The sequence below is a fragment of the Apis florea genome, unplaced genomic scaffold, assembly GCF_048593485.1.
Source record: "Apis florea isolate Af1SG1 unplaced genomic scaffold, ASM4859348v1 contig_2201_pilon, whole genome shotgun sequence".
In the NCBI taxonomy this organism is placed as follows: Eukaryota; Metazoa; Arthropoda; class Insecta; order Hymenoptera; family Apidae; genus Apis; species Apis florea.
The window spans coordinates 2363394-2435156 of NW_028256542.1; the positions used below are offsets into that span (position 1 = coordinate 2363394).

At 36.4% G+C, this 71763-nt stretch overlaps 6 protein-coding genes across 17 annotated transcripts in view; 2 read left to right on the plus strand and 4 right to left on the minus strand.

Moving 5' to 3' along the window:
- Positions 1 to 3273, plus strand: part of Zir (dedicator of cytokinesis) — a 9299-nt gene extending 6026 nt beyond the window's left edge. For both annotated transcript variants that reach the window (XM_003691441.4, XM_086917456.1), the window contains 6 exons: positions 1 to 96; positions 168 to 602; positions 693 to 1045; positions 1120 to 1322; positions 1408 to 1727; positions 1815 to 3273. The exon at positions 1 to 96 is cut by the window's left edge and continues 164 nt beyond it. In XM_003691441.4, the coding sequence (XP_003691489.1) occupies positions 1 to 96; positions 168 to 602; positions 693 to 1045; positions 1120 to 1322; positions 1408 to 1727; positions 1815 to 1869 (1462 nt within the window). In that variant the 3' untranslated portion in view covers positions 1870 to 3273. The remainder of the gene's footprint in view (positions 97 to 167; positions 603 to 692; positions 1046 to 1119; positions 1323 to 1407; positions 1728 to 1814) is intronic.
- An 8318-nt stretch (positions 3274 to 11591) lies between these two features.
- Positions 11592 to 14599, minus strand: LOC100868566 (uncharacterized). 2 transcript variants are annotated; one of them, XM_003691485.4, is made up of 5 exons: positions 14292 to 14599; positions 13720 to 14018; positions 13409 to 13628; positions 12880 to 13208; positions 11592 to 12719 (listed from the first exon to the last, which is right to left on the minus strand). In XM_003691485.4, exons 1-5 carry the CDS (start codon positions 14408 to 14410, stop codon positions 12433 to 12435), a joined length of 1254 nt encoding a protein of 417 aa, XP_003691533.1. In that variant the 5' UTR covers positions 14411 to 14599; the 3' UTR covers positions 11592 to 12432. The 2 variants fall into 2 exon arrangements, with proteins under 2 accessions (XP_003691533.1, XP_012338918.1); XM_012483464.3 differs by having other exon boundaries at positions 12880 to 13205; positions 14292 to 14510.
- Positions 14504 to 17402, minus strand: LOC100872800 (uncharacterized). The gene is made up of 2 exons (XM_012483462.3): positions 16472 to 17402; positions 14504 to 15469 (listed from the first exon to the last, which is right to left on the minus strand). Exons 1-2 carry the CDS (start codon positions 17400 to 17402, stop codon positions 15138 to 15140), a joined length of 1263 nt encoding a protein of 420 aa, XP_012338916.2. The 3' UTR covers positions 14504 to 15137.
- An 8790-nt stretch (positions 17403 to 26192) lies between these two features.
- On the plus strand, positions 26193 to 55024 carry stac (C2 and C2B_Munc13-like domain-containing protein staccato). Of its 8 annotated transcripts, none has more exons than XM_086917474.1 (19): positions 26193 to 26911; positions 39575 to 39733; positions 40565 to 40817; positions 47684 to 47848; positions 47923 to 48101; positions 48184 to 48228; positions 48311 to 48470; positions 48686 to 49209; positions 49488 to 49634; positions 49720 to 49857; positions 49928 to 50116; positions 50285 to 50579; positions 50767 to 51125; positions 51271 to 51460; positions 51533 to 51839; positions 52286 to 52366; positions 53085 to 53208; positions 53359 to 53552; positions 53628 to 55024. In XM_086917474.1, the coding sequence occupies exons 1-19, from the start codon at positions 26424 to 26426 to the stop codon at positions 53720 to 53722; spliced, it is 4092 nt and encodes a 1363-aa protein (XP_086773600.1). In that variant the 5' UTR covers positions 26193 to 26423; the 3' UTR covers positions 53723 to 55024. The 8 variants fall into 8 exon arrangements, with proteins under 8 accessions (XP_086773600.1, XP_086773601.1, XP_012338914.2 ...); XM_012483460.3 differs by lacking the exon at positions 26193 to 26911 and adding an exon at positions 34445 to 34820; XM_086917476.1 differs by lacking the exon at positions 26193 to 26911 and adding an exon at positions 39214 to 39377.
- LOC105734792 (hypodermin-A) lies at positions 28621 to 29976 on the minus strand. Its single transcript, XM_086917458.1, has 5 exons — positions 29940 to 29976; positions 29711 to 29813; positions 29559 to 29654; positions 29105 to 29381; positions 28621 to 28905 (listed from the first exon to the last, which is right to left on the minus strand). Exons 1-5 carry the CDS (start codon positions 29974 to 29976, stop codon positions 28621 to 28623), a joined length of 798 nt encoding a protein of 265 aa, XP_086773584.1.
- On the minus strand, positions 30381 to 53112 carry LOC100868681 (uncharacterized). 3 transcript variants are annotated; one of them, XM_086917481.1, is made up of 6 exons: positions 53001 to 53112; positions 33419 to 33567; positions 32882 to 33351; positions 31772 to 32502; positions 31144 to 31469; positions 30381 to 30879 (listed from the first exon to the last, which is right to left on the minus strand). In XM_086917481.1, exons 2-6 carry the CDS (start codon positions 33456 to 33458, stop codon positions 30533 to 30535), a joined length of 1914 nt encoding a protein of 637 aa, XP_086773607.1. In that variant the 5' UTR covers positions 33459 to 33567; positions 53001 to 53112; the 3' UTR covers positions 30381 to 30532. The 3 variants fall into 3 exon arrangements, with proteins under 3 accessions (XP_086773607.1, XP_012338915.2, XP_086773608.1); XM_012483461.3 differs by lacking the exon at positions 53001 to 53112 and adding an exon at positions 38897 to 38961 and having other exon boundaries at positions 33419 to 33658; XM_086917482.1 differs by lacking the exon at positions 33419 to 33567 and having other exon boundaries at positions 53001 to 53088.
- Positions 55025 to 71763: the final 16739 nt, after the last annotated feature.

The window sequence follows — 71763 nt, forward strand, 5'->3', positions numbered from 1 at the left end:
AGATCTTTTGTTCAATCTGCACATGATATTATCTGATACTGTTAAAATGAAAGAATTTCAAGAAGATCCAGAAATGCTTTTAGATCTCATGTACAGGTAATTGTATTAAAATTAAAATGTATCAATAAGATGTGAATTATGGTGGATTAAAATAAAAAATTTCATAGAATTGCAAAAGGTTATCAAGGTTCACCAGACCTTAGACTCACTTGGCTGGCAAATATGGCTCAACAACATATGGAAAGAAAGAATCATACGGAAGCAGCTATGTGTTTGGTGCACAGTGCTGCTTTGGTAGCAGAATATTTACATCTTTTGGAACCAGGAGGTGGAGGGCGACCAGTAGGAGCTGTCGCTTTAGCACCTGTTACTCCAAATGCTTTAGAAGAAAGTGCAGTGGGTGATGATGTGTTAGCAAGAAGAGAGGAAGGTTTATGTTTAGGACCAGATTTTTCAGAAAGTGGCCTAGCTGGTTTATTAGAACATGCTGCTAATTCTTTTCATGCAGCTGGAATGTATGAAGCAATTCCTGATGTATATAGAGTGCTGCTTCCAATAGCAGAAGCTGCACATGATTACAAGAAATTAGCTAATATTCATGGGTATGATATTCTTCATTTTTTGAAGAATTTATTGTTAAAATGAATTATTTTAATTTAATTTAATTTAATGTATAATTCCTCTGATTATAGGAAACTTCATGAAGCATATACACGAGTAGAACAATTAGCAGGAAAGCGAGTATTTGGAACATATTTCAGAGTAGGATTTTATGGTGGACGTTTTGGTGATCTTGCTGGTGAAGAGTTTGTTTATAAAGAACCAACTTTAACGAAATTACCAGAAATATTTTCGAGACTTGAAAATTTTTATGCTGAACGATTTGGTAACGAAAACATTGTAATAATAAAAGATTCGAATCCTGTGGATCCTAGCAAGTTAGAACCAGATAAAGCTTATGTTCAAATTACATATGTGGAACCATATTTTGAACCACATGAATTAAGACATAGGCCAACTATTTTTCATAGAAATTTTAATATCAGTGAGTGCTATTTTAAATAACAACATACAATTTTGTTTTAATTTCTTATTGTAATAATTTTAATTTATGTTTAGAACGATTTGTATATGCAACACCATTTACACCTGGGGGTAAAGCTCATGGAGAATTAAGAGAACAGTGCAAACGTAAAACTATTCTAACAGTTGCTACACATTTTCCATATTTAAAAACAAGAATTCGTGTAGTTGCTAGAAAACAAATAGTTTTAAGTCCAATTGAAGTTGCAATTGAAGATATACAAAAAAAAACTGCAGAGGTATGCATAAAAAAACAATTAATTATCTTATTATCTTTGTACATTGTTTATATGTATATATATATACTTGAAACTATTGAATCAGGTTGCTGCAGCAACAGCTCAAGAACCACCAGATGCAAAGATGTTGCAAATGGTTCTTCAAGGTTGCATTGGAACAACAGTTAATCAAGGACCTGCAGAAGTTGCAGTTGTATTTCTTTCTGGTTTAAGAGAACAGAATGCACAGCCTACTAGACTGCAGCATAAATTACGATTATGTTTCAAAGATTTCTCAAAGAAATGTTTGGATGCTTTGAGAAGAAATAAAAATTTGATTGGACCAGATCAAAGAGATTATCAACGAGAATTAGAAAGAAATTACCAAAGATTAACAGAAAGGCTTTCTCCTCTTATTGCATGGAGGTATGGGAAATTTAATTAAAATAAAATAATTTATTCTAATTTTTTTCTTACATGTTTATTTTTTTATTTTATATTTTTATAATATAGTGGACCTTCATTAGCAAATCAACAAAATCTGCCATCAACATCTCCACGTTGGTAAAATGATTTAATTCTGCTAATGAACAATTACCAAAGATCACTAATGCAAGTATTTAGTGTTCATAAAATATCAGCAGTGTGTGCTCTTTACGATATTGAAATAGACATGCATATTATATTTATATCTATTCACTTTTTATAATGATAAAGCATTTTGAGCTACTTTGCCTTAGATATTTTAAAAGCATAAAACAATTTCGTACTATATTTATATGTAAAATAAAATTAGGCTATTATATTAGAATCAATTACTAATTTGCTAATTAGAGAAAAACAAAAACAACTCATTTCGTACCATCAATTTTTTGATAATAATAAAATAGAATTCCTAATTTATATAGGAATTGCTTTTTTTCTCTTAAATAAATATATAGGAATTGAAATTTTATTTTATATAGCTTTTTATACACTGCTTTTAATTAAATTTTAACAATTAATATAGATAGGCAAGAATATCAATATTAAATTTGTAACAATAATTTTATGTAACTGTCTTTTTAATAATTATATAAGTATTATTTTCAATTATATATGACACATTTTTACAGCTAATAACTTGTAAGAATATTTAATATGAATTTATGAACTAATTTATTTTACATAATGATGCATAATTTACTATTTAGTATATAGAAACTAAATGTTTATTCATATACTTAACTAATATGAAAGCTGTGATTTTTCAATTAAACATGAAATGATAAATATTATCTCGAAATGATTGTAGAAACTTGTAATAATAGATTTTTTTTGCAAAAATACGTCTTTTTATAATAGATGAATAAATTCAGTTATTTACAACAATATAATTTATATTTTAATAAGAAAATTTATTTTATTTATGACTAATATTTTATATGTGACTAAATCTATTATTAAAAGTTTCTTCAATATTTCAGAATGTCAAAAACAATTAATTCAGTATAAAAAATGTTTGAAGAATGGTAAATTATAACAATATATGATTAAAATCATATTTGCTTTTACTATACTAAATATTTTAACAAACTATCAAATTTTCTAAAACTATAAGCTTCTAATCAAAAAAGCAAGCAATCTTATATCTAATTATAGCAATTATAGCATGATTCATTAAATTATAATTATAATGTTCAATTTAAATATGCATATTGATAACATAAATAAATATATGTTAAGATATAATATTGAAAAATGATAAAATGATATATATTATTTCCATATAAATTACTTTATGCAATTAAATTTATTATTGTAATATTAAAAATGCTTTTTGAATCTTCTTCAAACATTTATAAAATACGTTAGAAAGTTGCTACTACGGATAGCAATATACTTATATAAAATAATTTAGCGAAACTGCCGTGGATGTAAACTTTTTGTATGTCAGAATATTCAAAATATATATCCATTTTATACTTCGCTATTTTTGAACTTTTCTTATTCTATTAAAAGGTAAAAATAATAAAAATATGACTCACCGAAAAGCTCCCACTGCAACAATTTCAAAGTCCGGTAAAGAAAGAGGGCGTTGTTTCTTCTTGCATACGTATCATTAGATACATTTGAAAGAAAAATTACTAGTCAAATAGCAAACAAAATAAGAAATATAAAACAAAGATTGTTTATTAATTTAATTAAAAAAATATATTTTATGTATTTCTTTTTTTTTTATATATAAAAATAATTAAATTAAACGTAATTTATTTCTTCGACAATTTATCACGGAAATTGAAAATTTTAAAAAATGCGGGAAAATATTCAAATGATTTAAAAACAAATAATTTGAATTATAACATACATGAATTGTATTTCATAGTTATATTTCGTAGTATAGTTTATTCGTTTAACACAACTCGTTAGTCACTACAATCAATCGATAAAAATAAATGAATAATTAAAATAAAAAGACGAATAATAGATAAAATGATCGTATTCGGAAATGGGAATCGTGTGTTAATTATCGGAACGTTTACAGTTTACACGTGCAATTGTTTTTTTTTTTTTTTTTTTTCCTTTTTTTCATTAAAGCTATTCATTATCGAAGGTTCATATTCTTTGGCTCGGATACATTTAAAGCGCGCTGTTACTCTAAATTAAACGTTCGAATCCGATTTTCGGCTTAATCTCTTTGTCTGTAACGAAAGGTTTGCGCGTAGATAAAGATATCAAAAGTTCAAAGGGGTACTTAATTAACACACACAAGTATTGATGTATATACGTATTACAATGAAACATTTTGAAATGAAACCATCTGAAAATAGTCCTGAATATTTTCAATTATAAAATGACCATTTAAAATTATTATTTCAATTTCGTTACATTCCATGCAGAAATTAGCTACTATTGAAGATAAAAGATTATAAATTTAACGCGAGAACATTGAATTTTGATATCGTGGAAATTTAATAGAAATAAAAATTACGAGAATTTTATTCTACATTTATTTTTTATTCAAACTTGTATTACTGTATCATTTTACTCATCAACTTGTAATAATTTTTAATAAATATATTTCTTTATTTTAAAAAAAAAAGATAATAAAATTTTCTCGAAAACAGCAGAAAAGATGTTACAAAAAAATTATTCGTAAAAATTTTTGACCAATCTTTTGTAAATCAAAGCAATTGCGATCGATTATCTTATAAACAAAAAAAAAAAAAAAGAAACTATATCACAAAAAGTGATTGACTTCTTCACAATCACTTTTCATTTCGTGAAATTACGAGTCATATATCGGTGTACAAAAGCGAATACATAAAAATTATTCGAATGTCTCCGGAAAAAATAATATTCCCCAAGAGCCCTTGTTGCGAGGAATGCAGCCAACATAACCGGCAGTTCTAATCGGCGTATCGTCGGTCGCTAATCCGTCTAATCTGTCCCCAAAATGAAATAGTTGCGATTCTTTCAATGGCGTGGACCACCCTCGCGACGCGTTTAAGTGGCTGGAAACACTTGACCCCCGTGAAACGACAAACGGGGGGGATGGTGGACTAGTAGTTTACAGCAAGGGGGATCGCGTTCGAGGGACAAAGTGACTGTCGAAGATACGATCGTTCTTCCCTTTAATCGGCCACGGCAACATGCCGGCTGACCTTTGATCCGGCACCCTCCCGCGCGCAAGAAACGTTTAATGAATCCACGCCAAATTCCTGATGCTTTGCCCCGCTCGTTAACGCGTACACATCGTTGGATGTATCGAGTTTGATCGATTCAGCATCCGTGTATGACGTAAACGACGGAGCATAAAATCATCGTGTTTCTGAAACTTTGGATCAATCTTAGAAATTTTCTTAATAATTCAAATTACCTCTGGATTTATTTTATCTATACATTACTGTCCAAATATTGACATTACATTTTGATCAATTACAAATATATATAAAGGATAAATTCAGGATGATTATTCCGTTTAATTCACATAAATGGTGCTTCATTCTATTTCTTAATAATTCATATTAGACGAAATATATTTTATCATTCATTCTGAAATGGAATTGAGCATAGGATTTTTTCTGCAAGTGTAAATTAATTTCTCGAGAAATTAACTAGATGGATGTGCAAGTTTAGCTAATCGATTCAAGAGGAAAATAATAATATCTTTTCACGTAAAATCTTTTATTCCCGAAAGCATCTTTCGTTCAATGACAATACGAAAAGTGGAAAAAAACGAAGAGGGTAATAAGGATTAAACAACAATAAAGAACTCGAAACGATAGAAATAAATAGATTCACACAACAATTCCCCGTTATATTTTCCAAAAGAGATATTAAATTACACTCGATTAGTAAATACGAAAAAATCCGTTTACAAAAAGCTAACAAGCCTTCCAAGAATTTTTGCGACTTTATTCCACTTCGATCCATGTAACCAACCCTCCTCGCAACTCTCCTAATCCCATCGTTAATTACACACTTTCCGTGCATAATCCGCGCTCGTGCTCGCAGAAAGGATACACGTTCGCGAGAAAAATTCGTGGACGTGGAACGTAACACAATAACGGACGTGGGTCCGCATCGTTGCTCCCTCGACGCTTTTTGATTCACCTACGTGCCTCCACGATCCCTCCATTTCTCGAGGTGGGGTCGTAGCAGAAAGAGCGGGAGGGAGTGGTGACTTTTATTACCCCGTCTGATGTTATGAATGCGCGCTGTACGCAACCCCTCTCTCTACGCCCCCCCACGTTCCCTTCCACCAAAGCGGTTATGCTTTTTACGACATGTATATTCGTGGTCGCGATTAGCGACAGCTATAAACCGAGGAAATATTCCAAGCTCCACTTTTCGGGAGCAGGATATCGGGGATGTGAATAATTGATCCGAAAATTCGAGGGAGTTTCTCTCCCATATTTTGTACACGTGGTAAAGTTATTTTTGTATTTTGGAGAATGGAATATTGAGAATATTAATTTTCTACGTTAAACTATCTATCGTCTGATGTAGATCAAGCTTAATACTTCTAAGAAAAATTTGTTAATTTACGTTTAAATCCGATTCTAAAATCTCTCTCTTAGGTTTATAACAATTATTGATTCATTTAGAAACTTGATTACGAAAGATGATCAAGTATCATAAATACAAATATTCATATTTCTGATTCAAGAAATGATTTTCCGCTTACTTTTATCCCAAGTCTTGTTCCCTCGAAGAACGTTCGTAGCTGCCGCTAGACGACGTTTGAATGAGATTGCATCGTTATTGAAGCTCCTCCTCGGCCCGTGATCGAAGTTATGATGTATGATGGCCGGTCCCAGAGATGCAGGTGCAGTTGGACGTCGACGACGACTAATTGTAACGAAAATATTTGTATGCTTCTCGCCCCTTAATAACGGGAGCATCGGTCATGCCGTTCGGTGACAACGAATCTCGGAAGAATATTGCAATTTGTCGCTTCGTTGTACGATAAATTAAACGGGTCACCACTTGTTATCGCATCTACAACGTTAATTGGTTCGGCCCGACGTTGTGTGCCTCTCGTTGCTTCTCCTCTCGTCGACCATTGAACAGTGCCGTGCAATAATCTTCCGCTTTGCGGGTTTTATGCCGCGCCTTCCACTTCTTGTAACTTTCTTAATTGCTATTTTCGGTACTCGATGCAAATTGATCCAATTAATCCGCGTATCGTTTGTGCAAGCGTCTGTTTGCTTATGAAAAAATCGTTTATCGTCAAAATGAGACACGATAAGGGGGGGAAGATTGGCTTTCCTTAATTAAAATTTCATTAACGAAATCCCGTTCATTGTTGAACGAACAAAATTGGCAAATTTCGAAATATTTGAAAAAGACGTGTTATGCTTTACACATCTTTATTACTTGTATTATTCCTTTCGAATAGTGATAATAAATCTGTTCAAAGTAAGGATTGTACAACGTTGTACAATGTAAACAGAGAAATAAAAAATTTATCGAAGATCTTTGACGTAGAGGAATCGATTAAATTTGATCGATCGATGTCTTTGATGTAAATTATAAATGATGGTTGAAGGGAAGATCAAGTATTGACATATTTTGCTAATTGTTGTTAAACGGAGAGCGCAATAATAAGGAAGCATATGGGTAAAGAGAGAAGAACGATTGTTTGCTTATGCCGATTATAGATTCGGTTCGATATGAATCTAACGCGAGTTGCCGGCATGTTTCGCGCTGAGGAATGCTCTTTGATCGTGCCGACATATTCCGCGATCACGGCCTCCTACGCATCGTTGCAATTATTCCCTTTGCCGTTTGAAAAATTCGTAATAAACGAAATATTAGAGATCCGTATCCCTCGCGATATTACGCGGGACGATATATCAAAAAGGGTATGCCTAAGTATCTCTGAAATTTCCCTTTGTAAGTGTGCGGATACAAAGGGCGAACGAAATGATTCTCATAGCCAGTTTCTTTGTGGCTTTTCATCTAAATCATCGTCGGAGAAAGGGAAATATAACTTACCAACCGAAATTATTAATACCTTGAAAGTGGCTAAACCACTTTGATGATGGATCACATAATAAGTTAAACTTCCTTACTTCTCATCCAGATGATTTCGTCCTTTTGAATAGAGAACCGAAAAAAAAAAAAAAATAAATAAACGAATAACAAAAGAAATTCGAATTCAACTAACAAGTCTTAGACAATATTCTACGAAACTCTTCTTCGAAACTATTATTCATCGCTATCAAAATTTCCTTTCCATTAGTATTAACATTCCCGAAAAAGCAAAAATTCACAAGAACGATTCGCGGCAAATTTCTTTCAAACAAAATCCCATCAAAGGATACGCACGACATCGGCCATCCCCCCACGTACGTCGAATCAAACAAAGAATAAACGAACCAAACCAAACCAAAAAAGGAAGGGAAAAAAAGGACCCATCTCCTCCTCCCTCCCTTCCTCCCTGACCACTCAGCTATCTCGTTCCTCTTCTGAAAACGCGATCTACATCCGCGCGAGCGCGCTTATACAGAAAGAGAGAGAGAGAGAGAGAGAGAGAGAGAGAGAGGAGGGAAGGGTCGCGAGGGCTAATTGAAATCGGAGGAAACCGCTCGTGACGTTTTACCCGCGGCCGGTCGCGACGAAGCGGCAACGCAAATTTTATTACGGCGCGCCTCTATCCACTTCGTTAGATATCACTTTGTTTATCATTCGCGGATATTAAAATCGCCCCGGTGTTTCCGTGTGTCGCACACACCCACCCACCCACCACCACCGCCAAGCGTCGATTCGTCTGATTTCCATAAATTCGTGGCGATATTTCTCTCTTTTTTTTTTTCGTCTCCTTTCTTTCCGAATTACCGTTTTTTTTTCTTTTTTCGTTTTTGAAGGATAGGTGGTAGGGCGCAGATTCGAGATTAAAATCGAGGTGAAAGAGGGAGGCGAGGATCTGAAAGGATTCGAGCGAAGCCTGGAGCTCTTTTCGCGTCGAAACTACGAGGTCGGAGGAGAGGAGGAGGGGGAATTATTACACGGCATTTTTTCGCTAATTGCCGCGTTCGTGAACGAGCGCGTTCTCGAGAGGCGGAGGACGATTGAAAAGCGGAACGGTGTGGAGATCGATGTAACGTTGGCGGAATTATGTCAAAGCGTGGCCGGGCGCGTTATTAAACGGGAATTTTTAAATCGGCCACCAGCGCCGGCCAATCCTGAGCGGATATTTGTAATTTTATCAAGCTCGATGGGGTAACGCTCGAGCACCGGGCGATTCAATCATTATAACGGTACAATTTTTCGGTATTTAATATTCGGCATTTGTCGCAGAGATATTTAAGGCTATTTTCTGAAGTTGAAAAAAAAAAAAAAGAAAAAGGGAGATACGCTTCGATCGAAACGAACTATTATCCCTAAATAATATAGAATCCCTAAAATTAACAACCACTACACCCTTCCCGATCTTCTTACACGTCTACTCCAACTTTCGAAAATCGATTCTTTTCCGATCGAAAATTATTTCCAAAAAAAAAAAAAAAAAAAATGGATCGTCTTCCATATCGAAATTCTCAAAAATCGAATCGAACTTAATTCTCTTCTAAAATCTGCACTCTTTCTATCTCGACAGAGTCGAGAGAATCGAACCTATTTCTGAAAAAAAAAAAAAAACCCAGAAATCGATGCCCGAAAACCGATTTCTCTCTCCCCGAATCCCAGGATCCAGGCTCACGAATTGCTCTCGAAAACTTTCCAACCGGAGGGACCCGAATCGAATCGTGTGTATCGCGATAAAAACCGATAGGAAAAGGAGGCGCGGCGTCCCTCGCGCGTGGAACAGAGAGGATTTCGGGCTGGAAACAGGAGAAGAAGAAAGGGGGACGACGATCGAAAGAGGAAGAGCGATGATGCACACGGCCGGAAAGAGAGGCGACGTTAAGCCGTCGGGGGTGGAAGAGAGGGAAGGAGACAGTTTACCAGGGGGTAGGTGAGGGGAGGGAGAAGAGGGTGAGACCCCACAAAGGCAGTGGGGCTCTTTTGATTCGCGAGCTAATTGGAATGCCGCGGATGCCAACGACGATGGAACACACCGGGGGTTGGGTTACCCCCTCTGGCCGGGGGTGGGGGGCTCCAGGGGGGTTCTTGCAAGTACCGGTGTAACCCAGGGATAGGCGGGGCTTACATCTCGCGCGCAGGGGGTGTAGCTCCGAGATATCGAGGCTTATCACCTCGATGCTCTTCTCTTTCTCTCGCTCGCTCGCCTTGCGAGACGAATGTCGCGTCGTGATTTTTCCTGGCTGGCTTCGTGAACATAATCGTCGCTTGTGCGTCGATTGAATTAGGTTTGATGAAATGGACTTGGGATCTGCTCCAACCCTGTGTTTGTTGTCGTGCTTTGTTAGGATTTGAAGGTAATTGGGATTGGTTTTTCTGGGTGGTGGTGGGTTTCGATGTCTTTGAGGAGGAGAAGGTAAGGAATTAGGGATTACCAGTTTGAACGGGTTGAAAGATCTGGATTTTAGTTTGATCTAGCGTTTCAAGAGATCTTATCGGATGTTTTTGATTTAATTTGTTGAGCGGATTTGGATGAAAAGGAATTTTGGGTTGATAGAAACGATGAAAACTCCTTTTCGAAGATTACTTATTCGAATCGAAGTGTTGTCAACGTCAGCCGTGACTCTATTTACGCGATTATCGATTAATGGAATCGGTTGGTTCGATTCGACAAATGGATCAGACTGCTGCAGCATCCCCTGATCGATATCCACGATGCTCGATAGCGAAGTCCGTACGATTCTCCATCGAAGGTTTGCTTTTCTTTGTAGCTCTTTGACATGGGTCGACGGCTAATTTATCATGGCCGACAAAAGGCCTGCACGTAACGAGCGAATATTAGTTACCGACGTCATTCGCGTCAGATTTTTCCATGGAGGAATTTCGTTGCCCGATGGACCATTACTATTTTCCCGATGGCTGACGTTCCATTTGCTTGTACCACTCGCGCTCGTGAAATCCGTGTATACGTACAAACGAATCGTTATATTAATATCTTTCCAATATCAATAGAACGATTCCTTTTCGCGTATGCGACAATTATTCCTATTTACTTATATTTTATTTTATTATATGTAGTACAAAAAAAAAAAAAATTGCACGAAAAACATGTACACGAAACTCGATATACAAATACTCGTCGAATATAGCTTGCATTAGCAATCGTGTACTTTTTCCATAAATCTGACTAAACTACAATATCCAGCATTTAATTCTCCGGAGCAGTTTCCACCCGTTCCACGAAAAACAACAGAATCTCGGTTCCGTCCCCACCCTACCCGTTTTCCCGACTTCCGCCGCAATAAATAATATCCGCTTTCGACGCTCCGATATAATAAAGATATTAAGTTTAATTGAACAAAGCGCGGCCTTCCGGGCGCGGTCAGAGAGCGACAGAGTTTCAGCGCGTTATTAATATTTAAACAAAAGCGGTGGCGGAAGCGGCCTTTGTGGCCTCGTACAAAAAGCTCCACCTCGCTCGTGGCCCAACGAATAAAATCCCGGAAAGAGGGGCAAGACACGCCGCTAATTAATTAGTACCAATTGCTGGACGAAGGAAAAACGGATGGAGTGAAGTTCCTCGTGGATTTCTTCTTAACCTGGAAATTGGTCCAGTCTCAAATTCCCGACCTTCGAGACGAACGTATATAATTTGTATATATAAGAAAATCGAATTGAAAATTCTCTCTTTCGTTGATTTAACACCGCTTCTCGGTTAAGTAATTGTTTCTCGATAATTACTTTAAATGTTTGGAAAAGAAATAATAATTTAGAAGTAAGTTTCTTCATTTTGGAAATGCCATACTTTTTCAAAATTTTTACTGTCCGAAAAGGATTCTTTTACACAATCTTCTCCAAATTTTATTACACAAATTTCATAAATGTCATAAAATCCCGTGGGATTTGAAATTTGAGGTGGGAATCGTGCAGCAAGGATTTAGTAGACTGGGTTCGGTGCACAGATTCGAGGTTTTATTCTTGTATGCAACATGTACGCGTACACGTGTACACAGAATTCGTCGTCAGAATCGTGGTGTCTCGTATATACAATCGATTTCGTGCCGAGGGAGAACGGTGATTACCATTTAGAAGATCTTTGAACACCGAATACGCGAAAGCAAATGTTTTTCATCTCTCGAGGAGACGTTTTAAACCCTAATCGACTCGCTCTAATGCGTTATGTACATCGTGCAACTAGCTTTAGTCTCGGACAACACGTACAAGTGTAACATCTAGACCCGAGGACAGTTACAAAAATATATATTACACAACCAGTAGGAGGGAAACGATCGAGTAGAAGCTATTTAATTCATCTTTCTCTTCCACACACTCTCTCTCTCTCTCTCTCTCTCTCTCTCTCTCAAGTATGAGTAACAACGAGGCGAGATATCATTCTATCATTGTTTCTATCATTGTTCGACACGTACATTCTTAGACAGTGATAGCAGGGACGAATTCCTTATACGAAAATAGTGGCGAGAAATCGGTTGGAGACGAGGGAAGGAAGAATCCGTGAGAATAAATTGGAATATTTCTCGAATTGTTCTCTTTTCAGGTGGTTCTCTAGTCGTCTCGGGTTATTATCCTTCTTCCTTGGTACGTATATTTCAATCGAACGATTTTATTCCACGTATCGGGGGGGTATACGCGCGGTGCCGTGGGACGTGTGCAACGACCTCTTCGACTTCTCCATGAACGCGTCCGATTTCCTTGGATATCTCGAGGATCGGCAATACTCGGGGGAAAGCTTGTCCTGCCCGTGCTCGGGAATGTCGTATATCGGCGACTTCGTGTCTCGGGATCTGCGTGATTTCATCGCGTACAGGGTTGGGATATCCATGGCGTTCGCGTCCTTCGTGGCATACTTGCAACGGCCGTATAATTGTTCGTGATTCTCGGCCTCGTCACCTGGCAAATCGATAATAACAAATTGCGAAATAGAATTTCGATCTCTAATAAGATCTCGAGCAAAATCGTCGTCGAATCGAATTTTTCCATTATTTCCAGCGCAAAGAAATGAATAATACGCAACTTTTGAGAAAGGATAGAAAATAAATAGGAATCTCACCGATTGATCCCTTGATAGGAATATTCGCAGAATCGTCGAATCTGCAGGTGCTCTTCACGGGCGGCTCGTTCTTCTTGCTCGACAGGTTACCGCACCGATTGCACCTTCTCGCTTTGCTCATCTCCGAGTCTATCAGACGATCCATATCCGGTTTGGTGCGGGCTCGTCGCATTATTGGCGTCACGTTCTCGTATCGATCTGGGTCGTTCCTCGGCACCCAGTAATAATCAGTGGGCTGCCGCTTCGAAGTCTTCATCGACGTTCGGACGAAATCTTCTTCTGATAAGGGCTCGGATATGTCGTGCTCGGCCACGTTGTGATAGTACCTGCTAAGAATCGCGAACAATCCCTTCGAATTATTGCTTTCAAAATTATCGTGAACACTGAACCACGCTTTCGATTTTCTTCTTTCTATTATGTTTCTTAGTCGAACGGAAATTATTACGAAAGACTTTGAGAGAAAAGGTAAATGTTCGAGAAATAATAGATTTTTAGAAAAGTAGAAAATTATTCGTGGAATCGTTGTTACCTGGGAGAAGAATTGTCTAACAAAGTAACACGTTGCTGGCCACGGATTCTTCGCGGGTCCGGCTGTTGCTCGGATCTCCATCGTTGTTTCAACATCGCCTCGGTCTTGTTCCCTCTTTGAGACCTATGAGCGTGGGGGGTCGGGTCGGACTCCTCCTCCACCTCGTCGTCCGCTTCGTGCTCCTCGTAATCCTTGTCCAAGAACTCGTGATCCTCTTCCGCTGCACAGAAAAACGTCTCAGATATTTGATCCTCTCTTAATTAATCTAAATTTTTGTAGAAATCGGGGAAAGTTTCGTGAACGAATTCAACCTGTTATCTCCTCTTCCACGTTCTCGTCCATATTTCCCTCCACGATGTTCCCCAATTCCTCGTCGATGAGTTTCAATTTCTCGATGTCGCCTAACTCGTCGTCGTAGTGGATCTTTCTCTTGGGCGACAAGCTCGATGGATGGTGCACGTCTCGGTGTGATTTGGACCGAGCCTGCATGTACACAGCGTCCGAACCGTGATGCGAGGTATACTTCGAGTACATCGGGCCGGAACACATATGGCTCTTTTGCGGCTTGTAAGAACTCGAGGAATAATAGTTCGTCGGTGATTCCGGGCTCCTTAAGATACATTTCGATGAGAAACTCGAGAAGATTATCTTTATCATCAGGATTATTTAACGTTACTTCTCCTTTTTTTTGTAAGAATATTTTTCTTTTCTCTTTTTTTTTATTTTCAATAAAATATTTCTGGTTTATTACTTTTTTTTATATATACATATACGTAATGATCGTGTATTTCAACGCCTTCAGAAATTGAAATTCTTTCTTAAAAAAAAAAAAAAAAAAAGGAAGAAAGAAAGAAAAAGATTTTAGGAGGAAATAAATACTTACCTGCTTCTGCTTAGCGGAAAAGACTGGCTTCTCCTCTGGGGATGCCTCCAACACGTGTCAGGTGTGTCAAAGTACATGTGTTGAATGTACTTCGACCTAAGATTTTCTGCTTGTTTCATCGTTTAAATTTCGTCGTTCGTCCACAGTGTCCACGAATCGTCGAACAATCGTCTCTTCACTTTCACACACTTATCGGACGACAATTTACATAATTTCGTTAAAAAGGAAATTTTATCTCTTATCCCCTCACCGCGTAACAGCATCGAATACAAGGATCGAAACGATAAGAGGATGAAAATCGTTCGTTCGTTCGAGAAGTCCGTTCGTTTCAAACAAAAATCTAAAAAAAATTCATCCAAGATCTCGATCGATCGTCTCTACGAATCGTCTCTCGTCTGAATTAATCGTCAACTGGATCTCACATTTCCTCGTCAAAGATATCCTCGATCGGCATCTACGACTCCTACGTTTCCCCGATCCTCATCTTCGCGCGTATCCCGCGCGAGAATCGGGCCGAAATCCAAGTCGGGGAAAATCTTCGTTTCGCCTCGAAGAGTGGAATCGCTTTCTCCCCTCTTTTTTTTTCCCTTCGAAGTAGCAAAGGGTCGAGAAACGGATGAGGAAGAAGAGGAAGAAAACGCGGGGGGAGGAGAGAGATCGTTTCGAGGAAAGGAAAGATCGTCACAGCGCGCTCGAGCCGAGCGTGTATCGTCCTTGGCCCAAGGTCAAGCCCTCCTCCTCGAACGCGAGCAGTCGAACATCTCTGGGATCGGAGAACGGATGAGGCAGGGGTGAGGCGAGGGGCGGGCGAAGTCGCGCTTCACGATCGAGGGAAGCGGACTCTTTTCACCATTTGTCGGCCTCGTTGCTGTCCTCGTGCTCCAGGGACGAGTTGAGCGTACGCTGGAACTCGTGCACCCTCTGGCTCTGCTGCTCGTGATGGTGCTTCCGCCACTTGATCCGCCGATTCTGGAACCAGACCTTCACCTGAGCCTCGGTCAGCCTTAGTGCGTGCGCCAGGTAAAGCCTCTCTGGCCCGACCATGTACTGTTGCCGCGCGAATTCTCCCTCCAACCGTTCCAATTGCTCGGCCGTGAAGATCGTACGCACCCTCTTCAACTTGCCGCCGCCGCCGGAACACGAGCTCGAGCCACCGTTCTTCGCGCCACCTTCCTGACCTGCGATTCCATATTTTTTTTTTTTTTTTTAATCCACCATTTTCTCTCCCTAATTTTTTCTTTTTTTTTTTTTCAAAGGGAAAAGGACGAAGGATTTCGAAGGAAGGAAATCGATAGATTTGAAAGCAGAGTGGATAAATAAACGTTGCGAATTTTCTTTTTTTTTTTTTTTTTTTTGTTATTTCACGAAGATGTAGGATTTGTTTGTTCGATTTGCTCGTTTGTTATGAAGAATTTGTATAATAATTTTGTTAATATTAGTTTAATAAAAAAAGGGGCAAAGGTGGCTTTCGATGCGACTCGTATAATGTATTCGTAAAAATGAGAAAAGATGAAAATTTGATCTGAAGGAGAAATATTTGGAAAGGGTATTACGATTAACGAATTAATAATTGTGCAGATTTAGGATTGATAAAAATTTGTACTTGTTCAGAAATTTTGATAATACTCTTTCTGGAAACAACATATTCGTTTTGTATATTTTATCACAGAGAAATTGAAAACGTAGATTTAAGGGTAGGTTATGGAAACGTGAAAAACAAGGTGTCTCATCTCTCATACCTCGAAATTACGATAATAAAGTTAATTGAAAAGGTTTCAATAAACTACTATTCGGTCACGAAATTATCGATGTTTAATTATTCCTCAGTTACTGCTGAGGTTAACGAGAATTTTGTTAATTATGAATGTATACAACTGACAGAACGATTTTATCACGATTTTAGCTTCATTTGTTTCCAAAGGAAATACATCTGAAGTTTGATAGATCCTGCCGTATAAATGAAAATGATTCGATTCTTCCCTTTCATTTTGATCGTTTCACTCCGATTCTCGATCCAATCAAAAATTAAACGATCGTGACACAATCGCGTCCACGCAAAAAAAAAAAGAAAAATCTAAAAATCCTAATCCAAAACTTAAGACTCAGAAATTCAAATTCAACCCATTATTCCATTAACCTATCCCTGAATCTGAATCAGCGAGGAAACAAAATCCACGTACCCTGATGCTTCCTGTACTGCTGTTGCTGATTCCGTTTCTCCCTAGGATTATTCCTTAACCCGAGAATCGCGTCGATGGTGAACGATTTGGCCTGTTGTTGCTGTTGCTGCTGCGAGTGTTGCATCTGGGTGATGGGATGGGGATGCGGTATCTGGGTGGACAAGTTCTGGGCGGAGAGATCGGCGCCCAACAGATGCGATCGTCTCATCCGTTCGAGCGCGATCGCCTCGAGATCTTGGCTCCTCGATTGCATCTGCATGCTCTTCAACTCGCTGTGCTCCATCATCGGCGGGCTCTCCAGCAATCCACCGCCCCCTCGAAGTCTCTCCAACGCGAAATGACTGTCCCTCATCCTGTCCAACGACAGATTGAACTCCTTCATCCGATCGATGCCGTAGTTCTTCAGCAGGCCGAAATCCTTGATGTCCTTCTCGGACACGGCGAAATTCAAATCCTTGCCGTACCTGTCCGAGAGGGACAAGGTGGCGTGGTGCCCGCTCTTGTGCCTGCCCTCTCGAAGATTGAACAGGAGATCCTTGGCCGTCGGGTTCTTGGCCCTGCACAGGTTACCCGCGGCCTCCAACGACTCGTCGTTCTCGCTCGTCGATCTGTCCAAAGTATACGCCATTTCGTTCAGACCGCCCCCCACGTAGCCGAAATCCTTGCCCTTGTTCAACGTCATCGGATGATTCCTTCCCGCGTTTTCGAATTCGTCGAAACGGACCGAGGCCCTGCCCGTCTCCAGCCCCAGGTGAAACTCCTTGCCCTCGATTTGGCAATCTTCCTTCGACTTGTCCACCGACAAATTCAACTCCTTGATCCTCTCGTAATCTTGGAACGCCCGCAACTGACTCTCCGAGTGGCTGCTCTCGCTCCGGCAGTCGGACAGATCCTCGACGGCCAACCTGCCCGACGGATCGTTCGTCTCCATAATCTCGTGATACCAAAACCAGAACTCACTCTCCGAGATTTATATATCACACCTAGAGCAATCTATCCAGTTCTCGCAATCCGTCCGTTCCAAAGAAGAAACCGAATTCCCCTCCTCGAGAATTCACTCGCGCGGTGATCGTCGCCGAGAAATACCCCACGAAATATCACCACGAGACACAGCGAGGCTGGAGCACAGCGCCGACCCGTTGCCGGCGGATCCGTTGTCGCGCGACATCGCCCCGCGGAAAACAAAGGCGAGGTTATATCATATCTGGCCGGTGTCGGCCGACGCCGATCGACGAACGGGGGGGAAACGCACGAGGGAGCGAACTGGAACGAGGATGACGACGACGACGAGGGGGCCAACCCCGAAGGATGGCCGAGCCGCGCTGGCGCTGCACGTCGTCCCACCAGGATAATGATGTCAGCCACGAGGATCACTGCTATCCGGAGAGGGTTGGCGAGCAGGACTAAGGATACATCCGGCTAATGATCCCGTGTACGTGACGAGGGGGAGGGGGAGGGGGTGTTCACCTTCCCGCCCGCCACTCTTCGCCGGCGATCAGCAGTCCGAAACGTTGTGTTTCACCTCCGCAACCCCCAAATGGACCGCAGAATATCCCCCCCCCCTCGCCACTCGGTCAATATTTTTTCGCCCTCGGCTCAAGGTGGCCAACGAAGGGGGTGAGGGGAGGGTTGCGCGAGGGTTGAGCGTCGATTGGCCGAGAGTGTGCCATCACCACGAGGCTTGGGCCACGCCCCGCGCGAGCATCGTGGGGGGTTATTTGCCGAGAGTCTGTTACTTCTTTTTTTTTTCCACCCACCCTTCCTCCCCTGCGTCTCGCGCGGGACGAAACGGAAACAACAACCAGCCTCTCAAGGCCTCGTTACTCTCTCCCCGTCCCTCCTTCTCTAGGCCTCTTCCTCGAGAAACCCCTATTAATAAGCTTTCATCCCCTCGCGCACCAGCGATCATCCGTCTCATCCTTACTTGTCACGCGGATGTAGTGGAAGTGGAGATGGTGGAAGAGGGAGAGGGTGCCTCGCATCTTCTCCTCCGGCGCCCGATTGTCTGTGCTCGTTGACGATGTCATCCGTGTCTAAGACATTCCCGGTAATTAGGTGGCCGGGTTCTAATGATGATGAGGTCGTTTAATTTTGTCCCGTTCGTGATCTTTCTTGCCTCTTGGATTGAGATAGTAGCTCGAGGATTCACTCGGCTCGGGATGATTTTATTTCTCGTCCATGTCTTTGTTTTCTTGCCGGGACAGATTTTGATAGTTTTTTTTTTTTTTTTCTTTCGAACTTCTTCGAGAATTATAATAAAATAACTGTGTACAATATTTGTGTATAATAATAATGATATTAGGGATGAAGGGGGAAAAAAATGTAATTTAATGTAATATATATTCGTTCTCAACAAGATAGTATTCGAGATAGCTGGAAATGTCGTATTTTATTATTTCATAATAATTGAATATTACTAGATAGTATTGTGCGCAGGTTTCTTCGAGAGCTAGAGGAAACACAGTTTGCCTAATTGCCCCTTTCTAGCCTGAAACTTCATCCGCAATCCCCTCATTAGACGTTGACGGGTATGCGGGAATTTCACTGCCTCAGAAAACCTCTAAGGAGCTTAAGTTCAAGGGCAAGAGCTTAATTACAGGCCAGGTTTTATGTCGTCTTGAGTTTTCTCTCCTCCGTCATTATTTTATTACCACGTTTTTATCTAGTCACTCGATTCATCGGTTGTTACATCGGATGTTAATAGACAGACTTAATGGTGAAAAGTAATTCGTTCGCGTTAACGAATTATCCGACGATTATAACAAAAATTGTAATAATAACGGATCGTGATTTCTAATAAAATTTTTTTGACTAACTGCGAATTTCATTGTGATATCATATAAAATATATTACAAAAAATATCATTTGATATTGGATGATTATTTTTCAAGTTATACTTGTTTTATATATATATATATATGCAATAATAAAGTTTTAATGGACAAAGTGTTTAGACCGTGTGAAAGTTATACGAAGCCATTATGAAGTTGAGATTGAGCTATAAATCCAAAATTTACTTCGCCGTGTCTTGCGTGTTTTAGAAACCGAACAATAGATCCGCGTAATTGCATCATATATTTCATACACGACGCTAAGTTTGCATTCAGCCATTCGAGTAAGCTTGAAGATCCTCATAGAATCAAATATTAATTGCATATTTTTAATAACCAAAAGATCATCCTCCATTACCTGTTTACATTTTATAAAACTTAATTCTCCTTCTTTTCTTCATTCATTCCTCGCCATCGAACTTATATTACAAATCTTCGAAACCTTTGGAATAAAAAATAAGAATGGCAAATCTTGTGTGAATTAAATAAGAAAACAAAATTATTTCATAGATAATGGACAAAATATCCATTCAATATTGCGTCGAATAATAAACGCGAGGTCTACACAAAATAAAATACCAAATTCCTTGGACCAATATTCCAACCCCTTTCGAGCAAAGGATAAGAAAATTACTGCTTTACGTCTTAAACACTTTCGCAGCCCCACACTTTCTACATTTTAATTTCGATCCCTAACCTAACTTTTCCATCTTGCCGCGAAGGCAAGAACGACGTCGAATAGCACACACCCCGTTCCCAACTTTTCACTACATTTTCAGACGCTGGCAATCATTAGCTTTCCACCCGAGGAATCTACTTGCCTCGCGGTATCGAATGGGATCGGCGACAAATGTTTAAATTAAACGGCGATACGCGCGCGCTCGAGCATCCAGGAGGGCGGGGTGGGGGTCGAAAAGAATTTCTATTGAAGCACCCGATGCCCACCCTCCCCGCAAGCCCGGCCAAATGACTTGCGACTCACCCTTATTACAGGCTGAAATTTATCACGGAAATTTCGGAGAGTATTTTACCCGGATAATTGCTCCGCTTTATAAGAGCCGCCCTTACGAGCCAATATAGAAGACGAAGACGACGAACACCCCTCCGTGTCTCGTTCTACGAAATTTCCCTCCGTCTTTAATTAGTCCCGGTTCCGCGAACGGTTAAAAATGAACACGCTCGGATGAACGAGCGATTTCATCCTTTCAGATTGTACAGCTGATTATGGTGTTTTAGGCAGAAAACATTTTTTTTTTTTTCTTTTTTCTTTGCCTTTCTTCCAATTTTCCATACCGAGTTTCAAGGAAATTGAGAGATTTTCAAGGTAATCGTAATCGTAATTATTGGATGCTATATACACGTCAAAACAACTTGAGCAATCTCGTTCCAATCCTCTACCAAAGTAAAAAAGTCACTTTCTAATTTCTCTCCCAATTCTCAAATCACGATCTCTCCATCCAGCGCGCAACCAACCCCTTCCTCCTCCACGCATAAAACGGACGAGATCATTGAGCAATGACGGACAAATAGACTGTGATCGAATGACCGATCTCTCTCAGAGATCGACTGCCTAGCCTCGATCATGCTGGGTGATCATTAATAATAAAGCGAGCCGATCGATGGAAACAACGAGCCATCGCCAAAAAATCGGGCCTCCTCCATGCCACCGTTGCGAATATCCGCGTCTCTCCCCTCCCCCGCCCCACCCCCTCGATGTAGATGTCACAGAATGCGGGCGAAAAGGGGCGCAGTTTCCCTCTTTCAAGCGCATCCTGGTGTTCGCCTTATCAACCGTATCCTCCCTTCGTCCCTCCGCGGCCCCCCACGCGTGATATTAAAGCGAGGGCAATTAGCGGTGGGGGGGAGAAGGTTGTTGGAAGGGGACGGCGGCCGGGGACGAGAGTCGAGGGGGTGGTGGGGTTGTCTTGGATATGATTGGCTGTCAGACGGGGGTTAATCCAGGGCTCGGCCACACCCCGCCGCGTCTCAATCCACCCCTCGAGCGGATGGCCGCGGGGGTGCGCGTCTTCCTGGAGCGCGGATTGATTGAGATCTTGGTCGTGGCGATGCCTGGAAATGCGAGAGGGAAATCTTGATGGACTCTGGACGGATGGAAACGTAAGAAGGGGTTGAGATAAGCGGAGGAGTCTCGTGTGTTTGCGGCGGATTCTCGATTATTGGGATTTTTTTTTGGGGGGGGGAGGAAGGAGGATCGAGGAGAGAGAGAGAGAGAGAGGAGGATTCGAGAAGGGTGCTTATTCTTTTCTTCTGTTCTTTTTCTCTTCTTGGTGAGATGGGAGGAATTAATTGGGAAAAGTAGAAGTTGCAAGGAGAGGGAGGGGGGTTGCAAGTTGTAGTTTGGATTCCTTTTTTTTTTTTTTTTTTTTTTTAAATTGTGGGAATTGATTAATTGCGGGTGAAGAAAGTGGAATGGAGAGGGTTATTTGCGCGTTTATTGAATTTCTGAATATATTTCTTTCTTTTGTTCCCTTGGGATCAAGGAATTGAGGGAATTAATTGGAAAAAGTAAAAGTTGAGAAAGTTGTTCGGTTCAGTTTAGAGTTTGTAAGATTTTTTTTTTTCCTATTTTTTTAACCGTTTTAAAATTGTACGAACTTGGAAGAAAATTATTTCTTCAGATGGGAATATATCTTGTTTTCGTTTTTTGAAAGTTTTTTGTCATTCTGAAAAATAATAGAATATTAATTCTACGAAAGGTTTATTTCTATCTGTCTAAACGATAAATTCCATCGTTCTGACGTTCGTTCGTTAATTTATCCAAACATTGATTCCAAGCTGAAAGTGAGGAAATTAACTGGAACTATTTCAGATATCGTGCACTTTAAGTCACTCCTCAAAATGAATTTCACGTTTGATTAGCGTGTTATAGAGCTGCAGAATGTAAGGACGTTATCGAAATCTCGTGGTGATTAAATTAAGTGATTAACTCATACATTCAACAGTTCTAAACAAGTTGCTTGTAACAATCATGTATGCAATCACGTATGTGAAAGAAAATTTTTTTCTAATTATAAATCAATGCAATATTAATGCAACTTCATGTCACAATTAAATTGAATTAAAAGAAATTTTTCATGCAGATAAACATTGTTTAATTTTATTTTGATTTTCATATATACAATAATTTATATTATTTTAAATTAAAACATGATTCGATAATAACGAAATTTTCGATATTAACCGGTTAATCAGATTCATAAATTTTCATTACGAGTACGAAATATTAAAAATACAATTAAATATTGTAGAATAATTTTAAATATGAAAAAAAAGACTCTCATAATACTTTTCCAAAAATGTAAATATGATTGATAATAAAAATATTCACCTGTCTATTTCGAATTTTTCTTATTAATATTATGATATTTTATTATTATTATACAATAAAATAGTAAATAGTAAAATAATATATAAATATCATTTGAATTATTTTCTCTTTCATTGATAAATTATCTGATATAAAATATACGAAATAATCTAATAAAAATATTTGTATGAATTTTCAAAATTCATTTTCGTAGAAAAACATTTCGAAAAAAAATGCAATAATTTATTACAAAACAACGTTCATTAAAATATCACTATTAAAAGACCGATTAAAATGGAGTAATTAACTCCAAAAACCTTGGTCTCTGATAATTAAAGTTAAATACGTTAGTTTTAATTTAAATTCCAAATGCCAATGCATTGTTAATTAGAATCTACAAAAAGAAAATGTTCCCAACATTCCTTTGAAGATAGTGGGATAAAAATTCGTGGATGAAAGGGGATGCTTTGTCTAATAAGAGGTGCGTAATAAAAATCTTCCGGGAGGAAAGGGAAATGAAGGAAGAGAAAGAAAATGGAATCCAGGAAAATAAGAAAAAGGATGAGGATTTTTCGTTCGAAAGATCAAAAGGGAGTACAGTGGACTTTCTTATGTTAATACTGTATATAGATAATTTTGTTCAATCCAATTTTTTTTTTTTAATCAATCCTACACTACAGGAAAAAATTCACGATCAAAAGATAATCAAAATATAAGAAATAAAAATATATTCATAATAATACTCGTAATATAATTATTTGTATCTTCATTCAAATGAAACCTTTTTTCAAATTATTTTTTTCTACAATCTAAAGTAAAAATCAATTGGTACACAAAAATCTAAAAATATATCTGAAAATGTTTAAAAAAAAAAAACCACTATGACAAATCCATGTATTTTTATGATATATTATTAGACATTTTTATTAAACAATGTTATTAGAAATCACGTTCAATTTTTTTCAGTTAATGAACACATGTCATACAACAATTACGGTATTATTATCAGTTGCTCGTTATTTCCTTTACACAATGGAACAGTGCTCGGTGCTTCTGCCTTTTCGAACGATGCCACATTCGTTCGACGTTCCTTGACGTCAACTGATCGCGTTGTGAAGTGCATTTGTGAGAAAAATTCATCTACAAGATGTCCGGCTGGAAATTTTTCAAAAAACAGACCTGTCAACCGAAAATGGTGCACAACGAGGATACTTGGATCAAGGCAATTTTAAAGATATTCCATGTATCCGTTATTTCTATGTAAGTATCACTTACGAATTTAAAATATCACTAAATATCTACGTTAATTGATTAGTGTCACAGAGTCGAATTTTTAAACAGTTATGGAGATAAAGAATTAATGAAAAATCTTTTTTCCTAATCTTGTGATCGTATTATTCCTTTTAATCCATCGAACGACACGGTAAAATCTTTTAGATTTTGCAAAAATTCTGAAAAAATTGATCGGCATACTTTCAAGTATCTACATTTAGATTATATTATGATTAAACATTCGAAAGAATGTTATTATAAGTTTTACAAATATTTTTATTTATTTTATTTATTACAGAATAATAATTCTGTAAAAAAAAAAGTGATTAAATAATTACTTTTAAATTTTAATGAATGACAAAGATAAAAATTTATGAATTCGACGTAGTTTTTTTTATTTTATATTTTATTTTATAAATATATATATTTTTTTATCTTTGAAGTTACACAATGTTTTTTTAATTAATTAATTTTTCCAATTTGCGTAAAAAATATGATCCACAGTTATGAATAATTTTTTTTTCCACCATGAAACCCCCTGTGACCTTGCAAAATTTCTGTATAATATTTCATCCATTTAACGATGATGGAAAAAACGTTCGATTGAATTTTTTCGCTCCCCCTTTGGGAACAAAAGGTGATAATTGAAAGCGATGATAGTCCTCCATTGCTTCTTTGGAAATTTTATTTCTGCCTATCAAATGAAAAATGATCCTCAAAAGGCAAATGATCGGCGTTTTTTTTATTTAAATTATAAGTTACGTTATTATTATGCGAATACCTCAACCGTATCACGATTATTTCAATCACATTTAATACGTGTGAAATCCCATTTACCATTTGTCAACGTGTTTCCCTTAATAACGGACTGCGTTAATGAGGAGTAAAATAAGATTTCGTAACTGTGCTCGAGAAAATCACGTTTACTCGCTTGTTGTCTAATTACGTAGAGGTTTATCTCTCAATGTGTCATGGGAAAAATGAGATGTGATATGGAGTGAAAAAATAGCAACGAAGATGAGGAATAATATGTGTGATTCTATTTCTTCTGTTTCAATTGTAATAATAATAACATTTTTCCCACAAATTATATCTTAGATTTGATATTCGAGGAATGTAAAATACTCGTATATATATATATATATATATGTATTATGCAATGATAAAAATTCAATCTACTATTTTTCAGTTTCGTCCATATATTTGAATTATTTTAACAGCTTTTTTATTTTTCTTATTTCAATGAAAATTATTTTAAATCATTTAAGAATATTTATTTTCGAAACACATTATTTATTATATAAAAAAAAAACTTTTAAATAAGATGAAACTTTGAAATAACTGGTCTGCAATTATCACGAGCGGATGCATCACGTAATATTCACGTTTTAAAAAAGATAGGAAGAGATATTTTTTCTCAATGTTATTTATATCGTCTTAAAATTTCTTATTAATAAATTTAATAACGATTGATCGATATGAAATGATCAGGAAAAAGGAAACGTGCATTCATATATTAATTTCTTTTAAAGTTTATCAATTATGTAAATGGTTAAATTTAGAACAAAATACAGAAAAAACCCGGAAGTTCGAGTTTAGAGAAGTAAATCAACAATAGAAGCAATGAGTAGGCAGGTAGTATTTTTTCACGGAAATGGAAAAAGGAAATACCAAAAGGAAAAGTCAGTCTAATCACGAAAATCACATTTAATAATTGTATCACTGACGAGATTGATGATTAGGTATGCAGAATCACGCATGATTTCCCGGGTCTTATAAGTCAATTATATTTATCTCTATCATTCCTACATTTTTTAATAAAAATTTCTACGAAATCACATAATTTAACGACGAACAAACAGAAAATAATGACAAATTAATGAAAAATCGAATAGAAATCAAATTAATGATGTTTGAAATTACTAAAAATTCTTTTTTATTAAAATAATTATATATATATATAATATGAATAAACAAACAAATTATTAACTATTTGATCTCAATGAGATCTTATCAAAAAATCACTTAAGTAAAAATTCAATTCGAGATAATAAATATAATAAATAAATATAATCGAAATAAAAACAATAATAACTAAAAATTTTCAAAAACACAAAAAAGGGACTCCATCCATCGAATGATATATATAGACAGGATAGACGTATATTTGACCAAAAATTCGCGTGAAGAAATCAGAGTTGAATATACGGGGAAAAATGTAAGTGCCCCTACTCCGAGTGATCGAGCACCGAGTGCTTGCATTAGGAGAAAACTTTGTGTGCCGGGAGCTCAGTTCCACTGTTTCGCGCGTCCCATTCACACGAATAACATTATAAACGATAAATTCTAAAAAAAAGAAAAAAAAAGAAACATCGATGAGCGTGAAATGAAACAATCGAAGCGTTCGTCCCTTTAACACTTTCACGAACTTGTACCTCCTTTGTTTAAAGGGAATTTATTGAAAGAGGAGAAGTGGAGAAGAATATTATGAGAATATTAGAAAAAAATATTCTCTATAAATATGTTGACTTCTTTCGTGAGACGTCGTCGTAGAAGATCATCGAAGCGAGTTTCGTTCAAATCGATCGAAATTAAAGAAAAGATTTTAGAAAGTGGGGGGGAAAGCGATCCGCAAGAGTATCTGATAAATAAGAATATGTCGATAATGACAGACGACGAGCCTGATTTTTACGTGTCGAAACCTCTCGTTGGAATGAACTCGAGTGACGAGGCGAGAAAGATTTTGAACGAATACGCGAATGCTGAAGAAAAATTGGTTAGAACGAAGAACTTGAGTGACGAGGGGATACTCGAGGAGAGCAACGATGCTTTGGAAAATATTATGGACGGTTATGTGATCGTGGATATCGAAGAAATGACACAGATCGCGAGGAATTCGAGTGATAACAGTGATTCAGAAAGTGTGAAGAGTATGAGAGACCCGTTGAATTGCATATGTAACAACACTTGGTACCCGCAGTTCAAACGATACGTTTTAAAAAATCTGGGGTGAGTTAGCTTAAACTTTTTCTTCGATTATAATTATAATATAAAACAAAATTTCCAATTTTTCTTTAATGCTTTATAATAATTATGAATACGTATGATCCTTGTAAATTAATACGTAGCCGGGAATAACATTTGAAATTACGTTTCCACGTGGAATTCTATGAATGAACCATGACAACTTGGATCGATAAATTGCCTGATCGTTATGTCAGAGGATTAATTACCAATGAATGAGAATCCATATGTTAACGTTCCCTCCTTTTCGAATGTATTTCGATACATTGATTAGTTGTCAATATTTTATTTTCAGTTAGACTAATCTTTCTTCTTATTGCTGTCCATTTTATGTTTAACTCTTTCAATGTTTCTTTATAACGAGATAGCAAACACAACTGTTGCTCAATTCAATTCAATTTATTGGGGAAAAATATTTTCCTTTAATAATCGAGGATCGATCATATTTTCACAAGTTTCTAAAATCTCAAATCCTCAATTTTCTATTGGTCTTAGACACTTATGGATTTACCTATAACATAAAATTACAATTCATTCTAATCCTCAAATTACCAAAGTCTCGAATTCGAAATTTGTATGCACGATCGAATCTCGACTTAACATTTTATTACTCGAGGAGGTGTACGTACGGTCGTCGAATCGATCGGTGGTTATCGTCTTCATCCGACGAGCGGATAGAGAGCCACGGAAGAAATGGACGGATGTGGCCGGCGATAATGCACTTCTCACGGTTAGAAGACACGTTGCACGTGGCAAGGGAGTTTAAAGACCCGGTGGAAAAGCCGGCAGTTTATGCAGGGAAACAAGCGTGGGTGAGTCATTCGAGTAAATGACAGGCAAGGTGTAACGCTTGCCTGCTCACGAAACGATGCCCGAAACGATTGTTCCACAGATTGTGTGCGCGATTGTGGGGAATATTTTATTTCGCCTTTGTTTCCAATTGGCGAGGATATGCAAACGGAGATGCGAACAGACTGGTTTCGTCTTCTGATCTTGTTGAAGAAGGAATCGATGAAAACAATAGATACGTGAAATAAATTATAATGAATTTATAAACGTATCTAAAACAAACAAACTAAGAAATTATACATTGCATAAAAAGCATGCATTCGTAACAATGGTGAACCCACTGATATAAAATAAAAAGTGTACACGAAATTATGACAGTAAATTATTGAGAGGAAAAAATAGCCAAGAAGAACAACAGAATCTTACCAATTAATTCTTCAAAAAAATATATATATATATATTTAAAAGAAGAGGAGGATAAATTGGTATTCGTTTCTCCAAATCTAACTTGTTCGAAAATAACCATACTTACTTATGCGCGCCGATAACACAACCACGCACAATAGTTTCTAATTACGTATTACCCAAGGGCCCTGTTCGAACTTCATTCAGGCCTAAGTACACGGTACGTGCGCCGAGTGGTTGTGTGCGCGCGACAGGATCTTGCGCAGAACGTGCGTAAATGGACTTCCTGCGAGCATCGAACCTGAACATACCAAGCCGACATTGAACACCGGTTCTTCACTTTCCTGGAAATGACTGCTCTCTCGCCCGAAACAAATCAATTTATATTATTGCGTCGAATCAATCGATTTATTTATCATCTTCGTATTGTTATTTCATTTTATATTAAAATGACACGATTTTCAATCATATTGCTTTACAATACGTTGTTTCACACTCGATCATAGGTTTGTGATCTGCTTAATCCATCGTCTGTAGTAAGAGACTTTCACGTACACTCCTGACACGACAGCGCAACTTTTGCCGAAAGAGACGATACCGTAAAGGATGTTTTTACTCGCCAGCGGACCACCGGAATCCCCGTAACAAGAATCCTTTCCACTTGCTCCGTAACAAAGGTGGTAATCCTTCTTAACGAGCATTCTATATTCTGGACTTTCCTCTATGCACGCCTCGTACGGTGTGTAGCGAACCCAGATCCCCGTCAAAACATCGCTAATCTTCCCCTGGAGAGGAGAGAAAGGGAAGATTAAAAATTTTTTTAAAAATTCGAGACGCATACATCCCAAAATATAATATGAATAATATGGAATTTCAAGTTGGGAAAGAAGTTTGAAATATTCATAATTGCGATATATCAGGATCTCGAATAAATCTAAACTCATATGGCGTGACGATTGGGAAACAAGACAGACAGACACTCACGTTTTGGACAGAGGTATAACCCCAACCGCAAACATACAGTTGCTCGGGCGGTTTGCTGAATTCGGTGGGCAATCGAACAGCTTGAACAGTGCTCGAGAATTGAAAGTGGGGTCGTACCTCGAACAACGCTATATCGTGGTGCAGTATACTCGAGAACCAATATTGGAATATGGTATTGTTATACATGTATATCTTTGTTAATTTATGGAACGATCCACCTTGGTAAGGCTTGTTCGAGCCAGCTCTCACGTAATAACTTGTTTCTCTATCTGAAAGTCTAAATAATAAATAGCCACTCGATTGTTTAAAGAAAATTTTCAAATAAATTCATATTCCGTATTAGAGAATATTAATCGAGACAAGCTTTTTCTGCAAGTTTTGTAAAAATTTTTATTTTGTATCTTTCTTTTTCAAAATCATTGCCATTCGTTGTTTATTAAGTGAAGGAACTTACACACAATGAAGAGCAGTGATACCCCAATTTTTGGACAAAATACTAGCTCCACATATGAATCCATCAGAACTGTGCAAAGAAAGCTGCAATTGTCTTTATATTTAATATAATCGTTCCACCGATTTATTCAAAAGATCGATTGATAAATTCTACTAACCATGAATGGTCGATATCTAATACTAACAGGTTGCCCACCAATGATTTTTACTGTCGCTTTGCAAGAAACATTTTCTACATCTATCGTAATAAAAATACCTGAAAATATGAAGAAAAATCGTTAATTAAATGGTTAATTGAATTCGAGAAAATATCGCTTGTAGAAATGAAAAAAACTTACACGTTAAGTAAAAAATAATAGATATTGCATGCATTTTTACTGACAGTTTGAACGAGTGCGTTTAACAAATCTGTATGGCATTCTGTGTAACAGAATGCTTTATATCTTCGGAGGCATATAAATGTTACACGGCAATGATGTCACTAAAAATTATTTATTATTACTTTCAAGAACAAAGATTTGATAAGATGGAAGATTCTAGAAAACAGTTACAAGAATATATTAAGATTTATGGTATTTTAACACCATATAAAAAAATATATATTGTTTAATACGTGCGATGATATTTCACCATATTTATCAGTTATTGGCCAAAATATTTTTATATCTTTTCAAAGGTCCAAAATAAACTCCAATGAGAAAACGTAAAAGATTAAAAATACAATAGGATTGATAAGATGAAGAATTTTTATTTTTAATTGAAAATCTATTTATTCTTTTACATTATGTAATAATTAATAGGGATAAATATAGATTTGTCCGTATTGGAGATCAAAAGAGGCACGTTTATTTCGCAAAATACATTTTTAATGTTACAACTAATTTATTTTTATGAACCCATACCATAATACCATATATACCATAATATTCACGATTGAAATTAAAATTAAATTCTCGAACAATTTCAAAATTCAAATCAATCATTTTCATCCGAGAATGGTAACGTGGAATTTTTATCGTATGCAAAAAGAGGGTGATCACGCGATGGAAAATCGATAATTTGATCGTATTGAGAGGGAAACAGGGATCTACGTTCACGATTCCATCTGTACTCGATTTCCAAGGAAGCATATTCATTCGGGGTTTGTCCAAGAGCGTACAACGAAGAAACGAAGCCTAGAGTTTCGATGAATATCACGATCAGTAGAAGATTATTGGCCACAGAAGCCAGCATACTGTTGTCGTCCACGTCTCGATATCTGTTTAAATGATTCATCGATTCCACCAGGCTATTCATAGAGTTGTCCGCATCTTTTATCATTTCTGGAAATGAAATTGTGTCATGCATAAAATATCATTTTTCTTATCAAATTTGCGCCATTAATGTGAAGCAAGGATTCTCTTTTTCTTTTATCTAGAATAATTGAAAAAAATATTCATTCTGCAAAAGGATATTCTCTATATTCTCAAGTTGGGAATTGTATCCGTAAAATTTCTTCAACAATTTTCACGTCGATTTCGATAAAATATTTAATACAACTAAATATAAGTGATTTGGATTAATTAAGGATTGAAAATTGAAGTAACCTGTTCTAGAACGCGTTGCAAACTCTTGCGTATTTTCAGAATTCTCGTAGCTATTCCACTCGACTTGCGACGTGCTCTTCTCTGACGAGCTCGGTTCGTGTCCATTCTCGCCGCTGTAAAGCTCCAACAGTTTGGTCATCCAGTCCATCAGATGTGTTAAAACGTTAACATGGCTCTGCCAAGTTTGTTTCAAAGTCTCTTTCATCCCTTGCGCGAAGAATTTTTCGAAATCAATGGCGGATCGATGCAATTTGTTGATCGTTCTGAACGTTCTCAAAAGTGCCCCCTTTTTGTACGACTTTAAAGCTCTCGAGATCTCCTCGTGCCTGATTGACAATTTCAAAATTTATTCGATCTATATAAATTTCATATTCTTTATTATCATTATCCTTTCAACGAATAACTGTATTGTCCAAGTATCGACTTGGAAAGTTAAAATTTAACGAACATAAATTGCAATTTTGAAATGATTCCCGAAATCAACTCCGATACTCTCTTTCAATGAGAACTTAAAAGAATCCTTTTAACGATAAAATCTCTAAATTTCCATTAAAAAAAATCTGTTAATCGATTTTCATTTAAAAATCGAACGAAGCAAAATTGGAATTGAATTTAAAATCATACTAACTTCATCGCAGCTTTCTCATCCTTGCCCGCGAATTTCGAAAGTTTCCTCAACTTCTCTTTACCATCCTCGAAAATATTGATGCACTGGCACAATTCGTCGACGAATCTTTGTCCCCAAATACTTTTCGACAAAATTTCTCCAAGATCGTTGACAGCGCGATGAAAAGGTGTCCTTTTGGATATCTTCCTGTCCAAGATCCTCTCGAACACGTAGCTCACCTTTCTTTTCACCTTCTTCGGCGTTCTTCGAACATTTTTGCAGAAAATCTCCTCCTCCCCGTTCTCGTCCTCCACTGCCGTGCAATTGCTCAAACATCGAATCGCCTTCGTCCACGATCTCGTGTCGATGTCGTACGACAACGCCTCGCTTGTCGTCGATCGCGTGCTGCACTCGTCGAAACGTCGAAATTCATCGATGCAATCCTTGTATTTAATTCTATCGTTTATAATCACGAGGCAAAGAAAAACGTGCCACGGTTTCTGCGGGCCGCGATATCTGAGAATATCGCTCTTCACCAAACTGTCGTTTACTTTCGATTTTATATTTCTGAGGGCGTGTCTTGGCGCGTGGCTCATCAGATTTAAAGCCGTTCGAATCACACTCGAAGACCATTTATGGTTTCTCGTGTTCATTTCTAAAAAGCATTGAGCCAGTTTGTTGATGAATTCCAATATGTCGTTCACAGAGCCAAGGAAGTGGAAACCGTCCGAAACTGTTTCGCTCGTCAGACTCTACGATGTTGTAAACATTTTTTGTCAATTCTAGAGAAATTTTATAACTTTCAAGAAGGGAATTTAATTTTTCGATTACATGAAATAATCATTCCAGTTACAAAAAGAGGATTGTTGAATAAATTGGTAAAATTCAATAGAAGAAAATCTATAAATCTTTGGATTTTCTGAAAGGGCGTTACATGGACGTATTATTTAAAAAAAATAAATATTTCCGTGTATAAAATTGTGAAACGTGTAAATCTATCTATATCTCGTTAATACAATGATTGAAAATATTTTTATAATATAATTTTATTAATGATTCGATTTGAAATTAAAAGAAGTAAAATTTTTTAAATCTGTTTAATTATAAAAATGTTTTTAAAATTCTACAGACCTCGTTTCTTCTCGAAGTCGCGTTTCCATTTTTATTAAATATATCGGTCAATGATGTAATTTCATTAATCATATTTCCCAGGTCCAGCATTGTATACACGCTTTGCAGCAACACCTCGGAATACCAATCATCGGACAATGGATCCTCTCTCGACCTATTCTCGTACAGTTGAACCGTGGTATCGATCAATCCAAAATCGTTAAAGAATTCAATTATGCTCTTCCTTATATTCTTGCATATTTCTCGAATCGTTGACAACACATCGGCCTCTTTCGCCGATCTTAATACAATCGGTTTGCTTATAGGCTTCCCTATTTTCGAGAAAAAATCTCCAATTCCCGTTTCCAAACGATGCACTTGTCTAGGATTGACCAACACGAACGTGTTGGGATCGGTCGATTGTAAATCGTCGCGTGCGATAGGATTTTTTCGATCGACATGCTCAGAGATAGCGAAACGTACAAGGAAATCTATCATAAAAAAAAAAATATATCACAAATATTATTGAGAAGATTTCGTTCGTTTAAAGATACTTACTTGAGAGTAGAAGAAATGAAACTAGTTTGGAAATCATCATGGAAATAATGTAAGTACTTGTTTCTAAAAACTTTGATTCTTTTTTTTATACTCTGGTATGTACGTGTATAGTAATTTTCTCAAGGCATTGTTGCGTTTGTTTCTGATAACTGGATAATGAAATATTGTTTAGCCAACGTCCAACACAAGTATGTACAGAGTACATCATCAGATTTGATCGAATGTGTGTCATACGAGACCCTATAAATGTCGTTTTTGTGATATCTTGAAAGAAATATTGCAGGATGAACAAAATGGAATAAAGATAAATAACAAGGAAGGAGATTTCCATTTGTTGAAAATAGGATAGGAGGTTGAGGAAATATTCAATGTTCTATTTTTAAACTTCCTTTTCCCCTCCCCTCTTATCGTTCTTAACGTATTGCGTTCGTTATAGATATTTTTTTATTGTTATATTTTGAATAATTTATTTAGTCGTATTTTAGAAAAATCAAAAATTCATATTTGTATTCATCAAAGATTAAAAAAATTACTCAGAGATATACGAAAGATATCTAATGCGTCCGTCAAAAATCAAAACCAAAAATTGGCAATGGCACAATGGAGGATCATCGACTTCCTCCGAACCAGACACGCCATAATGCCAATGACACTCGACGAATTCATTAAAATCATCTCAGTCGCTCGAATTATTCCTTGGCAAAACACCTAACGTGATGCCAACTAACGCATGATGTCATTGCAATGACAATTCTCATCCCTAAACATTGACTCATCCGTGCTATTCAAGAATCACGACGCCATCACGAAACCAAATACGAAAAAATTACCAAATCCTCGGCTCCAAACAATGAAGCAACAACAATTCGAGCGGATTCACTTCGATTACTTTAAATAAATATTAAAAATACGAATTAAAATCGTATCGATCCGTGTCATAAATTATAATACATCTCGTTCCATAGTTGGAAACGAGAAATTCAGAGAGGTTATCGATGCGTGGTCTGGTAGCATGCGCCATCTGTCGGCTGGAACGGAAATACTGGTGAATGGAGGATATAGAAACGTGTTACTCGCAACAGTATTGACTGTTACGAGCTGACCAACCGGCGTTAACTCAATTTACCAAAATTTTTTCCTATACTGATCGAGCATTGCGTAGTTTCAACGATGAACGACTCGTAGATCGCGTTGGAAGTGACGTTGGCCCGGACGAGAGAAAGTTTTATTCGATCCGTAAACGGCGAATGAGGATGTTGTGAATTTCACCCATTGACCGTGAGAGAAACACACGTTGAAGGATGGATGAGGAGGCGATGTGGAAAGATTTCTATCATAAAATTGTGGTCGAGAAGGAGGAAAAGGAGAAGGAGCAGCAAGAAAACACGGAACATGAGATAAGGTAGAGAGAGAGGCATCTTCTGAAAACGTGGAAACTCGATTGGAAACTCTAGTTTTTTTCGTTTTTGTGTGTGCCAGGATTTAACACGTTGCTCGACACGTTACTAACACGATTTAACACGAGGTGTTATGTGTGATTACATAGATATGTAATATTTAGTCGTGGACAATTGTATCGAACGTTTACCTGTAAACGTATATCCATATATATATATACCATAGAGTAAAATTATTAATTAGTTGTTCTAATTCTTCGTGCAATAAATTCTTATTTATTGACCTTCTGTTGTTTATTTTTCTCGTTGAAAATATAAGAGAGGATTTAACAACTCTATAATTTTTTCTTCGACGTAACAATTTAGAGTGCATCTCGATTGCATTCAGATGCAAATAAGCCTCGTTGGAACAGAGCCTGTATTACACTAATCTCATGACTCACCTACGACGATTGCTACCAATGCTAAATGCAAGAGATGCAAAAATGACAGAAAACGATAGAATTTTTATCCTTCATTGTTATATGTACAACGAACATCTTATCATTATCTAGAAAAATTTGTCTACAAATTTCTTTATCAACATTTCTAACGTTAGAGAATCACGTGCTCGTCCGTATCGCCGTGGTTCTTGTCATCAAACAAACACTGGTTGTATAGATTGTAGGAATGAAACCGCTTCAACTGACTGCATGCACGCAAGCTATTAATAAAACCAGACTAACGACTGAGTCCCAGAAACATCTGTGGAGGAATTAGCCTCTCCAGGTCGCGCGAATACGTAACACGGCGTCGAGATACGTGGCTCAAGGTCGATATTTTGAGATTTATTGCTAATACAGTTCAAAATAATTGCAATAACAGTGTTGCGTTTGAAGCACAATGCTTTGAAGGCAGTATCGAAGTTATATTGAAGGTTTGAAAAAATAAACTTCCTTCGAATTCAAGGGATTTGGAACTTTTGTGGAAAATTTTTGGAAATATCATGTATGTACAAATGTAATTATTATCAATGTTTGATTTTGTAGATATTTTCATTTTAATCGACAAAAGTGTTGATGATTTCAAAATTTTTGCAACTGCAAGTTGGAAAATGTTTTTTTATTTCATTTATTTCATATTTCTCGTGTCTATTATATTTTCATATTTAACTTGGAATAATAGCAGAGGCTCCGTCATCGACAATCACGCAACAGCCGAGACTTATAAAAGAATTAATTAGCACGCGTACACGTTCCTCCTCCGTTTAAGGAGGTCGCATAGAATGCAATCGTCTCGTCAGTTTACATATCAACTCTTCTTCCTACAACGTTTGTATGCACTCGACGAATACTTCTTTGCATTTCGCTTTTGTCCAAATTATTTTTCTTCACTAGTGACATCAACTATCGACTGTTATGACTGATGTATTTATAGATACCGCCTCATAGAAACAAGGACACTTTCTTGTATTTTTATATCATTCGCATGATAAATTCTATTAAGCGATTAAAAATAATAATAATAATAAATTTCGTCGCAAATCGCATTTAAAATCTTTTTCGAATAACGAGATACGGTTCAATAATAAAATAAAATGATGGTTTAAAAAATTACCTGTATAAATCTTAAAAATTACAAACAACGTGTTAAGCAAAATACGATTAATCCAATTTCGCGCGTTGCCTATGTACGTAATAAGCATGAATTTTGATTTTCCAAATTACGAGGGAATAAAATAATTGTGTCCGCCTCTGAGAGACAATTAACCACGATTAAGAATCAACAACAGAATTCACGATACATTTTCCCATCGGGTCGGCGATATCTTAGCTTCGATGAGGACGTCATCGCACGAGGACGGGAATTCCTCGTTTGCCAATAAGAAAATGAAAACCAGTTAAGAGTTAAATCATCATCGCGTAGGTGAACGTCCAGCGAGACGTTTGGAAATCAACATTTGAAAATAGCTTATAAATAAAGAATAATTGCAGAATCGTCGAAGAAAAACATTTTTATTTACCGAGTAAATTTTCTGATTTATGTTTAACATGTATTCTTGTGAATCGTTTTAAAATCATTCTAAAATCTACAAGATTGAAAACAGATTTAATCTCGTTATTCGAATTTTATAAATAATTATTTTTAAGAAAGTTTCATCCCTTTTTTGAGATGGTATAATGCGTTATGCTTAACGTAAATTACAAGACGTGTGTGGATACGTGGAATTAGGCGAAATGAGATAAATGACGGTGAGTTGAAGCAAGATAAATTGAATCGATTCGAATTTTGAAAGCATGAGGAGATCGGTGAAGGTCGTTCGTGTTTCTTGTATCATTCGTGTTTGCAAGACAATAGTTTTCTGTTATACTCAAATATATTTCAATGTATACGTTTATTTATATTAAATTTAACAACTTTTCATTTCTTAACTTTTACATAAAATTTAATCTTCAAATTTCGTTCTTTTGATCCTTTTCAAATTGAAAATATTTCGATGATATATCGTCTCTCTTGGTATTATTTAATTTTTGCTACCAATCGATGACCGTGGTAATATTCCTGAAGATTAATTTATTTGTAATAGTATCGAAGTGTGTCGAATTAATGGTTTTTTGATGTATTGAAAATAAAAAACAGCAATTTTCCATGACATAATGCGGAATATTCTTTTAAATGATGCTTATATTATAACAAAAACCTAAGAATCATCCTTCTCTCGTGTCAATATTTAAAAATATTTTATCGTATATCGATGTTTTTTCTTCGTATAATGGAAAATTTCCGCAAAAATTTAATGTAACAAAGAATAAACATTTTTATAAATATATATATAAGTTACATGTAAACAAATTCTAAGTGATTTTTCTCTCTCTTTTTTTAATAGAAAAAACTTATTTAATGATATCCAGGATATTTTTCGACACAGTTTATTAAATTAAAATTATCATTGGATAAAGAAATATCGTCGTGCTTATTACGAAAATAAATAATTGGCAAGTTATAAATAATCGATCCTTAATATACTCGTGCTAAATGTACAATTAGAGAAATAAAAGCAAGAAGTGGAAGAAGAACATGTTTCGAGAGCCGATCTTTGGTGGGACGAAGAATGTGAATCGGTGAATCACATCTTCGGAGTTAAAAATAGAAGGAAATAAAAAATATTGAAAATTACGCAAGAGCATTTTTGTATGTCTGTATGAAGGAAATAAATAAATTAATTTATTTCTCTTAAGTTTAAATTTTCTTTCTTTCAAATCAGAGAGTATATTTTAATTTGTAAGATGAGAAATATTTTTTATATTTTTCTTTACAATGAAGAAAAAGAGATATATATATATATTCACTTATCCGTTTATTACATTTAATGATTAATCATTGAAAATTGAAACAAAGGAATACCTTAGAATTAAAAATCTAAAAGATTCTTTCGCACACGTACATTCGATATGCTTGTTGTTGTTCAGAAATAAATTTATATAAAATTTTTCTATACATTACTAATTGCATAAATAATAGAATTTATAAATAGAAAGCAATAATCGAATAAGAAAATATTGATTTTATTAATTACGAAGAGAGCAGAAAATTATCGAATGAAGTTATCATTGATGATGTAGCAATACAAGAATTTTTATTATTCGAAACCGTTGTATCGTAACGAAATAGCGAGCAACGACAGTAATTACATAATTAATTGTTTTATCCACTCATTAACCATATCGTCAATTAATTGATAAAATTATTATATAATTGCATTCACAGATAGATAACCATACAATCATTATACAAAAAAAAAAATAAAAGTAAAATAAAGCTGTGCTACGATATAAAGTCTAATAACACTTAATTTTTAATTTTGTCAATAATTCAATGACAATAAAATTTTACATCGAAAGAAAAAAATAAATAAATCTCATCGTATTTTATCGCAAATTCATTGGTAAACATAATTTATCAAATTATGGATAGTTTGTGCTAATCTTCAGCTGCGATCTATGAATATAAAATTTGAATCTAAATTATATATATATATATATATATATAATAAATTGTGGGAAAGTTTCATTAAGCGTTTATATATCCTGTTACCACTTACTTCCTTCTCCTCTAGTTCTTCTGTGAGTCCTTCAGCAGTTCGGTGTCAGACATGCTTCGACTGACGTCGTCGTCTGTCTCTTGCAAATAGTAGATTGTGCCGTTTATTGACAGACACGAATAAATGTGAAGTGAATTTGTCTACATTGTCGTGAAAATCTTTCAAACGTTAAATATGGTGATTGTTGATAAAATAATATCATGGTGGTGATTATATGGAATTGTTAAAATAATTATTTTTGTTATTTAATATTTGCGATTGTAGAATCTTTCTGTAATTTCAATTTCGGTTGAAATTTTCTTTTTTTGTATACATTTTCTATATTTCGAAAAAGTATTTCAATTTTTTCTTAAATTCTTATAAATGAAAAGATTTAGATTAAATTTTAGTGTTTAAATTATCTTAGATTAAAAATTTAAGAAACAAACAAAAAGAACTTTCTCTAAAATGAACAATTTTTGCAAGAGATGAAGGAAAAAAGGTAAATTCAATTTATGAGAAAACTATTATCATTCTTCGATAATTTCTCAATCCAATAATTTATACAAAAAAAAAAAAATATGTCAGTTAAAACTTGTTGGTCGCAATGTGCGTTTCGTGAATCGTGTTTTCGTCCTTCTGCCAATATGTTTCGTGAAACGACGTATGAAACGAAGAATCTCTGTTTTTATTCCAAAGGAAGGAGAGCCGAGAAATGGCACACTTCGAAAAGCTGGACGAGCAGCATCCTTATTATGCGATCGCCGCTGCCCGAATGTGGCAAAAACCGGAAACGAAACCGGTGACAACAGCGAGATTCTATTGGAAATTTGCTGCGTTCAACTTTATTTCTGAAAGGTGAATCCGCGTTCGTTGCTTGAAATGCTCATCAAAATCTGGTGCACCACGCGACAGAGCTGGGCGCTTTCTATTTCTATTCCCGAAATTACTTTAGACGATACACTTTTGAACTATCAAACCTAGTTTCACTAGAGCTAGACCCGGCTAAGTGATTCGAAACAAAAATTGAGATACTTTAATCTTCTCCTTTCTATTATTTCGAAATTTAACCTTTTAAATGCAAACGACCATTAATCGAAATAACGAAATTAAGCGAAAGGAATTCGACTATGCTCAGCTCTAAACCATGGTCTACCTAATTAATAGAATTTCGCGTAGTTGCTTTCTCATTCGCTCGATAAAATTTTTATTATTTTCTTGTTCACGATTCATCCATGATGATTGTGACTTTTCGATAAAACAGATATTTCGTCATCGTAGAATTAGTAATAGAATTCATTAATCGACGAAGAAATTATCGTCGAAAGAGTTACAATTAATGTTATAATAAAAATATAACAGAATATACAACGTTGAAAAAAGACACGTAGGCCGTGTAATATTGTGCAGTTCTCGTTCACCACACTTTTTAGCACGCTTTAGCGAAATCGGTCATACAATCTGCGTGGCTCTGCAATAAATTAACACGCTAATGGAATCCCCTGCCACCTCGAGGAGGCATTCGCTTTCATCGTTTATCATTCATGCTTCTTCCAACTTTTTACGATCCTATTTAACCAAAAACTAAACAATTCGCATAATCACGCAAACACGACACCTTATAACGAATCGCATCGTTAATATCTCTTCAAATAATAATTTTTCTTCCTGTTCAATTCATATCCGCAGAATACAAGAGTCCGATGGAGGTTTCTTCGAGAATCTTGGAACGTTATTAGCAGAGAGAGTTCGAGCACAGGTGCAAGCGGAAGGGCCGCTCCCAAAGAAGAAGGATGAGGTCCAGGAAGAGGAGGAGGAGGAGGAAGAGGTGAGCGAGGAAGGCAGTAGCGAGGAGGTTGTCGAGGCATTGTTGGAGACCGACAGTGACAGGGATGAGAATGAGCACGCTACGATTTTCTTGACCGAATCTATGGGATGGAACGTGAGTTTCACACAGATTTCTATTTAAAAATCTAGATATCGAGTATATAATTTCAATCATACGGCACATTTTTATCAGATTTTCAGAAAAATCTTCCATTTTTCCATATTTACGTTAAAATTCTTCGTTTCGTACAATTTTTATATTGATTAAGAAAGTTTTGGTTAGTAGTTGAAGAAACATTTCTTTCTCTCTTGATTCCAATTAATGGAGCATTAAAATGCTTATTTTTATTCATATTCATTCGTCAAACCACAACACGTAAAATATCTAATTTTCTTCTCTTATCGAATTTCTTTTTTCGTATCCACGTGATGAATGTTGAGAGTCTACGACCTCTAAAATTTCGAGCGTTTCTTTTCTTGGACTCGAGCATCATCGAATCAACCACGAATCGGTCTTTACGCGTCAGCGAATCACTTAAAATACATTGATAAATCTATCTATCTAGTCAATGTGGATAAAGGGTGGTCTGTTCAATATTTGCACGAACACTTGTTTTACGTAACGCTCTGTTTAAAAAAGATTATGGAAAGCAGATGGGGAAGAAACGTGGGAAACTATCTTGAAAGAATGATCAAACACGCTGAAACATTGTAAAGAATATTCCAATTTAAACATGTCCATATTATTATGATGTTTGATAAAGAACCAGCTGCTGAGAAATGAATTTCATTTTCACGGAGGAGATAGAACTTTTGCAACAAATTTCTCTCCGAAGAATCTTTTTTCACGGTGGATATTTTAATTGAATTTCGTTACTCGCGTATTCTCTTTTAATTTCGATCGATGATACACATTCTTTCCTCGAACATCGTCGCCATTTTTTATTTATTCCAACATTTATTCGATCGAATCGCGTCAGTATATGTCTTATATAGCGTAGAGTGGTAACAAGACGATATTGATTCCGCAAAGGTTCCAGTTCAAGTTTAGTTCCGTGCCCTGGCACACGCGTTTTCGAGCAACGAAAACGTGTGCTAACTTTTAGGGTGAAAATTAATGTAATGCGGTCTCGATCACCGTGTTGAGAATAATGCGAACGAGGATATATAATTGGCCGTTCTCCCTTCAACTCGAGGAGAAATATGTAAGTAGAACGATTAATTGTGGTATTTTTAATGTTTAAGATTTTCCTTTTTCGTAAAATAAATGCATTGGATAGAATTTTTATTTTATAGAATAACAATAACAATTTTCGTAGTATCTTTTTATAAATTAATCTACAATTTCTAAATTTCTCTAGAAATGATTTTATAGATGAGTTCATTTATGAAAGAAGAGATTGTCTGGTTTATTTCGCGAATAATTCACTTTTATGTATAATCTTCATTTGATTAAAGATTTATAAAGAAACTATTCACACGTTTCCTTTTTAATCGAATTCATATTATTTCTTAATACATTTCAAAAAATACTTTACGATAATTCCTCAGAGATATGTTTCTTTCCCTTTTCAAATTATCCCCAATTCCTCAATCCACAACACGCAATTCCATCGTAAAACCACTGTTACCAAAAATTCACCCCAATCATTTTATCACTACCTACAAAATGATTCGAAACGCAAAACAAAGTAGAAATGTTGATTCACCACGAGGCTCAATTATGTCACCGATACATAGGAGCAGCAGCACAAGTCGCGGGGTTTTTGTCCTCTAAGCTCAATAAGCAGTTAAGTTCAATTTGAAACGCGACTCTGGTTTTGTAGCGTAGCCAGCGTGTGACGCTAGTTGAATCGTCGTCGACATCGACGACGACTCCGATCTGTCGGAGTCCATCTATTCCTGGCAGTACGCTACACGCCTTCGTCAGCCTCCTATCTATCCATCCACCTACCATCCTCGTCCTGCCCGCGATACTTCCTCCTCAGCTAATTGCTCCACCAAACGAACCGTTTTAAAATTTTTAAAACTCGACAAAATATTCCTCGATTCTTCGAGGCGCGAGCAAAACAACGAGTTTGAAACTGTGAAGTGGAAAAGTTTGAATCAGTGCGTGGAAAAATTGGAGTTGGAGAATGAATCTTTCGCTACTCCCTTGAATCGAAATTTCGGAATTTTGGAAATTTAAATCGAGACGAGACACTTTTTCCAGTTTGATTTGAGCAAATGTCAGAGAGTCGCAAGATGGTTGGCCAGGTAAACGGAAAATTCGAAGGGGTACGTAAGGTTGATGGAGTGTCGTGGAGGTGTGCTCGAGAGGAGTTAAGCTGGTATTGTGCGGTAATTGGGGTCTTATTTGTTGACGATTAAAGGCGCAAAAGCTCGGTGCTGGATGTCGACGCAGTCGTAAAAATAAATCGAACGTAAGGCAGATAACTCGGTTGGGCAATCGTATTTCAAAAATTGGCAAACTGTCAGCGGCATAATTTTATTCCCGTGGGGAAGATACGAGCATTGAGAGCTAATGATACGAGGATCGTTGAAAATTTGAGGAAAAATTCGTTTCAAAATGAGCAAACTGGCGAAAAGGTTGGGAGAGGTAAAGAGTTGATTGAATTTATCGTCGCTTTTAAGAATTTTTTTTTTTTTCTTTAGATAAACATCATAAATCTTTGTGGTATAATTAGAAGATCGGTTTATTTTCGCAAGATTTTTCGGGACGGGATAACATATTGCATTTGTTGCGAGTCATAATATAGCAGCGGGAGATTAAGCGAAGAATCCAATGATTGTGAAACGAATCTTTTTTCAAGATCATAAATTTCACAGATCGTGTGTCGAACTGAACTTAACACAACTTCCCTTCCTTTCATCGATCACATGTACAAAGAATGCCAGCGCAATAGATTTCTCAAAATATCCCAAAATTACTTTCTTAAAGTAGTATTCCTCCACTCAACTGTTTCTCCAAAAATTTCCAAAGTTATTCCTTCTAAAGAAAATCCCATCATTTCGTGAAATTAATCAAAAATTCACTCCACTTCCAACTTCATCTCTCCATATTCGTTCTCTCCAAATCGATTAACAACCTCCTTTCCTCTTTATAGAAATAAAATAAATCCGGGAAGGGACGGGCGAATTTGCGCGATAAGCGAAGGAAAAAATCGGAGCTGGCCGAGCGAAGGACGAGAACGAATGGTGTATCTACGCGGTCAATGAGCTAATTGCCGTGGTATATCAATTTTCATTGGGCGCAATTGCACGAGTATACCATAGCGGTTGCACTTGTGTCGGCTCAAACAGGATACGGCATAGTTTCCCTTTGTGCAGATTCATTGTCTTGTTTTCGCGTTTTCCATTGGTCCCCTCGTTAACGGAGCGGCCAATGCGTGGCTGGATCCTCGATATTTAAATTGGCTTGCCGCGCGCGGGGTGGAGAAATGGATGAAGAAAGAAATGCGAGACGAATGTCGCCCGCGTACCTTTGTTCCGCTCCGGGATTTTAAACGAGGTTGAAAGGTTAGCGGACGGGAAACGACGTTTCCTTTTCGTTCCCCACGATTCGATTATTTTCTGAATTTTTTTCGTTTCGTGTTCCCTGAATATATTCTAGGAAAGGTGTTGAATGTTTTTAGAGAAAGGGGATTGAGAATTGAGATTGCGAGTGTTTAAACATCGGAGAAAAATAAAAATTTTGAAACAAGGGATTTTTAATCAGAGAAACGTTTAAACGTTTCGAATGTTGTCGAAAATTCGAGATTACGGTATTTACAAGATGCAAATTTGATTTAAATTTGAAAGTTTTAATATTAAAATATTCCAAAATGAATTAATTTATTTTGAAATCTAAAACTATCGATAAGGTGTGCACAACTTGTGTTTCAAAGTAGGAAAAAAAATCGACCGTAATCTTCTAAAACAAATATTTTCCTCTTCTGAGACTCTATCGAGCCAATAGGGCCAATGTTAACCAAATCACGAAACGTACAAATAAATGGAATCTCATTGTCAGAGTCAATTGCTCTTGGCAACCATTAATGCACGATGTTAAAGGCTATGTCCCAGTTCCCCTATTTTCCAAACGTCGTTTACGTCGAATTTTATCGAATATCTAGTTGAAGTGAAGATGATTATTTTTTTTTTTTTTGAACAATTTTGAGATGATTTTTCCTCGGTCAACCGGTAGAAAACAACTATTTCGGTCGCGTTCTCGACCGTTCTTTTTGAGAGGTCGATTGGAGGAACGCGCTAAAAAAAGAGCAACCTTAGAGATTTGTCGGGTGCACGATGGCAGGACGAATGCTCTACGTCTGTTGATTACGCAATGGAGAAAGAATTGGAAAAAGTGGAATATAAGTGTCGGAGTTAACTTTGAATCGTTGTTCATACCTGTTGAAAATTTAATATCAGAATCAGTTTGAAACTTTTAATATTCGAGTATTGTTGAGTTAATGAAACAGTTTTCAAAAAATAAATTAGAATTGTTAAATATGAAGTAATTCTGAGAGATATATAGGATACGTTATCGAGATAAAAATGGTTCGTCACAATTTATTGAAAAATCTCAATAAAATTTCCCTCGATTAAACTCGATTAACGAAACGAATTTAAATGTTCGAATTAGGCCATTGCCGTGAGAAAATTTCAACACTCGAAATAAATTTTTGCCTGAACTGTAGATAACCGCAACTAGCGCGCAGCTTAATCAAACTCTATTTCAAAACCAGGCTGCATACGCTTAATCTCCGTCCAACATTATCTTTTTCGCCTCGTATCTTCTCTCAGTATTTATCAATATTTGCAAAATCTCCAAAGACGAAAAGTCGTATTGATAGTCGAATTATCTGCGCTTAAAATGTTCTCAATTTCGTCCACCATGAATCGATGATATTAAAACACTCGAGTTTTCCATATTTTGATAAATTTTTTCCCTCCTCTTTTTAATTCCTCTAAATATCCTTTAATAAATATCCTTTAATAAACTGCTCAAAAATCAAATTGATCACACGACGGAAAATTCTCAATTTTCAATCATCGAGGTATACGATCGAGTGCAATGCATAATTTCTGAGAAATCAAATGATTAGCCTCAATAGAAAACTGATCATTAATCATTCGTTTCTAAATGAATACGTCTAAGAGGGCATATTTATTACAACATTGCCTCTCATATCTATAATGTTCCGTTTTATATATCCCTTATGGTTCGGCTAGATCCTCCTTTTCGATTATGCACAGTCAAATAAATATGCGGAGCTCCGATAACAAAGGTCGCGGTCGTCGAAGTTCATCATTGGCTGACAATACCAGTACACGATTCCTCGCTTTTAGACCAGTTCGTCGCGTGTGCAACACCTCGAAACATTGCCTTCTTCCAATCCCTTTCCTATTCCACTCTTCTCAAACTCCACTCTTCATGTGACCCTCTTTCAACATTCGTTTGCAATCGGAAATTAAATCAAAAATAATTTTTCAATCGTTTCTAATCAGTTTCGAAATCAATCGTCTTTTATTACAATTCCAAGATGAAGAAGTGTCGGGAGAAGGAAGTGTCGTGAGCCTCGCCGCTGACAGTTTCTTTCGAAATCGGTGTTTCGAAATCGTTTAGGCGGAAAGCTTGACAGTGGTCGTCGCGATGAATGAAAAATTTTCATCGAACGGACGGCAAGGAGAACAAATCTGTGTTTGCGGGTGGACGTTGAATGTGTAACATGCGATCGACACGAGGAAGTGTCCAAGTTTTCAAGTGGTATACGGTGAAAATGAAGTTGAACGAAACGAGAGTGTCGTGAGTGACTGTGAAAATGGTGAGCACCAATCCATCCTTAGGGGTGGTCGCTCTGAACAGGGGGAGGAACACTTTCCGCGGTGTGCCCAAGGCGGAAATCGAGCGCAGAACGAACACGCTGCTCCAGGCTATGACGGTGAGTGGAAAATGTGGAGACGAATGATTGAAAATCCGTGTTGAACGTATAACGATCCTTTCAAGTCATCGTGATTCATTCGTTCGATCGTTATATTCATAATATATTATTAATTTTTTTTCCATAAACAAGAAAAATTTTGTTGCTCTCATCTTAAACGATTTTTTAAAACTTGTAAATTTATAAGTGTGCAAGATATTATAATTGATGAAGTATCTTAAATTCTACGAAAAATTTTAATATACAAATTGATTACATAAAAATTTGTCAATTTGTTAACTGAGTAATTTGTAATTTTTTACAATTACGAGTGATCATGAAAAAAGTATGATTTAATTCTGCAGAAAGAGATATTCAATACATTTTACTTCACTTGTGTGAGCAAAGAACAAAATGTTCCCACATTCTGTATTATATTACATAAAGAATTGTCAAGATGAAGTAGCATTAAACTTATTCGCAATTCATTGTTTGAATATTTGAAAGCGAGCGAGTAAACAAAATTATCCGAACAATATCTGTTCTCTTCGCCAGCCAATCGTTTGATTAAGCCATGCTTTAATGTATTCGACAAAAGAACTTTGAACCGTGGGTATCGTGGCTCGGGTGACGATTCTTGCAGCTAAAATCTGCTCGCGTACGTTTTAACATCTTGCGACTAGCAGATGCTACAATTATGTATGACGTAAATCTATTGCTCTTTGTTTACGAATAATTTAATTACCGATATTAAAGAGAGAGAGAGAGAAGGAAGTGGAAGATTGTTTAAAAATGTTTTGTTTAAATAATAAAGAAATAATTTAATGATAAAATATATTTTTTTTCGATTATATCAACGTTTGAATCATACACACGCGTAAAATGATTAATGAAATTTAATTATTTATCATCGAACGAAGGAAGAAATATTTATATTCTTTATTTTCAAATTTTTATTATATACTTAATTCGATAAAAATGTGTCTTCTTTTATGCCAAATTTTCAGATTCCTAAAAATTCATATTCAGATTGTTAATTATTACAAAGAAATAAAAAATTAATTTATATTATCTATAGATCGAGGAGCTCTACGCTGCCCTGGTTTTTATGACCCAGCATCAAATAGGCTACGACGTATCCAACGAGTGTAAACTGGAAACTCTGTTGAACCATCTTCAAAATGCGTTCAAAGTCGACAATGACGTGCACGAGAGGGTTCTGGACGAGACCAGAAACATGGAGGTGAGAACAGAAATGTCGAAAAGTTTCTGCCTTTTAAAATTAAAATTCACCGTGCGTTGCATTGATTCAAATAGCCACCGGAAATGCACTTGTGCGTCGAAGTGATCGAAGCGAAAGAACTCGTGTCCAAAGACGCGAATGGTAAAAGCGACCCTTTCTGCGCCCTTTACTTAGAATCAGCTCCCACGAGGAGGTACAACACTGCCGTAAAAACGTCCACGCTCAGTCCTGTGTGGGAGGAACACTTTGAACTGTGAGTTGTGAATTAAAAAAATCATTGAAAAATTTGAATCAATTTCTTTTGAATCGATAGATAAAAATAATTTGAATTTCAGTCCGCTGGATGATCCAGAAAATGACGTACTATTTCTAGAAGTATGGTAAGCTGAAAACGAAGATGTGTTACATGTGTCGATTTTTAGATAAGAAATGTCTAGAAATGTGTGTATCGTTTAATTTAAGGGATTTTGACGCCGCTGAAACAGTTCCTGAGAAAATGAGTAAAGTGAGAGACGTGAAGGGTGTTAGGGGGTTGGTAAAATTAGCGAAGGAGATTGCGGTTACAGCCACGACTGGCAGCCACGATAACGAATTCATCGGCCGCTGTAGAATACCTCTTAAAGTAAACGGATAAAGACAATCTATTATATTTTAATATTTTAAACATTCTGAATCTGTGAATAAATTCCTTCTATCAAATCATATCGAATATAAATTATTAATAAATTTTATATTTCTTTTTTCCAAGATCTTTTCAATACAAGAGAAAAGTTTCTCTTAAAGATTAAAAAAAATTTCATCAATCAATATTCGCGTTAATTTGAACGCATTTCGCAGGATATACCGACGACAGGCCACACAATGTGGTATTCCCTCGAGAAGAAAAACAAGCCAAAGAGACGCGGTGTGGTGAAACTGAGGTTGGCCTTCAGTGCCGAGCACAATGCGTTGGTAGCCGCTCAAGAGCACAGACACCTGATCAGAGTGCTATTGTTGTACGAAATAGAGACGGAGAAAATAGAGAAATACTGTTGGAATGGGCGATGGTCGGCACCTGCGGAAGTTCTTCTCCTTCAGCACAGCGCGCAACGCGGTTTGCTGGCCAGAAACGTGACGCTTGCTCAATGGATAGAATACGCGAGGATTCATCAGGAGCATCCTCTCAACTTCACCGTGTTCAACAAATTGGTGGTCGATCTATTGAGGCCTATGGAGAACGGCCTCTTCTCGCCAGATGAAACCAGATTGTTTTGGGACGCCACGAAAAAATTGTTGTACTCTTGTCTTAATAGTATTCGCAAGATCAGGCGGTTCCCAATTGGAGATAAGAATGCTATGACACAATTGTCCGCCATTTTGGGGTAATTATCATTGTGAACTGTGTGAATGTGTTTTTTCCTGTCTTATTTAATTGGAACTACTTGAACTTTTTTTTTTTTAAATATTAACACGATTTACGATATGTTACTTAAAATTATCTAAAAAAGTAAAAAATGTTTTTAAAATTTTCTTAAATAGAATTTGATTTATTTGTAACAAGAATATATGATAACTTCAATTAGATATTTTAAAATACGAGATAGAATTTTGATAATGGTTGAAAAGAATTTGAAAATAGAAATTTTTATATGCTGCATAGAATACTTTCATCCCTTTCATCCCTTAAAGTTCCTGAGGACGTGAATCTGTTTCCTGGAAAGATGTACCCTTGGTTCCCAGACCCTGATGAGAAATTAAGCATCGTTCAAGCTTTGGAGTACACGGTTGAACAGGGTGGTATTGAATGGTAGATATTTTTTCAAAAAATGAATGAATTGAACTTCTTAAATTGATTGAACAGAGAAAATAAATATTATGTCCCGTAACTTTAGGTTCGAACATATATTGAGTAATAATTATCCAGAAAGTGAATCGGACGAAGATGCGTTAAAGTATCACATCAAAGTGATTCAACTCGTCAGAGCAGATTTACAAAATGCTATCGATAACTACGATAAATTGTTTATCAAGTAAGTTTAACGAATTTTTTTTTTTAATAAAAAGTAAATTTAATTAACTTTATTAATTATATAATTTCAGACGAGTCAATTTCCCCTACACTAGGTGTTTGTACGTGATGTACGAAAAAAGGATCAGCGAGTTGTGCATGATTATCGTACAAAATGTTTGTAGTAGAATGAAAAGGATCGAACTTGAAAACACTGATGTCGAATTGAATTTGGGAACGACATTGTTCGAATTGTATCTCACGTTGCAAAGATTCGCTATGTAAGTCGAATATTATTCATTAAAGAAACGATAAGTAAAGCAATTGAATAGACAAAATGAAATAGTGTAACACGAATAAATAACAGACTTCTCGTCAGAAAATATCTCGAAAACGGATAAGTTTTTGAAAATTCATTCACGGTAGAGAAAAATTAATTGCTTCTTCAGGCTTGGACAAGTGTTGTGCGCCGAAGGACAGTTAGAAAGAATGAAAGTGCAAAGTTATCACGATTGGTTCAGGGCTGGCGTGGCACACTGGCTCGACATAGCCGTGTACAAAGCTTTGAAACGAATCGACAGAGCCGTGGAGTTCGACACCCTCCAAGCAGTTGACAACACTGTCCAATACAGCTCGAGTGCTGTGGACACGTTAACGATATTCTATCAAATCAAAGTTTTTTGGACGCAACTTGCATGGCCGGACATGGAGGGCTCCTACACTTTCGTAGCTAAAATTATAGACGTAAGCTCTGTATATCTTCAACAATTCCATTTAGTTCTTGTGAAGTATTTCTATGCTAAGCTAATTTATTTGCTTTTTTCTTTTTTTGTAATTTTTAATTATATATTTCTGACTGCGTGCATCCAATTTGTTATTTGCAAAATTTGCTCAGTCTCAATGTTGTTAATATTCTATTCAAATTTTTTAGGACATCTGCAAATGTTCAATAGCGTATGCGGACAAAATGGCGAAGAAGGCAGAACTGACCACGGAATTGGAACAATTGTCGGAGGGCAGCGTGTACGAGAAGAAGTTTTACGTGTCGACAGCGTGGTGTTTCGCGATTAACAATATTGATTACATCAAAACGTCCATTGGGCCGTTGGCCCACGATCTAGGATTCCAGAGTATCGTGGACGCGTTCGCAGAGAAGAAAACCCAACAAGAGGCGGACAGGTGTCAACAGACCCTGCAACTGATCATTGACAACGCGACCGACACTGTTAAGAATAAAATTATAGAATTGTTACAGGTTGTCGCCAATAAAATGTCCCCTGCTATGAACAGGTAATTGTCCTATTTTTATTCAATTTATCATTTCTAATCACCGATCTTTAACGCGTTAAACTAATAAATAAAATAATATAGTCAGTGATAGTATTCTAAATTAATTTTAAAAAGTAATAAAACTTATATTGAAATTTGATGAAAGGTTTCTCATGGAGGGTGCAGAGTTGATAGACACCACCAGCAATTCGATGGATCGACTTTTACAATATTTGGACACGAATCTAACAACGTTGCACGACAATCTCAACGAAGACAATTTCGAGAGAATCTTGTTCGTTATTTGGGACATATTATCAGAGAGTTTGTACCAATTGGTGCATAATAATTTGGAGGTACGTTGTTTGGAGAAACGTTATTCTTTCGTTCTCTCTGTTTTTGCATTACAACAATTTCAATTGTCACAGAAAAGGAGACCACCATCGTTCTATTCGAACCTTCATCGCACTCTGCACACCCTTATCCGATACTTTAATGTCGGAGCTGACGAAGCAGCAAACGTTAAGGTGTTGGAGAAAATCGAACACCTTTTGGAGCTTCACGGCCTCGAGACAGCCGAGTTGATACATCGTTACCACCAAGAGCGAATAAAAGAGCAAAACGACTTGGAAGAATCCGAATACGGGCAGATCACCGTGAAGGCGCAATTCGTCGATAACTCGTTGAATATCCAAATCTTGAACGCGAGGAAACTGCGACCTGTCGATAGTAATGGTAAGAAAATGGTGGAAATTTTTATGGATAAATATTTGGATACGAAATTGTAACTTATTTTTTTGAGGAATGTCATTGCTAGAAATGAAATTTTACGTGATTAGACTAGTTTCTTTCTCTTTATTTCGATTTTTGTCGCGAGTGGTTCACATGATACGAAGGACGTGCAATTATTTTTCTAACGAAATGATTAGAAAATTTTTCGTTTCGTATCATCGAGTTGATGTAACAAATAATCGCATTATTTTGTTCATGAGAATCACTCGGATGTATTTTGTTTAATGATTGATGAAAGAGAATCGAAATTGCACACAACGCCAATTAAAGCACAAGTAAAGCAAAAGTTTCATTTCGTAGCCTGTTAACGTTGTTTCGTTTGCTTGTCGAAGGGAATGAGGGGTTGGTCCCGCGATAAGAAGAATGATATTTTTATTTCGATTTTGTAGGCGATTTGGTAGGCAAGGTGTCTACTCTGAAACGCAAGCTTCATACAAAATCTAAACAAAGACAGAAAGAATGGAAGACAAGTATGTAAATGTGGATGTAAAACCAAAAAAAAAAAAAAAAAAGAAAAAAAAAGACGCTCTTCCTCATCACTCTTTCAATTAGAACATGTCTCATCCGGTTGCTTGCCCTCGTGACAATTAAAACTATCAAATTTGCATGCGAATTTGGCCGACCAAATTGTCAAATTATTTTTTTTTTCTTGTTATTGTGTATTATTCGTAGTTAGAGAATGTAAGAATATCTTAGAACGTCAAACAATTCTCCTCACTTATGATGGAATGATGCAAAATCTCTATGAGGTTCCAAATTATAACATGAAAATTGATTTTCAATCCTTTCAAAAGAAATAATATTGATTTCTTCGAAGTTAAATAATTTCTCTTCTTTTGTGAAATGATATTCTTTTAATACTTGATAAAATTAAAAATATGAGGAAAACATTCGATAAAATTTTTCGATGATTTTTCGCTTTTTATTGTAGCCTTAAAATATTTTGGCTAAAATAAGGTAACGATCCCTTTTGAATCTTCATATGAATTCAATATTGTTGTAAAAAAAAAAATATGATTTTTTAATGCAATTGTTATGCATTACGTGGAACGTTACATTGGAAAATGTGGAACCTCGTAGATAAAAAATCAAAAAGATAATCACCTTCATCGTGCATGAATCCGCATTGGGATGTTGTTGGTACTCGAAGAGATCGCAATGGAAATATTTTTCCTTCTATTTTTCCAGGTAGTTGCGATTCGTACGTGAAAGTGAGACTTCTTCCGGAGGAAAAATTCACCGACGTGAAATTACCTAAAACTCATGTGCAAAAGGAGAATTTGTATCCGCTGTACGATGAAATTTTCAACATGTGAGTTGATAATCCAATCTTTCATCGATTATCTACAACATAGATGAAAGTCTATTCGAAGTATAAAAGAAAATAAAATAGAATAAAAAATAAAATAGAATTAGAAAATTAATACATCTATAATTATATCTAATTTTATATTATTTCTAGTCCTCTGACCAGCGAGCAAAGAGCTACGGAAAACGCGATCGTAGCATTCGAACTGAAAGACAAGGACTTTTTAAGATCGAAATTCATGGCGGAAGCATTCCTTCCGTTCAGTGAAATTCCTGAAACGGGACCAGATCGAGGGATCGAGTCTCTCGAACAAATTCACTTGAAACTTTCGCGTCCTACAAGGAAAAGTATGTTTTATATTTCTTATATATTCTTATATTTCTATATTATTTAATTTTTTTTTTTTTTCATTTTATGCACAGGTACAGACATAATCCAAGCGTTAGAACACAGAAAGGGGGACAATCAAGCGACAGAATTCTTATCGAAACTCAGTACTAAGGCTGAACGAAAATGATCGTTATCATTCGTGAAAAAAGCGACTGAAATTATTTTCGTTACGTTATGCAATAAAATTCGTGAAACAACGAATCATTATGAACTTTCAAAATAATCAAATTGTTAAATTGAATCCTTCGAGATACGTAATTATTATTCGTAAATCATTAAATTGTTGTTTAATCAATCAATCATCCGCAAAGCTATGTCATATACTGAAATATTATTTGAGTAATGTTACTCAAAAATATTTTTTATATTAATAATTTATAATTATACGATATGTAACGGTATCGTTTTATTAATACTTGAAAATGCTCGAAATTGCTGTTCAATTTTCCACGTTAAATAAATAAGCTTGCCTTAAAGAAATATAAATATATGCAAGAAAAGCATCAGCGTTGAGTAAGAGACTATTTTTATAAAGTTTTTACAAATTATTTTCAATGCTAAATCCTATTTCTAGACTGTGTACGCTTCGAGTATCTAACATCAAGTATATTTTCTTTGAATGAAATACGAAACGTCGCATTTCAAGACTAGAAAAAAACCTTAAGGCTGAGTAAGTACTATTTACATGCAATATATAGGAATTTAATTGTTATATTTATCGATACACATCATTGCAATAAATGCTGAAAAAATTAATTGAAGGATTCATATAAAAACTACCCTTGACAATTTTTCTAAAAAAAAGAGAGAGAGAGAGAGAGAAATATATTTAAAAAAACATTAATCAATTATTTAAGGTAGATTTATAATTAAACAAAAATCGTTTTTGTAATGAATCCTTCAATTTTTTTAAATAAAAAGCTTTTAATATGAAAAATCAAAAAAAATTTGTAATATATGTGTACATAGAAACTCAGCTATGCATGTAAGACGTATACGTTTTTTGTATGTAAAAGAGTACGTTTTATCTAGTGTTATTGCATCATTGTTGAATCATTCAATTCTAAATAAAATGGTCGAGAAATCTGTTATCGAAGATTCTGAAGATTATTTTATTCATTGAATATTTTTTCACGCTATATTAATATATCATAAAAATTTGCAAAATATTGAATGAAATAATTTCAAAATGTTCAAAAATTATGAAAAAAAAATATTTCATTTATAAAGAATAATCAATAGACTGCGAATTTTTATGCAACATATTCTTCATAAAGTGAAATGTTACAATATTGAAGAATACGTTAATTTGTTGTCGTTGGATTGTATAAAAATCCCATAGTCTAATGATCATCTGATTTCAAATAATTATACTTGAAGAAATTCAAAGTTATAAAATATAACGAATAAAATTATTAAAAGATATTAATAGAAGCGTTGTGTTATTTTATCGAAAATTCCATTTAAACGCAGAAAATTGAAACACAAAAAAAGAAATTTATTTGTAGTTCTTGGTATCTTTTTTCGAAAAAAAAAAAAATTTTTTCGAAAATAGCACAATAATATGATCAATTTAATATAATAATTTTAATCAAATATGGTTTGAAAAAGGCAATGCCAAAATTTAAAAAATTTAATAAACGAACGAAAAATTGAAAAAATTAACTAAATCTAAAAAATCTGAATAAATTAAAAAAAAATTAATAAAAAAGTTAAAAATTAGAAATATTAATAAATGGGAAAATAAATATATAATGAAATAAAAAAATAAAAATAAATCAGTAAAAAAATAAAAAATATTAAAAAAATAAATAAATATTAATAAAAAAATAAAATGAATAAATACTCAATATAATAACAGTATTGAATGTTAACTATTTATATTTTAAAAATAAATTATAAAAATAAATGTTAATTATTTATATTTTAAAAATAAATTATTAAAAAATATAAAAAACATTAAAATTGATAGAATTTACTTAAAATATTTTAGTTACGATCTATTCGCAACGAAGGTTCGTTGGAGACTAAGCTCTTTCTCCCCGCTTGTTTTGTATTTATAAAAGGTCGGGGAAACGAAGTTCCACGAATATATACGTTTCTTACCGATATTTTAAAATTGATTTTTCGAATATAATAAATAAAAAATTTATCATTTTTTTGATTTATATTATTAATTTATATATTTAACAATTTATTATGATAATAAATATTACAATTGATATATATTTTTATACATTAAAATTGGATTTATTGTTTTATGGTATTAATTTTCGAATTATTACCGTGTTAAAATGTTTCAATTATATTTACATTCAAAGAATTTTTATAACATAGCAATAATGGACCATTTTAATGACCAATACACTAAAAAATTTTTAACTTGTACCCTTAATGTATGTATTTAATAATTTATTATAATACTAAAGTATAATAATTTGTTGCAATATTGCAAATAATAAATATAACAATTGATATATATTTTTATAGAATAAAATTAGATTTACTATTTTATATTATTTAATAATTCTCTATTTATACTTGTGTGAAAATATTTTACGCGAAAAATTCAAAGAGTAGCAACAAGTGAACTTATAACGATCAATAATTTAATGATTTTTAGATTTTTAATTTTAATTCATGCATATAATAATTTCTTTTTACAAAGTAATAAAAATTTAATACACAATTTTTGCCTGTAACTTTTATATTATATTTTGAAATATTATAAAAATAAAATAATAATTTTATATTTAATAATCTCTATTAATTTTGATTTATTTCTTGTATATGTTTAAAAAATACATTTAAAAATCAAAAAACATGCAACTTACTGTTCGTAGATAATATACTGAAGCAATAATTATTTTTTCTATGCAATTCCTAACTTCCCATCTGCCAATAATAACGAAGTATATCGACAATTGCAAATAACACGCATGAAATTATCATAATCGTGAATTAAAGTATTTTAAACATTCGTGAATAAAAAATATATATTTTAAACTCGAAGCTCACGCGCAATTTTTAAATTATAATATTAAACGTATAATTTTATACATTTGAAAAGTAGAGCAAATAAAATTGAACTAATTTATGACCACTTTTTCCCATATGGTAACTAACTGTAGTTCAGCGAATAAAGTCAGGCTCATAGATGTCGATAATGGTAAAGTTAGCTACCTGTATATTTTTTGAACGAACATTTTAAAATATTATAAAATAATATTAAATGTCATAATTTCCAATATTTTATTAATACCATTATTTTTAATTTGTTTTAAATTTTAATGCATATTTTGTATCTAATAAAAAGTAGTACAACTCTTAATTTAACATATAATTTTTTTCAATTAGTAAAAATTGTTAAATGCATAATAATTACAATATCGATATATTTTTATTTATTTAAAATCCACAACATATTAAGAATTTTGGCAAAAGTATAAGACGACTTATATCAATTTCTAATGATATAAGAATACGATAATCAATAATTTTAAATTTCTATTCCTAATTTCAACTTCTAACGATTTGTTATAATACTAAAAGTATAAACATATACTAATTTTCAGTTTTTTTGCAACTTGTTCACTACTCTCATTCACTCGTTTACTATTTTCACTCACAACGTTATGTAATTCAATGTAAAATACCTTTGCATTATCTACATAGCAATGTTAATACACAGATTGATATATTATCGCAAACGAATTAAGTTTCAAATGATAGTTGAATACCATTGTTGCATTTTTTCTTTAAATAAACATTGAATGCTTTATCTTACCACTTCACGATCACGTTACCGGTATTGTTGGCGGAAATAGGTTACTGAATCATCCTCGAGAACAGAAAGAGGGAGCTGAAATATCAAAAACGAACTTTGTTCGAGATTATACCTTTTTTTTAAAATTAATCTTCGTGTTATCTCGTATATATACAATTTTTCTTTCAAACATATAATAACAACATAATATATATATATACATATAATGAATCACAAGACTGTTTGTGTATCAAAATAACAAATAATAATTAAATAATTTGAATAAATTTTATCCAAAATTTTCAATGACCCTTTTACAACCTATTAAATAAAATATTAACAATTTGTTGTTATTTCCCCCTCCCCTCAAAAAGAAGCACGTTTTGAATATTGCATATTCGGCGCACAACACGGATTATTTAATAGATTCCGTTTCGCAACATGTTATCTCGTTATCATGAGCCCTTTGAGTCCCCGATGATTCAATGGCGTGCAGAAAATCATCTGTTCAATGCTTCTACAAGTGCACGCGATCTAATTTCACAATTTCATATTATATAGCTCCGTATTAATCTTTCCCTCCCCCCTTCGATAAATCACGGGGGAGAAGAAGGAGAGAAGTAAAAAAAAGTCTAAAAGACTTGTCTCCAATCGCATTGTAAATCAATGCAACAATTAACACCGTATTCTGTATAACACGTACACGTGAATTTACAAGGATCGAGGGCACGATAATAATGGAAGCAAAATCGCGCTCTCTCTCTCTCTCTCGGCGTATTAATTAAAATACGCAAACAAAGGTTCCTCTTAACGATCACGGTCGATGGCACAGACACTGTTAGCGCGTGTTGCTCGTATCCCTCGTGATTGGGTACAATGAAATCTATGACGTCGTTTTGGAAAAAGATCGAGGAAGAACGAAAAGAAAACTGTTTAAAATACAAACGAATGCGGCCGGCCAATGCAAACAATAATCGGGCCAGCGATCGAGTTTTCGGAAGTTTTATGCGCGAAGCAACGATGGCTCTTCGGCTTTTAATCCCCTTACAATTGATTTCATATTGCTCTGATTGAGTTTGCCCCATTCCATCCGGTTATATACGTTGCAAAAGAAGGCCCCTTCAAAAGTTGCGAAATTGAATGTCATTCGATTTTATGATCGGGCAAATTGTGCGTAAAACGCGATTTTTCTGTGGGAAAAAAAAAAAAGGAAGAAAGGAAAAAAAAAAGGTTCGTGTAATTAAGCGGGCATATATACATGGGATATAAATTGAATCGAATGTTGAAAATGACACGAAAACGAGATTGTATAGTATTTCGTAAACGAGAGAATAAAAGATTTCTCTATCCTAATAGATAAGATGTATAGATAAAGTAATCGTGATAAAAAGAGAATGAAAGATTTTCCACTCAATTATTTTGCATATATATCTATGATAAGATAATTACGATAAAGTGATTGGAAAAATTTTTTCGTATAAACTTCGCGATTTTCACGAATTTGATATTCACACGGGATAAGATATTTCAAACGAGTGAAAATGTCGAGTGGAAAATTTAAAAGGATATATTCACGAGTTAATTTAAAAACTGTCAGAATTCAAGCAACTTGGCGAGCAACCAACGCAATACGATTCAAATTACACTCGAATCGCTGAATAAATAAAATAGAAATAAAATCAGAGGCGAGGATACAAGGGATAAAAGGGCGAGCACGTTGTTACGTAAGGGACGAGCCGCTTTATATTTCGTTATTAATAAATCAAGACGAAACTCCTCGCCACGTTAACTTTCCGTCCCCGTGCACGATGCACCGGATACTTTCTTCTCTCGATGTTTATTAAAATTTTCGGTACACCACCGGAGACGGAGGTGCCTTTTTGTCATGCATAACCTCGCTCCTTGCTCAAAGGGAAGCTTCTAAAAACGAAAATCGTGTGCAAAAAAAAAAGGGAGGGGGGAGGGAGGAGGTGGAGGAAGAAAAAGAGAAGCGAGGGGAAAAGGAAGAAAAAGAAAAGGAAAGAGAAAAAAAGGAGGAAGAAGAAGAAGAAGAAGAGAGAACGGGTTGCCACTTTAGCGGAGGAGCAGCCTATAACGGGATGAGAAGTTTCGATCCGACAGAGTGTCCTTAAACGAAACTTTTCGGTTGCCCTGGGATTATTACGCGGAACTCTTTCGTCGCGGACGAAAGAAGTAACAACTTTGCTCGACAAATCTCCATATTCGTCGAGCGTTTTTTCTAGAAATCACCCTTTGCAACCCTTCGAAATTCGAATCATTTTCGTAAACCATTTTCAAGGAAATGTTAAGTGTTTCGTCAGATGCTCGATGGTTATTACCCGTCTTTTATCCGATCATTTTCGATTTCTTTTCTCTCTGGGATCGACAATCGACGCTGGCAACGGATTCGATTAATTTTTCACGCGAATTTTACATTTACAAATCTTGATCGCAGCTTATCGAGAGCATCTCGAGAATTCATCTCCAAGAATAACTCTGTTCGATAAGGATTTATCGGCTCCGATTACCTTTCTAGGCCGTTTTTTTTTTTTTTTTTTCAACCTCGTTCGATCGAAGGAAGGAACTTACGAAGAGATAATTCGCGATTTTTTACCGCGAAAATGACGATGAAACGCGGTATAATTTATCGAGTTTTCTCGCCACGGCATTTTTCCGCAAGATACGCGCCAGGATAAGTCGTGGCCGGTTGCCTACCTTCGGATCTGATACGCGAAACAATAATAAAGTATGTCAAGTACGTCACGCCGCAATCTTCCGTGATAAATAATCGGACGGGGATGAATAGCCGGGTAAAATTTGCATCGGCGGATGCAAATCGCCTCTCGAGGAATAAGAAAACTTTCTCGGCGAGAATACTTTGAATCTCTGTTATTTACACGCGTTTCGATTACCACGCCGCGTACCGGCAACACGCAAACATTGTGCGCCGGTGTATAAATGGCAGGGAGACAATTAAGGAGAACGAGATGCAGATAAACTCGTAATCGTAGCAACGGCGATATGTATAATAGTAAAACGATGCAACCGTCCAACCAACGCTAGACATCTATTTCTACTACAATTAACTCGGGACAGTTTAACGATGTTAAACACAACTTTAGATTACGCGCCCCTTTGATGGATTACAGTTTACATCATTTTTTACGCGTGTCGACTCACTTCCACGGAAATAAACGAAGCGTGTGCAATCTACTCGGATCTATAAAACCCACGATTCGAAATGACTCGACAATCTATACACGTTGTGTACAAATACGAATTTCTATCGCGATGATAATGAATTTTAAAATAGTATTAACTAATATCATTTGTTTATTTATTCTTCTTCATTTCAATCCTTCTTCGCAATTCTCTATCTCTCGATATAAATAAAATATCAAGAATATTATTACACCTCGATCAATGTGCAATCTACTCAGATTCGAAATGACTCGACAATCTATATACATTGTGCAAATACGAATTTCTATCGCGACGATAACAGTGAATTTAAAAATAGAATTAACTAATATCATTTGTTTATTTATTCTTCTTCATTTCAATCCTTCTTGCCAATTCTCTATCTCTCTATATAAATAAAATATCAAGAATATCATTACACCTCGATCAATGTGCAATCTACTCAGATTCGAAATGACTCGACAATCTATATATATGCATTGTGCAAATACGAATTTCTATCGCTATCGATGATACAAACAGTGAATTTAAAAATAGAATTATTTATTTATTCTTCTTCATTTCAATGCCCCTTCCTGGCAATTCTTGGGTATACAATAAAATAAAATATCAAAAATATTATTATACCTGAACTTTTATAACTTTTATATTTCGCGATCGAACCGGATGAAAGAAGACAAACGGACGAGAGACAACTAACCTACAAATTCAGTCGGAAGTCGGTCCATCAACGCGCGTCGGGAAACACGAGGGGCGGTCGCTAAAATCGAGCTAAACGCCGGCCAATTTTTTTCCCAACCGTATCCCGGAAAGAATCTAACCCGGTCGCCTCTTCCATTGGCGCGTACCTAGCCGTTTTATCAGTAACCTGGAACGTGTTTGTGACACGTTTCACGGAACCGTGGCGCGCACACCGAGACTTTGCCTGCCGTGTTTGCGCACACGTACGCAGGGAGCGTGCGTGTGCATCGCAGTGTACACGAGCGCATAATAGCGACACGGCAGCGTTCGTACAGACAATACGTAATTACCGGGAATGTCGATCGATACGAGGCGGCTATGTAAACTGACCAATGATGACTGTTGACCGATAACAATCGTTTCGAAACGTGCAATCTAAAGCGACTTTAAAACAGCGGGCTATTTACGACGATGCGGCGAATCCTCTCCTTCCTTTCATTTATTCCTCTCCTCTTTTTTCCTCCTTTTCTCTTCCTTTTTATTCGCAAGCTTGTTTTTTCATCGTAATTTCATCGTATTTTGAGCATCGCGTAATCGGGCACGCAACACGTACGCGTGTTTGCTCTGCAACAAGGGATTGAACGGGGTGGCGCGACGAGAAAAATGAACAGTTGTTTGGCCAATTTGCCGTTGTTTCAACCGCGACGTTGCGTGAATAAAAAAGAAGCTGCGAGCACGTAGGGGTGTGGTATTTATCGACAAGCTGCAGCGATGGGAATGATGGAAGGGTATATTCTTGAAAAACGCTTGGTTGGCTCGTGTGAATTATAAATGTACGTGGTTGGATTTTGATTAACGATGATTTTCGATTGTTCGAAAATGTTGATATCATTGTAAAAATAAATCTATTAAGATTACTCGATGGTTAATTGTTTGATCATATTCATAGAAGATTTGTAATCTCGATTAACCACCGACCATTATATATTATATTCATAACACATCTGTATATCCAAGTAATTATGCAAATTTCTGTTGCATCATGTGTATATATATATATATATATATATATATATATATATATATATATATGTATATATGTTATATATGTTACAAACTCCTATATTTTACCCCTATTGTACAATTTTGCTTTCATAATTCAGCCGGGGTCTTACGATCCACTGGGCGTCTATATGAATTATGCAAAATCCTAGCATACTCTATGAGCACACACACACGCACACGCAGTGTCTACACATCAGGGAAAAATTGTACTTCTATGAACGAACGAAAATGTAACATTCAACATCGCGATTAAAATCCGGACAGGGATATTTAATCATCGATAATATGCGTTAAAACTAATGAAATTCTCTCTCTCTCTCTCTCTCTCTCTCTCTTTCTTCTCGTGAAATTAATATTTGAGCGCGACTTTATATCCAGTATTAATTTTATCTAATATCAATATTAATATAATACGCATTCGTGTGTACATCAAACAGAGGTAAAATTAAATTTCCATCGATACCTATCAATTGATGATTGTCGATTAATATTTACGCCCGGAGATACAGGTGAATACGATTAACCACTAATATTAATAACCACCGATCTCATCCATCGATTAAATCAATCCCAATTTTTCGCGACGAAAACGCCCCATCGAGTGTTAATCCTCTTGAACGAATCTTCAAACTCGTTTTTTACATAAAAAATAAGACAAGATTTTTCTGAAAGAGAGAAACAATAGAGGAGCAAGTAAAACATTCTTCCACGCTCATATTCATACACCGTCTCCCGATCGAATGAAAAGAGTTTTAATCGCAGAGTTTTAATCGATGCCCGACCCCTCCTCTCTTCTCTCCTCCCATTCAACTCGCTCCAACCGTATTGAATCTAATCCCGCCAATAATGAAACACGCGGCGAGCAACGCTGCCCTCGACACGCGTGTTGATACGTTCAATGAAAAACTTTTAATCCGACTGCTCTTGGAGAGCAGAGTTTCGCCGCCGAAATGAAAGGAATTGGCCGGCCACAAAGAAAGATACGAAAGCGAGGCCTATCGGGCTCCGCCGGTTATTATTTTCATTGAGAGTCGAGCGCGCGAATCGAGAACCGGATTTTAATCCGGCGTGACAGTGACGAGACGCTGACACGAAGATCCGCACGAACAATCCCGTGCTCCCCCACACCCCTCGGCTGGAACAGCCTTTGGAATTAGCATAAGCGCCACCACGGATCGCCACCGTAAATGAACGGATGCGCGTATATGTATAATATTATGCATAGAGGCTTTCTCGATACAATGCTGTAATAATACTTTTGGTTGATCGATATATACGTGGCGTTTCTTTTCTTTCTTTTTTTTTTTTTTTCGTCCTTCCTTTGTTTCCTTTCCAACACAGTTGCTTGTTCGTTCATGGAACACTTGCGTCGTCGCACTAGTTGGTGGAAAGCGTGATCGATCGAGGATAAAATTGTTTAGAGTTTGCTCTTTTGTTCTTGCTTTCTGTTTCTTTTTTTTTTTTTTCATAAAGGGTGAAAAAACGGAACAGAGACGAGCACGGAAAAAGAAGTTTCCTAACGGATGGAGAGATCTCTTTCCAAAGAGATGTTCCAAAGGTTGGCCGCAATTTGCGGCTCGTAGCCTCAAAGGATTAATAATTAGCCGGCGTACGATTACAACGTAAATCGTTATTTTATCGCAGCTAATCCTGTCCCTCCGTTCTCCTTTTTCTCCTCCCATTTTTTAACCCATATACATCGAATCTACGTTTTCGCTCCAATTCTCTGAATAGAAACCTTTTACTTTGTGCTACGCTTTGACATATATATATATACCGTGAGAACGAAAATAGGAATAAAAAAAAAAAAGAATACCATCATAGCAGAATTATAGCAGAATGAACGCTTTATAAACATTATATTCGAATGAAAAGTTTAAAAAATTTCCGTTCAAATAAATCGTATCGAAAGCGAGTCGAGAATAAAATCCTGTAGAAGACTGAAAGAACGAAATCACCTCGAACGCCACCGCCCCATCCCAAATAATTCACGAAGGGTTAAACATCATTCGCCTCTCTACATCATTCTCCGTTCAATCTTCCGCGTCAAAATACCATCCTCTCAAGATTACCACTCTCAACACGATGAAGGGAAAACGAGAAAAGGAAGAAACATCCCGCGGGACATCCGCCACCCCCTCCCCTCCCCCTCCAAAAGAGAAAAAGACGAGCCCGTCATCCTCGACGAATTCGATCCCGTGGCCAACAATAAGACACCACGTCCAGGTGGCGAAGAGAATCCGTCGATCGAGAGCTGTGCGCGGAAGAGCAGAGAAGCCCCCTCGCGAAACCGTCCGATTACCACGGCCAATTACCATCAATACGACGACGAGGGTGTACCTGGCCGATGGCCCAGATGGTGCCGGAACGTTGCCTAAGCCCTTGCCCGTTTGCCACGGCACGCCCCACCAACACCCTCCCCCGCGCGATCGTAATTTCGACTTAACGCCGATTTATCGCGCGGCCACGAGCCGGCCGCGACACACACACGTCTCCCCTCCTCCCTCCCCCCCCTCCCTTTTTTATTCCTTCGGTTTAATAGTGTCGAAGGTGCGCCGGTCACGTTCGTTACGTCAATGGCCGGGCTCGTCCCTTTCTTCGTCGCCACCCTTTTCTTCGCCTTCCTCGAATCGTCAAAGCCGTGAGGCGGCAGACTCGTGACAAGTATCGGCGGCACGGGATCGGCGCGAGCTCCTTTTTTCTGCGTCCCCCCCTCCCCCAACGGCGACCGGTCTCGCTCGCGAAGGGCAAATCCGCTTCTTCCACGCGGCTTCCTCTGCTTCTTTTTCTTCTTTTTTTTTTTCTTTTCGTGGAAGCAGTCGTCGCAGGAAGTCGTCGATATCTCGTCGTGGTGTCTCCACGGAGGCTGGGAATGAGGTTAGACGCCGTGGACGGCGGCGTTGGATGGAACGAAACGGTTCACAAGGGAACGAAAAGTATTCCGCCCGGGGTGCCTCTCGCTTTGTAACGAAACGGGAATTTGCATGCTTTTGTGGACGAGAAAGCTGTCGGAAATGGCAGCTCGGAGGAGTTTAAGTGACCTATTGTAGGGAAATTTGGGAGCCCGTTGGTTGGTTTGTTGGTATTAGGTGGATTTGCACCGCTTCGAAATTTTCGTTTCGATCGTTCATGTAAATGGTAAAATTTTAATCCTCGACAATAATTGTGTCGATGGGGGGAATTTTGAGAATCTTTTTGGTTCGAATAATATTTTAAATCGAAGAGATTATATATATATATATTTTTTTTTTACTGTTATGTAGGAAAAATACTTAACAAGAGGAAAGGATCCAGTATATCTTTCCTTTCGAAATTAAAATTTAATCTTCCATGGAGTGTTCCATTGTGAATAGTTTTAAAAGGTATATTTCACACGTAACGGTTCGATATTTCTCCACTGGGAGCACGGTTCCGGTAATCAATGGAAACGTTACTTGGCCGCACGTGACGTTACGACACGAAGATTTGATTACGTACGCCGTTGCGTACGATCAATGGAACAGGCCGTAAATGAAAGCAATGAGTAACGCTTTGACGTGAAAGTTACTCGACCTTTGAGGTCCAGTCTCACTCCGCGTGGCAAAGTCGAATCTTGCTCTCTGCCTTGAAGGAATCCCGAGTAATATCTCTTTCTCGAACAAAATCATTCATCGAAGAATTAATCGATGTACGATATGTATTATTTCAATATCCCTTCCTCTTTTACATTTTCCTCTTTTTCCTCGATAGATTTATAAATATAATTTTCCATCTCAGCATTATGGATTACTAATTAAAGATGAATCAACTGGATTAAAGTTAACCAGTTATCGTACCACGAAGATTAAATTAATCCCTGTATCGATACGAAAGCGTAAAAGTAAAATCTTCTTATGTAAAAAAATTTTAAACGCGATTGTTTCATCGTCGTTATTCGAAATACCTGTTGTCGAAAGCTTAGAATTTTAAAATTCAACGAATTCGTCAAAAAACATTAACAATTCGACATTTCTATGATTTATCAATTTTTGTTTCCTTTTTTTTTCTTTTTTTTTTTTTTATTCTCCAGTATATCGATAACGTTCGTACTCGAGTATCTACGTGGATGGCAACGGATGTCGAATGATTATGATATTTCGAGTTATGTATCCTTTCGCGTTTGATCCTCGAGAGAAGGTGATAATTGGCGCACAGAGGGGCCACATTAATGCGCATAAAATGGGAACAGAGAACGGTGAGCAGCATTACCTCCATCACCGCAAGTAAATAGCAAGAAAGTCCTTTGATCGTACAAAACAGCACGCCTTTGCCATAACGGCGCGCAAACTTCTGTTGCGACGAGCATCAAGCGAAATTAAATCGTCCCTGTGTGACGTGTCTGCCTCTTTGAGTGAACGCAAACTTTCCTCGTTTTTGAATAGAGGAAAAAGCACGTGAAACGGAGAAATATATCCTCGAATGTAGGCTTTCTCCTCGTTCATTCGATTACGTACGTGTATGGATCGTGCCCACGTTTCCATCACCAGCACAAAAATATTCGTCACGCATCTGTGTACGATTGAACACACTAACCTACTATTTTCTATCAGACATTTTCTATCTGGTACAAATGATAAGGAACGGAGAGGAAGGCGCAATTCGCGTACGCGTTTCGAGCCAGATACTAGATTTATTTCATTTATTTATTTGCTCAAATTTTTGTGAAAATATCGATGAATGATGGTCGAATCGTGGTAAATTAGTATACAAGTGATGTGATAAATAAAAGTGCATAGATTGATATTCGTGTACCAATTGATACGATCGATGAGAACTCAGAATGAATTCTTTTAAACGAAACTGTGTATTTTCGTTTGATTAAGTATACACCCATCGTCCTAGAAGAATTCCTTGAATCCCGAATACGTTGATTTTTCATGATCATTTACAAGATATCGCATAAATCATCCTTTCTCCCCTTTAATAACCGATTCTAAAATTATTTCTAGAAAAATAAGAATGATAAAAGATAACAAAGGAGAATAAAATCTTTCCAAGAGAATAAAAAACGTCGAAAAGTATTTACGCAAACATATCGTAGATACGAAATTACATCGTGCTTTTTAAACAAATAGAATTTCACCGCCATTATTATTCTTTTCATTCGAGTGTTATTTCAAAAAATCGCGAATAAAGTTTCGAAAACGGGGAAGGGAACAAATAACGCATGCCGCGAAAATATTGTTTTCATCGCATCGGCGGAGAGATATGAATGTATACGCGGGTTGGAAAACGGAGAATCATCGATTATTTCACTTGTGAATACAGCGGCGAGGAAAGTTTTTAACCCCGTGGCCGGTTTGATAAAGCGCGATCGTTAAATTCGAGTCTCAGAAAAGTTGCCTCTCCCGTGGCAAACGCGGTGTAAAGCGTCGTTAAAGAATAGTTGACGTTCCTCTTGAAATTAATATTACGAATCGTTAAAACCGGTATACGAATAAACGGAGCGCGCATCGAAATTTTACGACACGGCTCGAACAGCTTATCAGCCGAACGATACTGTTTTCGAAGAAACGAAACGAAACGTTTTCAAAATGATCCCCACGGAAGAATTTCGCGATTGGAATCCTCTATTGCCTCGAACAATGGTAGAACTTAAAAAGAAGTAGAGGTAGAATTAAATTTAGACATTGGCATACTCGAGATATCGACGCATTGGATTTCGAAAAATGACGAGAATTGCTCAAAATAATCCAAATTTTCGTTCGCCACGTTTCAATTTCGATCAGAAAAATTTCAACGATCCCACGATACTCTTAACTTCGATGGATCTCTAATTTCAAGAAAAATTCAGAAGGATGAAGAAAATTCAACGAGATACATGGAAGTAGAAAAATAAATCGTCCACTTCTCAACGAGTCTATACAACGATCTATAAACACAGCTGGATCGTTTCGATCGTAAAAGAGGCGAAGCGCGGATCCTAATCGAGCGAATCGATCGATACCTCCCCGCTCGAGCCGAGTTCGAGGAAGAGAGAGAGGCGCAGGTGAAGGGAAACTAGTTTCTGATCCGCTATAGCCGCCGTTCCAGAACAAGATTCCCGGTCTGGTGGTCGGCGAATGAACAACGACTTCCGGTGTCGCCTCCTCTTCGCCTATAAAGAGGCGAACTCGAGGCGGAACACAGGAGGCAAGGTGCACGCCGATAAGGAAGACTACCATCCAGCGGTCGGAAAAACAAGTTAATCGTAACTCGCTCAGGGGTTTCAACGAGGAATTGTCCTCCTCCCTTCGAACGAAATTAAAGGGCGTCTGGATCTAAATCTGAGAAGAGAGAGACAGTGTTTCGGTGGAGCAAAGGTCGAAGTGGCGGTGAAGGTGTTTCAAGATAACTGTAACGAGGAGGGGCTCGTTAAGAGCTCACTGGTTATTCCACTTGCGGGAAATAAGCCGAGCTCTGTTTCGAAATTATGCTTCCCGGCTACTTCGCTGAAACGAAAAGATACCTCCTCATCCTTTTCATCGATCGTTCGATATCTCTGTTAAAAAAAGAGGAAAGGTTGCGAGAAAGGAATATATAATAATCTTCTTATCCGCAAACGAGATAAGCAATCTTCGAGTGTCCTTCACGGATTACCTCGAGTCGGATTATCTCTCTCAAAATCCTACGCAAGTTCGATAACTATTCAGTTATCACTGAAAGAGAATGGCGATTATCTTTCGTGGAGATCTCGAAACCTTGACTTTCAACGATACGATATTTCTTGCGCGTGATCTCTTTCAACGAAATTTGAAACGATGATTACAGAACCCCCCACTATTTCGTAATTTGCTTCGCATTAATTATCGGCGAATTATTAAACGCGTTCGTAATACCCAGTTCGTTGATAATCGAAACCTTCGTTCGTTTGATAATTTCGGCCAAATGCGAATACGTGGATGGAACGTAGTTAACGCGAGTCTATGACGCGCTTTTAATTGCACATCGGGTGCGAATCGTGATCAAAGCCGGGCTGCCGCCGGTTAACGTTAACGAGAGGCCGGCCTGTTTAAACCCTTTGAAGGAAAAGTCAAACAGCAACGACCGCGGAAAGTTCGCAAGACTTTCCTAGCGCGCGTTTAAATGCGAGAAGAAAGTCTGTTTCCCGGCCAACCTCCTCGTTCCTATGCAAAACTGAATTGCCATTGTTGTCCGGCCAAGCACCGCAAACTCGATTTAATCCCCGGCCAGGCGGCGAATTTGAAATATACTTTTACGACGAGGCCGTGCCCGTATTTAACGAGGGCTTAATGCCACTATCGACAAACCAACGCGACACCGAGCCAACCCATCGTGGTGGAAATTTCAAGGCCGAGTTCCTCCTCCCTTTCCGCGACACTCTTCTATTTACACAAGACACCGCCCACCCCATCCCTCGATTTCTCCCCGGGAATCTTCAACAGTCGGCACAATTAACTTGCAGTAATGGACCGAGAAGTAGTTTCTTTATTCCCATAAACGTTTTCGCGACGGCGCGGTTTAACGCCGTCGTTTTGCGCTCAAGTAAGTAGATTCAAATTTCTTTCCACGTTATTATATACGCTATAACTTGGAGGATTAACTTTCAATCCGCCTCAATTTTGCATATTTACATTCGTCGATCGAATATTTATAATTATCCGTTGATTTAACGGAGCAACAAGAGCAAGATTAGAGTCAAAAAAAATAAATTTTTCTCTCCGGCTGATTGCCCGATCGTAACGCGATATCACGCGGGTAACAACGGGCATTCAGCCTTTTACGAGTATTTTCTTAACATTATGCAAAACGATTCCCAGCGGAATTACCGAAGGCACTCGGATAATTCACGGGAGCGCGCCTCGAGGGGGGTGCCGACTGGATTCCGTGGTGCACGAATGGAAAGTCGTTTCGGGGAAAAATTCGCGTCACTCGGGGCGAGCGGGGCTACGGGATACTAGACCGATGTGTATATACGAAGGGCGGCCTGAAAAAAGCATTATGCGAAACCCCTGGTGGAATTGCCGAGGAAATACAGGGGGGGAGAAAGAAACAAGAAACGGAGACGGAGGATGCCGGCAGAGGGTTGATGGACGCGGAGGATCGTAAGTATATGCGGCTATAGGTCGTAATAAACGAACACGGGAGTCGATACGAAGGGAACTTTCTTTCGTCGTTCGTGTTTTTTTCGGTCTCTCTCTCTCTCACTCGCCGTATCCTGTTATGTCTGCAGGAAATTGCGTAAAAGTTACGTAACGTTACACCGGCGAAAAAGATTTCATCCGGGGATTTTAAGTTTGGGATGGATAGTTGGTGCAACGTTATAAGGCCGGCCGCTTTTTTTGTTATTGAATAAACAGAATATTTATCGGCGTTTGTATTTTATGATTGTTTATCGTAGCTTGTATTTTATTCGGGACGGTAAACCGAGCCGGGCGAACAACCATTAAAAACAGAGATATTTTGTCCTCGCCGTTTCGAATAAACATACCACGGAGTTTTTTTAAGTAATATTTATCGAGGTAAATGCGTCAAGTGATGTACGTAGGTATGTTGAGGAATTTCGTATTTTTTGCAATTAATGCAATAAGAATGATAAATGTGAGACACGTCGTTTAATTGTTATTTGTTGATTGTGAAAGGGATTGTGCAAATAGACAAGATATTATTACGATATTGATTAAACGAAGCTGGAAGAAAATTCGATGAGGTAATAAATCTTTGAAATCAAGAAGTTTTTGCATAATAATTGATTAATTAATAATATTAGCATAAATAATAATAACTTGATTACGACTGAAATAACAATTATGCACAATTATGCATTTTTATATCCAATAAAATAATCCATTAAACAATAATTTGTAAAAAATTTCAATAAAAATTTTAATACAATTATGCAAAAAGATTCTCAGATTGAAACGTATATGTATTCTATTGTCTTATAATTTCGTAAATATATATTTATGATATATGTACACCTATCAGCAGAGCAAATCTTCATAAATATAATTACGTAATATCTTTCATCACGTTTCAATTCATAATAAATAAATATAAACCGTATCGATTTAAATAAGTTGAATATGCGATAGTTAAATGGAGTTAACCTGAGAGAATGTTCGGGTGGAATTTCGGTGGGTAAAGATGTCAAAGAAGATAGTCTAACAAGTACTATTGATAATAGAGTTCTGTTACGTTTCGTTTCCTACCAACCTTTCTCCTTGATATTCTAATGCCTCCCTCGACTTCCTCCCTCACATATTCAGCCTTCAACTCAATGTACTTTCCCATATATATCCATTTATAGATTAAAATGAGTCACCCTTATACATGCAAAACTATAAATCTTCTGTCAACTATATTATATGCTCTTTTGAACTGAATTCACGTCACATATCAATTGAGAAAAATATAATAAAACAATGTTTCGTATATTTGACAATCAAATTGACATGCATTTGTACGAATGCATTGTTTTAGAGGTTAGAATTTTA

Coding starts and splice junctions, on each gene's coding strand:
- LOC100868566 (XM_003691485.4), bottom strand. CDS start 14,410: ATGAAACAAGCAGAAAATCTTAGGTCGAAGTACATTCAACACATGTAC. Junction 13,629..13,719: donor CGTGGAAGAGGAGATAACAG/GTTGAATTCGTT, acceptor TTTTCTGTGCAG/CGGAAGAGGATCACGAGTTC. Junction 13,209..13,408: donor TTAGACAATTCTTCTCCCAG/GTAACAACGATT, acceptor CGCGATTCTTAG/CAGGTACTATCACAACGTGG.
- LOC100872800 (XM_012483462.3), bottom strand. CDS start 17,402: ATGGAGACGAACGATCCGTCGGGCAGGTTGGCCGTCGAGGATCTGTCC. Junction 15,470..16,471: donor GCAGTACAGGAAGCATCAGG/GTACGTGGATTT, acceptor ATGGAATCGCAG/GTCAGGAAGGTGGCGCGAAG.
- stac (XM_086917474.1), top strand. CDS start 26,424: ATGTTGACTTCTTTCGTGAGACGTCGTCGTAGAAGATCATCGAAGCGA. Junction 49,210..49,487: donor CAATTGTCCGCCATTTTGGG/GTAATTATCATT, acceptor TATGCTGCATAG/AATACTTTCATCCCTTTCAT. Junction 51,840..52,285: donor GCGACCTGTCGATAGTAATG/GTAAGAAAATGG, acceptor TCGATTTTGTAG/GCGATTTGGTAGGCAAGGTG.
- LOC105734792 (XM_086917458.1), bottom strand. CDS start 29,976: ATGCCATACAGATTTGTTAAACGCACTCGTTCAAACT. Junction 29,814..29,939: donor TAAACGCACTCGTTCAAACT/GTCAGTAAAAAT, acceptor TCATATTTTCAG/GTATTTTTATTACGATAGAT. Junction 29,382..29,558: donor ATCACTGCTCTTCATTGTGT/GTAAGTTCCTTC, acceptor TTTATTATTTAG/ACTTTCAGATAGAGAAACAA.
- LOC100868681 (XM_086917481.1), bottom strand. CDS start 33,458: ATGATGATTTCCAAACTAGTTTCATTTCTTCTACTCTCAA. Junction 32,503..32,881: donor CGACTTCGAGAAGAAACGAG/GTCTGTAGAATT, acceptor ACAACATCGTAG/AGTCTGACGAGCGAAACAGT. Junction 30,880..31,143: donor TGCAACGCGTTCTAGAACAG/GTTACTTCAATT, acceptor TTTCATTTCCAG/AAATGATAAAAGATGCGGAC.